This window comes from Tachyglossus aculeatus, chromosome 22 (assembly GCF_015852505.1).
Source record: "Tachyglossus aculeatus isolate mTacAcu1 chromosome 22, mTacAcu1.pri, whole genome shotgun sequence".
Lineage (NCBI taxonomy): Eukaryota > Metazoa > Chordata > Mammalia > Monotremata > Tachyglossidae > Tachyglossus > Tachyglossus aculeatus.
In genome coordinates, this window is record NC_052087.1 from 31,988,903 (window position 1) to 32,060,991 (window position 72,089).

General features: G+C 42.2%; 5 protein-coding genes and 1 pseudogene across 5 annotated transcripts; 3 read left to right on the forward strand and 3 right to left on the reverse strand.

Moving 5' to 3' along the window:
* The first annotated feature begins 5,326 nt into the window (after positions 1–5,326).
* Positions 5,327–6,280, forward strand: LOC119944052 (olfactory receptor 482-like). Its single transcript, XM_038765278.1, has one exon. It carries the CDS (start codon positions 5,327–5,329, stop codon positions 6,278–6,280), a length of 954 nt encoding a protein of 317 aa, XP_038621206.1.
* Positions 6,281–26,114: 19,834 nt separating this feature from the next.
* On the forward strand, positions 26,115–27,053 carry LOC119944053 (olfactory receptor 1019-like). Its single transcript, XM_038765279.1, has one exon. It carries the CDS (start codon positions 26,115–26,117, stop codon positions 27,051–27,053), a length of 939 nt encoding a protein of 312 aa, XP_038621207.1.
* Positions 27,054–34,953: 7,900 nt separating this feature from the next.
* On the reverse strand, positions 34,954–36,492 carry LOC119944054 (annotated as a pseudogene).
* A 6,512-nt stretch (positions 36,493–43,004) lies between these two features.
* LOC119943941 (olfactory receptor 1052-like) lies at positions 43,005–43,955 on the forward strand. Its single transcript, XM_038765156.1, has one exon. It carries the CDS (start codon positions 43,005–43,007, stop codon positions 43,953–43,955), a length of 951 nt encoding a protein of 316 aa, XP_038621084.1.
* A 4,711-nt stretch (positions 43,956–48,666) lies between these two features.
* LOC119943770 (olfactory receptor 1052-like) lies at positions 48,667–49,629 on the reverse strand. The gene has a single exon (XM_038764930.1). It carries the CDS (start codon positions 49,603–49,605, stop codon positions 48,667–48,669), a length of 939 nt encoding a protein of 312 aa, XP_038620858.1. The 5' UTR covers positions 49,606–49,629.
* Positions 49,630–62,683: 13,054 nt separating this feature from the next.
* LOC119943877 (olfactory receptor 1052-like) lies at positions 62,684–63,604 on the reverse strand. The gene has a single exon (XM_038765063.1). The coding sequence runs from the start codon at positions 63,602–63,604 to the stop codon at positions 62,684–62,686; it is 921 nt and encodes a 306-aa protein (XP_038620991.1).
* Positions 63,605–72,089: the final 8,485 nt, after the last annotated feature.

A 72,089-nucleotide genomic window follows, 5' to 3' on the forward strand; every position in this document is an offset into this window, starting at 1 on the left:
GTGGTTCTTTAGAAAGATAATCCGGGCAATACCTGTTCCCCCTCCTACTTAGTCAGTCAGATCCATGTGAGACCTGATTATCTTGTATACACCACAGCACTTAGTACAGTGCTTGGCATTATAAGTGCTGAACAAATACCACAATGTTTGTATGCCGGTCTGTAAGTGCTTCGTTCTATTCTTGGGACACAATAAGCACTGAACAAATACCAATTATTATTATGAAGGTCTTACCAGACACTGGAATAGTAAATACAGTACTTCCTCTTCTCCAGTCTCCACCAAACCCAAATGAACTGCCCTCATGACTGCAGCTGGGGTGATGGGGAAGATTAGATCTAGAAGAACCAAAATAACCTTATATTCCAGACCAAGAACCACAAATCTAGCCCAGTCATTAAACTGATTCATTAAGTTGACGAGTATTTCTAAGTGAACCTGTGGTTGGCATTTTTTTTCCCTGAAGCTCATGCCCTGTGTTGTACTCTTTGTCCTCTTCTGAAATTACACTACTCTGATAATGTATTGTCTCACTAGAAGGGCATACTTTCAATAATATTTGTCATGTACTTTCTAGTGCCAAGATTGGGTTATTGCTAGTCTACATGCAGAGTAAGGTCCATAAGAATCTAGAAGGAGAGAGGCATTTAAGAGGGAAAGATTATTCTGATTCTTTTATCTAATCAATCAATCATCAATTGATTACCGTATGCAAAGCACTGTACTAAACGCTTGGGTGAGTAAAAGACAAGAGTTGGCAGTCATGATTCCTGCCCAAACCCAGCTCCAACTGTGGGAGTTGCTCACCCTTCCAGTGTGCTTATACAGCGGTGAGATGCTATCTATACAATCTGTGTGATATACTGTTTTAATAGAATTAAAACATCTAAGTTCACTATCATTTCACTGTTGTGATTTCTACCCAGTTACAACACATTTAACTGTAATTGTAAAACATCTCATTTTTTATTAATGGGAATTTTTCATCTATTATCTCTCTTTTCAAATGGTATTTAATGGTGTTAAATGATATTTGCTATTATGGATACTTAAATAGTGATTACTAGTACATTTCATCTTTTGAATGACTAAAAATGTTTTAATCTCTACCCAACAAAATGCAAAAATCCTCACTGAAGTCTAGATTATCAAAACCTTGTCTCCACCACGGGTACCACTTTTTATGGTATTTGCTATGTACTAGGGACTCTACTATGTGCTGGGGTAGATACAAATTAATCAGAATGGACACAACCCATGTCCCACGTGGGACTCATAGTCTTAACCCCCATTTTGCAAATGAGGTAACTGGGCACAGAGAAGTTAGGTGTCTTGCCCAGAGTCATATAGCAGACAAAGGGCAGAGTCAGGATTAAAACTCAGATCATTCTGATTCTCAGGTCACTAGGACAGGCTGCTCCACTTCCATGCAGTCTAATTAATTAATACTTCACAACATCGCTAGAGTCTGCCCTTTCCTCTTCATCCAAACTGTTACCACGTTAATCCAAGCACTTCTCCTATCCCATCTTGATTACTACATCAGCCTCCTCACTGAACTCCTCGGCTCCTGCCTCTCACCGCTCCAGTATATACTTCACTCTGCTACCCGAGTCATTTTCCCACAGTTGTGATTGATTGATTGATAATGCATCAATCAATGGTATTTATTGAACACACAGTATGCAGAGCGCTGTACCAAACACTTGAGAGAAAACCATACAATTGCTGGTAGACATATTCCCTGCCCACGAGGAGCTTACAAACTAGAGGGAGAGCTTTTACAGTCCAGGAGGAGCTGCACCGGAGTTTAATGGCCTAGTGCTTTTATCAACGGCCAGTTCTCTAGAGGGAAAAAAAAGAACTTCTTCTGTTCCTGGTCTTCTACCAACTGCTGCTTCTTGGTTATTTGGCTGTTCTCTAGACAATTCCACCAGAGAAGCAGCGTGGCTTAATGAAAAGAGCAGAGGCTTGGGAGTCAGCGGCCATGGGTTCTAATCCCGGCTCTGCCACTTGTCTGCTGTGTGACACTGGGCTGGTCATTTAACTGCTCTGTGCCTCAGTTAGCTCATCTGTAAAATGGGGATTAAGACTGTGAGCCCCATGGGGGACAACCTGATTACCGTGTATCTAACCCAGCACTTAGAACAGTGTTTGGCACATAGTAAGTGCTTAACAAATACCATCATCATCATCCTCATCTTCACCACAGTTGGGCCATCTTAACCAACTAAATCCAGTTAGATTATGCAATTGCTTCACTGAACCTGATACCCAGGTCTGAAGGCTTTTACCTAACTATGCACACTTATTTATAGTGAATACTGTACTCTTATTTGAGAAGCAGTGTGGCTCAGTGGAAAGAGCACGGGCTTTGGAGTCAGAAGTCATGGGTTCAAATCTCGTTCCACCAATTGTCAATCAATCAATCAATCATATTTATTGAGCGTTTACTTTGTGCAGAGTACTGTGCTAAGCGCTTGGGAAGTACAAGTTGGCAACAACTTGTCAGCTCTGTGACTTTGGGCAAGTCACTTAACTTCTCTGCACCTCAGTTTGCTCATCTGTAAAAATGTGCATTAAGACAGTGACCCTCCCATGGGATGACCTGATCACCTTGTAACCTTCCCAGTGCTTAGAACAGTGCTTTGCACATAGTAAGCGCTTAATAAATGCCATCATTACTATTATTTTATATTCTCCCAAGTGCTTAGTACAGCACTTTGCACTTCCTAGGTGCTCAATAAATACCATTGGTTGGTTATAAGAATCTCAAGCCCCTTCTCCTCTCACCCCTATTTTTGAAGGATGTGTGATGTCTGCTCTGTATATATAAAATGTAGAGATAATTGGGTTCAAATTGTAAGTGGCTAGAATTTTATTCATTTAAGCAAGTGTGCTGAGGATCTTTCAGGAGGTTCTAATGAATTAACCACTGGAAAAGAGATCGAGCATTATAGAATGGGCAAAGAGAAAAGAGAGAGCAGGTGTCACATTTATCTGCTCTACTGTACCGTACTTTCCCAAGCACTTTACTTTCAGTGCTTGGCACACAGTTAATGCTCAATAAATACAGTTGGTTGATTGACTGATAGGAGACCCTTGTGACTAGGATCAGAATTAAAGACCCAAGAGAAAGAGTAAAACAGAAGAATTGAGGAGGGTAAATGAATACCTGCAGCGTGACAGAAAAGTCCTTCTCCAGTAATCAATAAAAAGAGAGCCAAGAGAAAGATGATAATCCACAAAGTGAACCTCTGATAAGTAAACTCGAGAAAATTCAAGATCTGAGGTTTATTGCAAAAGTCATGAAAGAACTTAGGGTACTTTTCAAGAAAATGAAGTACTTCTAACTAAAGAAGTACGCCTCTTTTCCCCACCTCACTCTCCCTTCTGCATCATCTATATACTGCAATCGGTGGTCTTCGGGCATTTGATATTCGCTCCACCCCAAACCCCACAGCATTTATGTACATATCTTTAAATGATATATTATGTATTATAAATTACCTATTAATTCATATTAAAGTCTGTTTCCCCCTTTTGAATGTAAGCTCATTATGGGCAGGGAACATGTCTACTAATTCTATTGTATTGTATTCTCCCAAGGGCTTATTACAGTGCTCTGTGCATAGTAAGCACTTAATGAATATGACCAATTAATTCATCGACATTCATTTTTCTATTCTACAACACAGGAATAGCAATACCTATCCCCCTACCTTCCTCTTTTTTTTCTTTCGACACAATCCCAAGATAATAAGGACTCTTTAATGATTCTCTATGCTTTCTAGGTTAAAACAGAATTCTCCAATTATCCAATTCCCCAAATACCACTTAGTAGAGTATAAATATACTTCTTTAATTCTCAAGGACTTTATCAGCAACAGTATCCATGATCGGGTAATTTTTCCCTTCCCCTTTGACCATCTCAGACCTCTTCTTTCATGGTGGTCATACGTATGGGTAAGATGCCTTTTACTAGTATTAGTGGGGTGTAAGATTCAGTAGCTCGTGGTTTAAATACTCTTAGGTGTGTAAGTGTTTTCTCTAAATGAAGTTTGGGGCTTTTTTTTCTTCTGAAAAATTCAACCTCTTTCCATCTAATATTGACCAAGGTCACTGGCAATAATTGGAGGTTCACCATCTAGTCAGACAGGAAAGACTCTAAGGTTACTTTAGCAAGAACCTCTAAGAGATGAAATGTTCAAGATGTTTATTAGGATTTCTGCTTTGGACTTCAACTTTGATCATGGATGGAAAATAAAGAACGTTATTTTTTTCACAAATTAATTGGCTGCATATTGATACATTCTTATGAGCTCTGGTAGCATACAAACATGTAAGCATAACTTTATCAGTAGTCTTCATGCTCTACCTATGTTTCAGAAATGGTGTACCTATGCTTCTCCTACTGCTTCTTGCTCATTCACTGCTTTAACTGGTGTATTCGCCAATGATGAATCTGATGTCTCAAGACTGAGATTCATCTGTTTTTCCTAGTGGGAGTCTCCATTAGAGACTTCATCATCAGTTTATCAAAGATGGAGGAAATAGGGAAAACAGAAGTAAGGGTAAGTTAGAATAGGATGAAAAATGCAAGGAAAAAATGAATTTGTATTTCAAAGCTATGTTTTTAAAAATGTATTTCATTTCAAATTTTCCTGAATTACAAACAGGACCTTATTTGAAGCATTTCAGAGATCTATGTTACTTAACTTTATTTCATTTTCTTGCCTCAGTTAAACAACTTTGAAAAACATTCATCCAAACTTTCTTTCCTAAGGTAAAAAAAAAATCACTGTAATTCTGACATAGTTATTCGATTAAGCATAAAGTGGAATCCCAGGTCCTATTAAAGAATGGTAAGGGTTTTGGATTGCAAGGATTTAATGATGATGATAATAATAATAATAATACCTATTATCATTATTATTATGGCATTTGTTAAGAGCTTACTATATGCCAGCACAGTTCTAAGCACAGGGGTAGATACGAGGTAAGCAGGTTGTCCCACGTGGGGCTCACAGTCTTAATCCCTCTTTTACAGATGAGGTAACTGAGGCACAGAGAAGCTAAGTGACTTGCCCCAAGTCACATAGCTGACAAGTGGCGGAGCCGGAATTAGAACCCACGACCTCTGACTCCCAAGTCCATGCTCTTTCCATTAAGCCATGCTGAGTTTGATTCTTTGTCATGTTTCAATCAACTGAGTGGAATTGTTTGGTTCTCTTTGTTTTGTTTTTTTAATCATTCTGGTGACTCCATGTTGCTAGGACTTACTTCATCTTCAATTCTATTTTACCAGATGACCCTGTTGGATTAAATGGCAAACAACAATGGCTCAAGTGTGACAGAGTTCATTCTGTTAGGATTAACTGAAAACTGGGAGCTGCAGGGCATTTTCTTTGTGCTGTTTCTCAACATCTATATTGTTACTGTGCTGGGGAACCTGGTTATTATTCTATTAATCAGAGTCCATTCCCAGTTGCACACACCCATGTATTTTTTCCTGTGCCATTTGTCTTTCTCTGACACCTGTTATTCATCATCCGTCACCCTCAATATGCTGGTGAGTTTCCTGTCGGTTAAGAAGAGCATTTCATACCTTGGTTGTGCTGCACAGTTCTGTGCCATATTTACTTTTGGGACAAATGAATGTTTCCTCCTGGCAGTGATGGCATACGATCGCTTCACAGCAATCTGCCACCCACTGCTCTACACCATCATGATGTCCAAGAAGATCTGTACCCTGCTTGTGGTGGGTTCTTACACAGGGGCAGGTATCAATGCCATGGTGGCAACAAGTTCTGTCTTCAGCTTGTCTTTCTGTGGCCCTAATGTGATGAATCATTTCTTGTGTGACTTTCCCCCATTGCTGCAGCTTTCTTGTTCTGACATTAGCCTTGCCAAAGCCCTCAACTCTTTCATATCAGGGGTTATAGTTACTATTACGATCCCAACAGTTCTCATCTCCTACCTTTACATCCTCCTGGCCATTCTGAAGATTCCCTCCACCCAAGGGAGACGCAAGGCCTTCTCCACCTGTGGTGCCCATCTCACAGCTGTAGCTTTATTTTATGGGACCACGACTTTTGTCTACGTGTTGCCCAATTCCAGGGACACTCTAGAGCAGAATAAAGTGCTCTCTGTGTTCTACATCATAGTTATCCCCATGTTGAATCCCTTTATCTACAGCCTTAGAAACCGGGAGGTAAAGGAAACCCTGAGAAGGACAATTCGCCAAAGAAGAATAACCAGTGGGTCAGATTTCATCTGACAAAAAAAATAAGTGAAGGGTAGACAAATCTGATATCCTATGGGTTTTCCCAAATGAATGTGAATCGTTTACAAACAAAATTGTAATCTCCTTGTGGACTGAGATCTTATCTACCAAATCTACTGAATTGAGCACTTCTTGTGTGCAAACTTCTGTATTAAATCTATAAGACATAAGCTCCTGTAAGCTGCTTGGTAGACACTAAGCCCCTTGAAGGCAGGGATCATGTCTATCAACTCTAATGAATTGTACTTTCTCAAGTGTTAGTACAGTGTTCTGCACACACTAAGCACTCAATAAATTATTATCAAATGTCATCGAGTCATTTCTGATTCATAGTCAATAAATACAATTAATAATAGTAATAGTGCTATTTGTTACATGCTTACTATATGCCAGGCACTGTACTAAGTGCTGGGTGGAGGAAATAGAAGCAGATCAGTTTGGACACAGTCCCTGTCCCACACTGGGCTCACAGCCTTAATCCCCATTTTACAGATGAGGTAACTGAAGCACAAAGAAGTAAAGTGACTTACCCAAGGTCACACAGCAGACAAGTGGCAGAGTAGAATTAAAACCCATGACCTTCGGACTATCAGTCCTGTGTTCTATCCACTATGTCATACTGACATGTTAGTTGACTCATTTTTTTACACTCTGTTACTCCCTCCTATCTGTAATTTATTTCACTGTCTGTTTCTCCCACTCTATTGTAAGTTCCCAGGGGCGGGAATCATATCTGTTAAGTCTATTCCTTCTATTATACTCTGCTTAATACAGAACTCTGTATGCATTCAGTGCTACCTAAATACCACTGATGAATTGATAATTTTATTGTTCCCTCCCAAGAACCCAGTACACTAGGCAAGCATTCAGCGCTCACTTATTTCAAAAAGCAGATTTAGGTGGTCCATTATCTTCAAGGAGTGAGATGATCCACTGGTCCATATGCAGGTATTTGAGGCAAATTTTCATTAGAATTATCTTTGCAATAATAACTCCGTTAATATCACTGTAATCTGGCAGATGTAAAGTTGTTGGGGCGGGGGGGGGGGGGGGGGGGTGAGCCCCAGCCATCAGGGATGGTGTGAACCAGAGGTCGATGAGTAGGTTAGCTTGAGTGGAATGATGAGAGACCTGGATATAGTGAGAGAAGGGACTAGATAAACACAAGAGAGAGAGTTGATTGAGTGACAGAAAGCCAATGTAAGGAGTTGTTATTTGATGTGGTAGTGGGTCGGCAACCATTTAGGATTTTTAGGACTGGGGACACAAGTGCAAAGTCACACTTTGCCCAAAGTCACAAAGTCACACAGCTGACAGTTGGCGGAGCTGGGATTTGAACACGTGACCTCTAACTCCAAAGCCCTTGCTCTTTCCACTGAGCCACGCTGCTTGTCTGCTGCTTGTATATGCCTATCACTTAGTACAGTGCCTGGGATAGACTGTAAGCTTGTTGTGGGCAGAGGGAACATAATAATAATAATAATTATGGTATTTGTTAAGCACTTACTATGTGCCAGGCAATAAGTGCTGGGGTGGATATAAGAAAATTAGGTTGGATACAGTCCCTGTCCCACGTGGGGCTCACAGACTAAATGCTTAGAGAAGCAGTGTGGCTCAGTGGAAAGAGCACGGACTTTGGAGTTAGAGGTCATGGGTTCAAATCCTGGCTCTGCCAATTGTCAGCTGGGTGACATTGGGCAAGTCACTTCACTTCTCTGGGCCTCAGTTCCCTCATCTGTAAAATGGGGATGAAGACTGTGAGCCCCCTCTGGGACAACCTGATTGCCTTGTAACCTCCCCAGCACTTAGAACAGTGCTTTGCACATAGTAAGCGCTTAATAAATGCCATTATTATTATTATATTATAAATCCCTAGTTTGCAGATGATGTAACTGAGGTCCAGAGAAGTAAAGCAACTTGCCCAAGGTCACACAACAGACAAGGGGCAGAGACGGGATTAGAACCCACGTCCTTCTGGCTCCCAGTCCTGTGCTCTATTCACTATGCCATGTTGCTTCTCTACGTCTATCACGCCTATCGATTCTGCAGTAGTGTACTCTCAAGCAGTTAGTACAGTGTTCTGTACACAGTAAGTGCTCAATAAATGTTATTAACTGATACAGTAGTTTGCACACACGTAAGCACTTAATAAGTATCATTACTACTACTATTAGTTCTGAAAGGAGGATGACTGAGGCAAGTCTGGGGCAAAATTAAGGTCCATTAATCAATCAATGACATTTACTGAACTCTTACTATGTGCAGAGCACTGTTCTTAGTGCTTCAGAGATTACAATACAGCAGAATTAGCAGACAAATTAATAATAACAATAATAATGACATTTATTAAGCACTTACTATGCGCAAAGCACTGTTCTAAGCTCTGAGGAGGTTACCAGGTGATCAGATTGTCCCATGGGGGGCTCACAGTCTTAATCCCTGTTTTACAGATGAGGCAACTGAGGCCCAGAGAAGTTAAGTGACTTGCCCAAAGTCACACAGCTGACAAGTGGTAGAGCCGGGATTTGAACCCATGACCTCCGACTCCAAAGCTCGGGCTCTTTCCACTGAGCCACGTGGCTTCTCTATGGGCAAATTCCTTGCCCATAGCGAGCTTATGGTCTGAAAAGGGAGCTTAAGTGTTGACATAAAGGGAATAGAGTCCAAAAGTTATGGCTCACATATGGCATATCTGACACTATCCTTAGGGCTATAGGTGTGTCTCAGATGCAGAATGGCCATCTAAGTCACTACCAAAATGTTTCCTTCTGAAAAGCACTTAGATTTACTTCCTGCTACATTTCCAACTGGGAGTGAACATACTTCCAGGACATAACTGCTAAATAATTGAAACTGCCCCTTCGACTCTCCCAGTGGCAAATCTGCCCTGGGGATCCACATGTGTCAGAGGGTGGGAAGATCAAGTTCCAAGGGAAGAAGAGGGAGGAGCAGACACACTGATAACCAAGGTGACTTGTAGAAGTTGGAGTCCTAGAGGCAGGACTAGTGGCTCTTGGTTCCAAAAGTGCCTCCGTCTAATTGGCATAACCACAGAGGCCAAACAGTGACTTTGTATAGAGCAGAGGCCAAAATGCTCTCTTCTACTGGAAAATGATCTCCCCAATGCACGTCTGCCTCGGGTGGAAGGGACAGAAAGCTGATTTTCCACAGACTACCATTCCTTTAGAACTAGATTTAAAAACTCCCTTCCAACAAATGTCATAGTTTAACTCAGCCCTCAGGAGCACAGTTGATAAACACCATCTGCTCTTCTGTTTAGTTGAATAACAAGGCTGTTATTTTAAGAGTAATTGAAAGGAGTTGTAATGACACCCAGATATTTCCACAGTATGAGAAAACAGCCTCTACACAATTATTTAAAGTCTCGAGGCGTTCATTTTAATGATCCATGTGGGCCTGGATTAGATGGGGATGCATCAGGGATTTTGTCTCCACGTGCTACTCAATGAATTTAAGCACAGCCACAGCCTATATTCCACTTAAACATCAACTGTACGAAGAGTTAAAGATCAGACAGGGGAAATTGGGTACGTGCAGTTGGACAACTTCATGCCTTTTTCCTTTTATTCCATTTTACCTTGGAAATGTTATTCTTCCCCATTTATTGAATTTAAAATGTTTTCACTTTGCAGAATAAGTAATAATGGAAAAGTGAAAGATGGGTATAGGTCATTGAGTGGTGGCTAAGAATGCAGCACCTGCGGTCTCTTAGAACTTTAAGAGAACTGGTGAGGTAATCTAGTCCATTCCTCTGCTCCAAAGACAATTTACAATTAAAAAAAAATATATTTGAAAAATCTGAAACAAAACTGGCAGAGCAGAAAGTCTAGCCTCTCACCTCAGTTAAGAGGGCAAATAACCCCTTTGGACTTTAAAATACCAGAAACGGAAGTGTTGGGCAACCCTACTTTATTCTTGGAAGTGGTGAAATTGCCGAGAGGAGCAGAGAGATTGTGGAGAGAAAGGAGGGTGGTGAAGGGCGTGGTTTTCTGCAATATATGTCCCTGAAGTCAGCATTCTTTGCCATCTAGGAAAGGGCAAAGCCAGAGGAAAATTATGAAATGGGAAAAGATCTTTACGTGCAAATAGGTGACCCATTGTAGGTACAAGGATAAAGACTAATCCAAGTATCAGTAACAGGCTCCTGATAACATTTCTCTATAGATGGGACTCAGCCATTGAACCCTGGGCTTTATCTGGTAAAATTATTTCATTCATTCATTCAATTGTATTTATTGAGTGCTTACTGTGTGCAGAGCATTGAACTAAGCACTTGGGAGAGTACAGTATAACAGTAGACACATTCCCTGTCCACAGTGAGCTTAGAGTGGATCACAGCTCTAGGGACTGTAAAATCTCAACCCCATCTCAAATTGGGAAGTAGCATGGCCTTGTGGATAAATCACAGACCCGGGAGCCAGGGGACCTGGGTTCTAATCCTGCTTCTGCCACTTGCCTGCCCTATTACATTGGATAAATCACTTAATCTGTGCTTCAGTTCCCTCAACTGTAAAATTGGGATTCAATACCTGGTCTCCTTCCTACTTGACTGTGAGCCCCTTGTGGGACAAGGACTGAATCTGACCTAATTAATTTATGTCAATCCCAGGTCTTAGAACAGTGTTTGCCACTTAGTAAGCACTTAACAAATACCATAAAAAATTTAAAATCAGAAAAAAAACATGTACTGTCATGGGTCTGAGTGGAATGTGAATGTGAATGAACGTGCCTAGTGGATGCTAGATTATGAACACCTTGAGCAAGTAGCATGACCTAGTGGAAAGAGCAGGAGTCCTGGAGTCAGAGGACCGGGGTTCTAATCCTGTCTTTACCACTTGCCTGCTTTCTGACATTGGGAAAATCACTTAACTTCTCTGTGCTTCAGTTTCCTCATCAGCCAACTAGGCATTCAATGCCAGTAGCGATTATGTTTGAACAGACTATCTTGTGTTTGTCTACTTCAGCACTTAGAACTCTTCTTGGCACATTGTAAGCCTTCAACAAATACCATAGTTATCATTATTATTGAGGGCAGGAACTGGGTCCACCCACTCTATTGTACTTTCTCATGTGTTTAGTACAGTCCTCTGCACAGAGTAAGTGCTCAATAAATACTGTTGCTTGATTGATTAATTGGATGAAGTGTGGTAAGCTTATCTGGGATATTAAGTGAGATCAAGCACTAATAATAATAATGATGATGCCATTTGTTAAGCGCTTACTATGTGCAAAGCACTGTTCTAGCTAAGGGGCTTGAAGCTACCAGGTCCCCACTCCCTGAATGACAGGTTTTAGACTTTCCATCTGAAACGCTCCATGATTATTATTATTTTTTTTGAGAACAATATTCTGTTTTCATGCAGTCATTGGATTTCCTTTTTGGCTTTTCTATCTCTTTCACACTTAACTGACTTCCTCTATTATCCTACATTATCAGATAATGAGAATGGAATAACCTGGTATCCTCAATCCCATTCATTCATTCACTCAGTCAGTTGTATTTATTGAGCATTTACTGTGTGCAGAGCACTGTACTAAGCGCTTGGGAAGTACAAGTCGGCAACATATAGAGATGGTCCCTACCCAACAACGGGCTCACAGTCTAGAAGGGGGAGACAGACAACATAACAAAACGTGGGCAGGTGTCAAGTCATCAGAATAAATAGAAATAAAGCTAGATGCACATCATTAACAAAATAAATGGAATAGTAAATATATCCAAGTAAAATAAATAGAGTAATAAGTCTGTACAAACATATATACAGGTGCTGTGGGGAGGGGAAGGAGGTAGGGCAGAGCGGATGGGAAGGTGGAGAGGAAAAAGGGGGCTCAGTCTGGGAAGGCCTCCTGGAGGAGGTGAGCTCTCAGTAGGGCTCTTTAGATTGGGCTTCATTTCCAACAACATAACAGGAAGAGTCAGAATGCATTCCACTTCACTGCAGACCTATTTTCGATTCACAAAATGAAGATTCATTTCCTTGGAACAACCCTAATGCATAGCAAGGACTTTACAAACCTGTTAGCTCCTTAAGGGCCAGAACCATATTCCCTAACTCTATTGTATTGTACTCTACCAGGCACTTAGTACAGTGCTCTGCGCAGAGTAGGTGCTCAATAAATGCAACTGATTGACTGATTGATGACAAGCTGCATTTTTAGATGTTCATTTGTTCTCATTTCTAGATGCTCACTCTAGCAGATCCTTGCTAGGGCTATCACTCTCAGTGCTGAAATGAAAGACTGACAGGGAACATGCTGCTAATTCTGTTGTATTGTACTCTCCCAAGTGCTCAGTACAGTGCTCTGCACATAGCAAATGCTCAATAAATACCACTGATTGATTGATTGAATGGTGACTGCGTCAGTGGACAGTTTCTAGTGGAAATAATATGGACTGGGAAATCAGGGGACCTGGGATCTAATCCTAGCTCTGTCACTCACCTGCTGTGTGACCTTGGGCAAGTCACTTAACTTCTCAGGGCCTCAGTTCCCCCAACTGTCAAATAGAGATTAAATACCTATTTTTCCTCCTTCTTAGATCTTAGATTGTGAGCCCTCTGAGAGATAGGGACTGTGTCTGACCCAATTAAGTTGTATCTACCCCAGTGCTTAGCACAGTGCTTGGCACACAGGAAGTCCTTAAGAAGTACCACAGTTCATTATTATTATTACTCTTATTTTGACTATTATCTGTAAATTATTTTTTCTTGAAGTTCCAGGAAATAAAAGTCCCAGAAATGGAAGAGAGAAATTGCACCACAGCATCCCAGTTCATTCTCTTGGGATTAACAGACCAGCCAGAATTGAAGCTCATCGTGTTTCTGATGTTTCTCACAATCTATGTGACCACCCTCGTGGGGAATCTCACTATGATAATCTTGATCGAGACCAGTCCCCAGCTTCACAGCCCCATGTACTTTTTCCTCAGGAACCTGTCTCTCTTAGATGTGGTCTATTCCTCTGCCGTTGCCCCCAGAGTTCTGATCAGCTACTTATTGGAAACCAAGGTCATTTCATTTGGTGAGTGTGTGGTTCAGTTTTTCTTTCTTTCTCTCTGTGCGAATACGGAATTGTTCCTTTTAGCCGCAATGGCATACGATCGGTTCATGGCCATCTGTCACCCTTTGCTTTACACGGTCATGATGTCTAAGGAAGTCTGTATTCTCTTGGCAGTCAGCTCATATCTGCTTTCCTGTGTGAATGCAGCTGTGCACACTAGCCCTTTATTCAGCTTGTTGTTCGGAAGCTCTAATATCATCAACCATTTTTTCTGTGACATTCCTCCCCTCCACACAATCACCTGCTCCGACACTTATGTCGCCGATGTGGTCCACTTTGTCTTCGCTACATTTGTTTTAATAATCACCATCGTGGCCATTTTCCTTTCCTATGTCTACATTGTGGTTGCCATCCTGAGGATCCGTTCTGCTGAAGGGAGACAGAAAGCCTTCTCCACCTGTGCATCCCATATCACTGTGGTCTCCATATTGTACGGGACCCTGTTCTTCATGTATGCCAGGCCCACCTCCTCCAAATCCTTGAATCAGGACAAGATGGTGGCTTTGTTTTACACCCTGGTGATCCCCATGTGCAACCCTCTGATCTACAGTCTGAGGAACAGAGAAGTCAAAGAGGCCTTGAAGAAGACAAGAGTCTGGAAGCTCTTCAGTCAGTGAATGCGATCCATAATCTCCTTTTTCAAAAAGAAAACTGTGGGTTATCTTCATTTTACCCTCCTGTATTGTAGTGTGCCTAGTGTTTAGTACAGTGCTCTGCACACAGCATGTACTCAATAAATATCACTGATTGATATCCATGTTGATTGAACACTAATATACTATTTAAGCCCTTTAATACAGAAAGCTTACATTTTCTGTGATGGGACTCTCCACAGAATTGCTTAGCTCCTGAGGAAGCAGCAAGGCTTAGGGAAGCTGCATGGCCTATTGTCAAGTGCATGGGCTTGGGAGTCAGAAGACATGGGTTCTAATCCTGGCTCCACTACTTGTCTGCTGTGTGACCGTGGGCAAGTTACTTCACTTCTCTGTGCCTCAGTTTCCTCATCTGCACAATGAGGATTAAGACTGCGAACCCCATGTGGGACAGGGACTGTGTCCCACCTGATTACCTTGTATCTACCCCAGCACTTACAACAGTGCTTTGCACATAGTAAGTGCTTAACAAATACTGTAACTATTAGTATTATTATTTTGTAGAATAATTACCACCTACTGTCCCTAGCACTGTCCTAGGTACTGGAGTCGATGCAATATGATAAGTTTTCCGTTTGATTTTAGAAGCATATAGTCAGTTCTTAGACCACATGAGAATTCTTGGCTGAATGAGAGTCATTCCATTCTGAGCATTCAGGGAGATTTTTGAGATCCTAGATCACTGCAAGAAGCTGCAGTGAGGAGGGGAGAAATCAGAGAGACTTGCTCAATGGTTTCAAGGACAGGCCCAGCAATAAAACTAAATATAAAGGCTCATTTTGTTCTCCATTTCAGCTACTGACTTTACTGACTTTCCCATGATGTTTTGTTCATCTTGTTTTCCCATCCCTAGTTCTGTCTTTTCTCCCTTTCACCCCTCAATAAAGTTACCTCTGTGATCTTTGCCCCCTGGTTCTTGTTCTGAAACAATAATAATACCTGAAAGGAAAAGAGAAAGATGAAGCCCAAGAGAAATCACATTATTTTAGGTCCTGAGGGTTGTAAGAGAGGCAAGGAAATTAATGTGGGAAGCCACATGTCTGCTGTGGGACCTTGAGCAAATCCTTCAACTTATCTGTGCCTGTTTCCTCATTTATAAATAAGGATTAAATACCTGCTTTCCTTCCCCCATACACCATGAAACATTTGGGATAGGAACTTTGTCAGATTTGCTTAACTTGCAATTATAATTATGGTACTTGTTAAATTGCTTACTATGTGCCAAGCACTGTTCTAAGGGCTATGGTAGATACAAGTTAATCAGGTTGGACACCTTCCCTCTCCCACATGGGGCTTACACTCTTAATCCCCATTTTACAGATGGGGTAACTGAGGCACAGAGAAGTGAAGTGGCTTCCCCAAGGTCACAAAGCAGACATCCTGCAGAGCCAGGATTAGAACCCAGGCCCATGCTCTATCCACCAACCCATGTTGCTTCTCAAGAAAGCATCTAACAAATACTGCTATTGTTATTATAACCAACCAATTATGCAGAAGATTTGGGAAGGGACAAAGTGGGGGCCATATTTTGGGGGAAGGAGCTCCTCAACTATTTTGGGAAGAAATTTTGGGCTGAGACGCTTGTTGGATGACACAGGGTGCTGAAAAGTTTCCTGAGATGTGATCTGGGAGGTCAGGACACATGGGAGGTTTGACTTGAGACCTCGGAAAGACACAGGGAATGGCAGAGGGATCTGAGAAGGTTAAGATACCCTAAAGGTTTGAGTTCCTTAAGGACAGGAGTCCAGAAGAGCTAGTCTTCTATTCCTGAGAGGGAGAATGACCAGAGGACTAAGAGCTGAACTAAAAGGACATTCAGAGATTGGAGAGGGTGAGACTACCCTGAGGAAAAAAAAAGGAAAAGGAAGAATGTGTAACCAGAACATTTACAGAAAAGTAATAATAATAATAATAATGGCATTTGTTAAGTGCTTACTATGTGCAAAGCACTGTTCTAAGTGCTGGAGGGGATACAAGGTGATCACGTTGTCCCACATGGGGCCCACATTCTTAATCCCCAGTTTACAGATGAGGTAACTGAGGCTAAGAGAAGTTAAGTGGCTTTCCAAAGGTCACATAGCAGACAGGTGGTGGGGCCAGGATTCAAACTCATGACCTCTGACTCCTAAGCCCGTGCTCTTTCCACTGAGCCACAACTCAGGGAAAGGCGCAAACTTTTAAAAGAGAAAAGCATTTGGATAAGCATTATGGTCAATTTGCAACCCGATTAATGGGTTGGTAATACTTGCAAACCATCTATTTAGGTCCTTTTCAGATCTGCAGTCAGTGTGACTGTCTGCAGGATGAGCTGGGAAATTCTGGGTGCACAGGAGACATGTTTACCTGGGAAGCTGAAGGAGGGGGTCTGAGTCCATTCTTCTCCAACCTCCCTCTAGCCTCTCCCACAGGGGGTCATGTCTAGCCAGGGTTCAAATGATCCCCTTGCAATTCCGAGGGATTTTTGGGTTGAGAGACTAAGATGGTGGTAAGGAAAGAAGGATTCAGGACTGGAGGTTATTAGACAGAGAGCCCCAGATTTTGTCCTTCCCAGAAAGGGGAGATTTGGAAGGCTTTGTGACATATTAGACACTAGCAGGGATCTAGGGTCCCCTAAGTGACTCCAGGGCCTATCAATCGATCAATGAATCGTATTTATTGAGCACGTACTGTGTGCAGAGCGCTTGGGAAGTACAAGTTGGCAACATGTAGAGACGGTCCCTACCCAACAGTGGGCTCACAGTCTAGAAGGGGGAGACAGAGAACACAACCAAACATATTAACAAAATAAAATAAATAGAATAGATATGTACAAGCAAAATAAATAAGTAAATAGAGTAATAAATACGTACAAACATATATACATATATACAGGTGCTGTGGGGAAGGGAAGGAGGTAAGGCGGGGGGATGGACAGGGGGAGGAGGGGGAGAGGAAGGAGGGGGCTCAGTCTGGGAAGGCCTCCTGCAGGAGGTGAGCTATGAGGCCTATGTCACGGTGGGTTTTTTTTTTAATGGAATTTGTTAAGCACTTACTATGTGCAAAGCACTGTTCAAAGTGCTGGAGTAGATACAAGATAATTAGGGTTTTGGACACAGTGCCTATCCCACGTGGGGCTCACAGTCTTAATCCCCATTTTACAGATGAAGCAACTAAGGCCCAGAGAAGCTAAGTGATTTTCCGAAGGTCAAACAGCAGACAAATCATGGTTCCGGGATTAGAAGCTAAGTCCTTCTGATTCTAGGGCCCGTGCTTTAACCATTAAGCCTCACTGCTACTTTAGGGTGGATTTTGGGTGGAAGACCCCTGGAATAATTACAGGTCATCCTGAGAATGATATGGGGGCAGAGGCAGAACTGTCACTCTTTGGAACTGGAATACTTTGCTGTGTCCTTGTGTGGAAGTGAACTGGAGAGTCCAGAAGTCCGGAACCTCACATGAATCTAGGACTAAACAATGCTCTGTCAAGGAGCTAGAATCTGTGAAATCATTTGCAGGGATCGAAAAATCTGTAGGGTAATGGACATTAACTTCTTCTCCCCTTTCAGGTCCCTGGGCTTATCTTAATTTTATATGTTTTCCAGCCACAATACCTAGAATAAATGCCGGGTGTTCTCATTCACTCAGCTTCTGTCTTAGAGAAGCAGCGTGGCTCAGTGGAAAGAGCACGGGTTTGGGATTCAAAGGTCTTGGGTTGTAATCCTGGCTTCACCACTTAGCTGCGTGTCTTTGGGCAAGTCACTTAACTTCTCTGGCCTCGGTTTCCTTATCTGTTAAATGGGGATTAAGACTGTGAGCCCCATTTGGGACAATCTGATTACCTTGTATCCCTCCCGGTGCTTACAACAGTGCTTGGCACATAATAAGCGCTTAACAAAAGCCATTATTATTATTATTATTGTTAATCCTGTATCAATGGATCTGGGACAGAGACAGTCTCACTCTTAGACTGTGAGCCTCATGTGTGATAGAGAAAGTGTATGGCCCAACTTGTACTTCCCAAGCGCTTAGTACAGTGCTCTGCACTCACTAAGCGCTCAATAAATACGATTGAATGAATGAATGAATGAATGACCTGATTATTTTACATCTGCCCCAGCATTTAGTACAGTGCTAGGGACACAGTAAATAATTACCAAATACTACTATGATGATAAGTAATAATGTTATTAATAATAATAATGAAATTATAATAATGGTTAACAATGTAGTTTCGATTTTTTGATGGCATGTTTCCCCACACCCTCTTTTCCAAGTGGATGTCCCTGGAGCCTTCGTTGGATGAGAGCCACTCTGAATACCTAGTGAGTCTCCCAAACACGAGGAGCTGTCCAGATTTATCCAGCGTCTTCAAGCCCAGTGCTAACAATAACAATAATAATTATTGTAATTATCATACTAAGCCCTGGGTTAGATATCACCTAATCAGATCAGCTATAGTCCTGGAGCCACATGCGGTTCATAGTCTCATCCAAACTACTACTATGCTGATCCTTCCCCTCCCCACAGCACTTGTATATATTTGTACAGATTTATTACTCTAATTGTACATATTTACTACTCTATGTATTTTGTTATTGATGTGCATATAACTATAATTCTATTATTCTGATGGTTTTTTCACCTGTCTACATGTTTTGTTTTGTTATCTGTCTCCCCCGCCTAGACTGTGAGCCTGTTGTTGGGAAGAGACCGTCTCTATATGTTGCTGACTTGGACTTCCCAAGCGCTTAATAGCAGCGTGGCTCAGTGGAAAGAGCCCGGGCTTTGGAGTCAGAGGTCATGGGTTCGAATCCCGACTCCCCCACATGTCTGCTGTGTGACCTTGGGCAAGTCACTTAACTTCTCTGAGCCTCAGTTACCTCATCTGTAAAATGGGGGTTAAGACTGTGAGCCCCATGTGGGACAACTTGATCACCTTGTAACCCCCCAGCGCTTAGAACAGTGCTCTGCACATAGTAAGCGCTTAACAAATGCCATTATTATTATTAATACAGTGCTCTGCATGCACTAAGCACTCAATAAATACGATTAAATGAGTGAATGAAGGAATCCAAGCCCTTATCCTATTCCACCTTGAGTACTGCATCAACCTCCTTGCTGACCTCCCTGCCCCCTGTCTCTTCGCACTTCAGTCCGTAGTGCACTCTACTGCCTGGACCATTTCTTTAAAAGTAGTTCAGACCATGTTCCCCCACTCCTGAAGAAGCTCTAGCGGTTGCCCATCCACCTCTGCATCCAACAGAAAATCCTTCCCATTGGCTTTAAAACACTCAACCCCCTTGCCCCTTCCTATCTTACTTCACTGATTTCTTTCTATAACCCAGTCCTCTCACTTTACTGCTATAACATCAATCCACTCACTGTACCTCGATCCTATCTATCTTGTTGCTGGCTCTTCATTCCACATCCTGGAACTCCCTCCCATTTAATTACTTAGAGATCAACACTCACCCCACCTACAAAGCCTTATTAAAATCACATCTCCTCCAAGAGACTTTCCCAGACTGTCAATCATATTTATTGAACACTTACTTCATAAAAGTAAGAACACAATAAATGTAATTGATTGATTTAAGAGGGAAGACTTCATCCCCATTTTACAGTTACAGAAACTGAGGCACAGTGAAGTTAAATCAATCAATCAATCAATCGTATTTATTGAGCACTTACTGTGTGCAGAGCACTGTACTAAGCGCTTAGGAAGTACAAGCTGGCAACATATAGAGACAGTCCCTACCCAACAGTGGGCTCACAGTCTAGAAGGGGGAGACAGAGAACAAAACCAAACATACTAACAAAATAAAATAAATAGAATAGATAGGTACAAGTAAGCAGACAAATGTACCTCTAAAGTGAACCTTGGGTCCCATTTATCCTACTCCAATATGAAGGTGTTTGTACAGATTTATTACTCTATTTATTTTACTTGTAAATATTTACTATTCTATTTATTTCATTAATGATGTGCATCTAGCTTTATTTCTATTTGTTCTGACGATTTGACACATGTCCACATGTTTTGTTTTGTTGTCTGTCTCCCCCTTCTAGACTGTGAGCTCGTTGTTGGGTAGGGACCGTCTCTATGTGTAGCCAACTTGTACTTCCCAAGCGCTTAGTACAGTGCTTCGCACACAGAAAGTGCTCAATAAATACTATTGAATGAACGACTCCCCATAGCACATATGTATCTATCTATATATATCTGTAATTTATTGTTTTATCTATTTGTACTAATGTCTGTCTCCCCCTCTAGACCGTGAGCTCATTGTTGGGTAGGGACCGTCTCTAGATGTTTCCAGCTTGTACTTCCCAATCGCTTAGTACAGTGCTCTGCACACAGTAAGCACTCAATAAATACGATTGAATGAATTAATGAACTTGTTCTTCCCAAGCATGTAGTACACTGCTCTGCACACAGTAAGCACTCAATAAATACAATTGAATGAATGAATGAATAGGGAAAGGAGTTGCAAGGAACTGAAAAAATCAAGAAAACTAGTCCATTTTTGCTTCCATGCTATAAGGAAGCTGACAAAAGTGGTCTTTGGGAAGCTCAGATTACACAAATTACTGAACACAGAGACTTCCTGCTTTGGAGATTTGCCACAACTCCCGCTTCTCGGCTCACAAACATTTGCCTAAGATTTCAGAGTGGAATTCACATATAAATCCAGCACTTTGGTCATGAACTCCTGACATGCCACGGGGAAAGTCTAGCAGTATTTGAAGACCCAAGTGGCCCCAAGCCTCCCCTGACCCTGACAAATGCTGAAGATTGGCTTAGGGGAAAGTGTTGTGTGTATTTTGCTTTTAAATCATGAAACAATTGCCCTCTATTCTTTCTGTTCATCCATCATCTCTAGGATGATGGTTCTGAATTAATCAGAATTATATCATTTATATAATTATGATATATTATAGTGATATATAAATATCACTCTATATTACGTGAATTATATCCTCTTGCCAGTGCTGCGTTTTCTGTAAGCCTTCAGGTACTTTTGGCTTTCTGGGTGTGTTGATTTATTTGAAAGAAGGAAAGGGGGATCTTCAGAAAACCCATTTCCACACACAAACATACTCCCATGAGATGGCAAATCAGATGGAAATCCTTTTCCCATCCTTCCGAAGGACAACTGGTATTCCAAATAGTTCCCAGAGTACAGAGCAGCCTTGGGGACTTACTCCCTCCTGCTCCCCCCGCCGACAAAATTCCACCAATCAGAGCATAAAACTGGAAGCATCTTCCTATTGAGTTTTGAGGAAACCGTTGTTATGTCCAACCTTCCATTTCCATCCGTGAATGTGACTTCCACTGATTTTTTCCATCCCTTTGGTTACAGTTTTTTGTCCATTGCAATTGAAGCCTGCTTGGATCTCCAATCTACTCAGACCAAGATACCTCCTGGATTCAGATCATGTGAGGATAAAGATACAACATTTTTTAAATGTTGATAAATAGAAGGTGTACAGTGTATAATATTTGTATAAAGATTCTATGTTGGGTTTGGTGAGGTAGGGAAAGAATTCCTGTTTGTTCAAAGAGAAGTATGAGCTCTTAGGGTGAAGAAATGTCCTTGAGAGTTAATGCCTTATCAATATTTGTTAAAGAGGAGGTCAAAGTCCTCAGGAGATTGGAATATATAAAAATATATTCCATGATATGAGCTCTCCCCCTGTACTTCCTCCTTGCCTTCCAGCATTTAATTTATGTTTAATTATGTGAAGGAGACAAAATGTTGAAGAAAGAAGGCTTTGGAACTGGAGATTTCCTTTGGCTTCCTGATAATCTACCCTTCATTTCCCTGCAGTAACTAAGGTTATGCATTTTTATGTGTTTTTCAGTCTGTGGGCTGTCATCCTTATTTGTGTTTTTGTGGGTCCTTATGTGTTTTCCCGGGAGTGGTGAGGTGGGATGGAGATCTATGCATTTTCTCACATTTACGAATGTGTATATCTCTGTGTGTGTTCAGGTATGTCTCCCTGTGCGTGTTCATACATGTCCTTGGACATTTCTCCGCATCTCTCTATAGACTGTTTAATGTGTGAGTCTTTCCCTGTGCATTTTAAGGGTGTCTCTCCCTCGGTTTTTGTGTCCATGTTTGTTCTCCTGTGGGTGAGTGTTCATGTATCTTTCTGTGTGCTTTTCTGTCTTTATCTCTGTGCATCTGTGATTGAGTATTTGCACATTCTTGTGTGTCCACATAACAATAATAATGATGGCATTTGTTCAGCGCTTACTATGTGCAAAGCACTGTTTTAAGCGCTGATGTTTCTCTTTCTTTGGATGTTTGTTTATGGGTATCTTTTTATTTTTTCTTTGTGCATCTGGGTGTTCCTCTGTGCACTAATTTCTGCTACCACACATGTTTTTGCTGTGTTTTTTTGGCTAGAACACTGTTAGGGAATTAGAGAATGTTCTTCCAACAATGCGAGTCTGTTAAATACAGCATACAGTGATGCCAGATGAAAATGTGTCCCACACAGCTCCTGCCACAGTGCCCATTACAATATGAGTTTTCCTTAACTCAGAGTTTGCAAGAAAGCAACCTCCCTCCATTATGAGACAACCGGGTTTATTTTTATTTTTTTTATTTTTTGGGTGTGTGTGTGTAAATATGTCTTCAAGGTTTGTAGCCAGGGTCTGTCCCTCACCCAGCAGACCTCTCCAATCCCACTTTGGGGATTTCTTGTATTTGGAGATCAGGATTTTGAGCTGCACACTCAGAGCTTCCTTTCATTCATTCGTTCATTAAATCATATTTATTGAGCGCTTACTGCGTGCCGAACACTGCACTTCCCTGGCTCTTTCCCTCCTGCCTCACGCTGCAGACACTGCAGCACGGGGTAGTGGATAGAACCCGGGCTTTGAAGGGGTCATGACCCAGAGGTCATGGATTCAAATCCCGGGTCCGCCAATTGTCAGCTGTGTGACCTTGGTCAAGTCACTTAACTTCTCTGGGCCTCAGTTCCCTCATCTGTAAAATGGGGATTAATGTGAGCCCCCCGTGGGACAGCCTGAGCACCTTGTAACCTCCCCAGTGTTTAGAACAGTGCTTGGCACATAGTAAGCACTTAATAAATGCCATTATTATTATTATTTGTCTGCTGTATGATCTTGGGCAAATCACTTAACTTCTCTGTCCCTCAGTTACATCACCTGTAAAATGGGGATGAGACTGTGAGCCCCACGTGGGACAGGGACTGAGTCCAACCCAATATGCCTGTATCCACCCCAGCGCTTATTGCAGTGCCTGGCACATAGTAAGTGCTAAACAAATACCAGAATTGTTATTATTATTATTTGTGCAGTTGCTGCTCACAATAGCCAAGTCTTCCCCTGCCACTCCTGAATGTGCTTCCCTAATTCTGATGGCTGGGTTTGTAGTGACAGTAGCAGATACTTGCGGCTTAAATTTCCCTCCTCCTGCTCTCTGTCACTTGCTGGGAATCAAATCCCAGTTTCCAGCTATTTCTCTTAGAATGCCTTACAAGAGTATCTGGAGTACATTAAAGTCTCAGTTGTTCCCTAGAGGTATTGCAATGCAAGCTGGATATTGATTCTAAGTATAGTTTTCCTTTAAGGCAAAGAAAGGACCAAAGACAGTCATTGTTGAGGAGAGCTGATATAATAATAATAATAATAATAATAATAATAAAAATAATAATAATAATGGAATTTTTAAGCGCTTACTATGTGCAAAGCACTGTTCGAAGCACTGGACACTGTTCTAAGCACTGGATAGCGAAGAGAGCAGGAAGATATCAACCTGCACATGGTTAAATCCTATGAATCAAACACATTTCTCATTTCATAAAGCATGCAGTTGCTGTAATGATTTTCAGGGAAGATGCATAACCTCAGCAAGGACATTCTGTTAACACCATTCATTCATTTATTCACTCAGATTTATTGAGTGTTTACTGTGTGCAGAGCACTGTACTAAGCGCTTGGGAAGTACAAGTCTGCAACGCATAGAGATGTTCCCTACCCAACAACGGGCTCACAGTCTAGAAGGGGGAGACAGACAACAAAACATAACATTTGGACAGGTGTCAAACTGTCAGAACAAAAAGAATTAAAGCTAAATGCACATCATTAACAAAATAAATAGAATAGTAAATATGTACAAGTAAAGTAAATAGAGTAATAAATCTGTACAAACATATATACAGGTGTTGTGGGGAGGGGAAGGAGGGGAAGGAGGTAGGGCTGGGGGGGATCCTAAAAAAACCCTCTCTTGACCCCACCTCACCTTCTAGTTATCGTCCCATATCCCTCCTACCATTCCTTTCCAAACTCCTTGAATGAGTTGTCTGCACTCGCTGCCTAGAATTCCTCAACAACAACTCTCTCCTCGACCCCCTCCAGCCTGGATTCCGTCCCCTACATTCCACGGAAACTGCCCTCTCAAAGGTCACCAATGACCTCCTGCTTGCCAAATCCAACGGCTCCTACTCTGTCCTAATCCTCCTCGACCTCTCAGCTGCCTTTGACACTGTGGACCACCCCCTTCTTCTCAACACGCCATCTGACCTTGGCTTCACAGACTCCGTCCTCTCCTGGTTCTCCTCTTACCTCTCCGGTCATTCTTTCTCAGTCTCTTTTGCAGGCTCCTCCTCCCCCTCCCATTCTCTCACTGTCGGGCTTCCCCAAGGTTCAGTGCTTGGTCCCCTTCTGTTCTCGATCTACACGCACTCCCTTGGTGACCTCATTCGCTCCCACGGCTTCAGCTATCATCTCTACGCTGATGACACCCAGATCTACATCTCTGCCCCTGCTCTCTCCTCCTCTCTCCAGGCTCGCATCTCCTCCTGCCTTCAGGACATCTCCATTTGGATGTCTGCCCGCCACCTAAAGCTCAACATGTCGAAGACTGAACTCCTTGTCTTCACTCCCAAACCTTGCCCTCTCCCTGACTTTCCCATCTCTGTTGACGGCACTACCATCCTTCCCGTCTCACAAGCCCACAACCTTGGTGTCATCCTCGACTCCGCTCTCTCATTCACCCGTCACATCCAAGCCGTGACCAAAACCTGCCAGTTTCACCTCCACAACATTGCCAAGATCCGCCCTTTCCTCTCCATCCCAACCGCTACCCTGCTCATTCAAGCTCTCATCCTATCCCGTCTGGACTACTGCATCAGCTTTCTCTCTGATCTCCCATCCTCGTGTCTCTCCCCACTTCAATCCATACTTCATGCTGCTGCCCGGATTATCTTTGTCCAGAAACGCTCTGGCCATATCACTCCCCTCCTCAAAAATCTCCAGTGGCTACCAATCAATCTGCGCATCAGGCAGAAACTCCTCACCCTGGGCTTCAAGGCTCTCCATCACCTCGCCCCCTCCTACCTCACCTCCCTTCTCTCCTTCTCCAGCCCAGCCCGCACCCTCCACTCCTCCACCGCTGACCTCCTCACCGTACCTCGCTCTCACCTGTCCTGCCATCGACCCCCGGCCCACGTCATCCCCCGGGCCTGGAATGCCCTCCCTCTGCCCATCCGCCAAGCTAGCTCTCTTCCTCCCTTCAAGGCCCTGCTGAGAGCTCACCTCCTCCAGGAGGCCTTCCCAGACTGAGCCCCTTCCTTTCTCTCCCCCTCGTCCCCCTCATCTTACCTCCTTCCCTTCCCCACAGCACCTGTATATATGTATAAATGTTTGTACATATTTTTTTACTCTATTTATTTATTTACTTATTTTATTTGTACATATCTATTCTGTTTATTTTATTTTGTTAGTATGTTTGGTTTTGTTCTCTGTCTCCCCCTTTTGGACTGTGAGCCCACTATTGGGTAGGGACTGTCTCTATATGTTGCCAATTTGTACTTCCCAAGTGCTTAGTACAGTGTTCTGCACATAGTAAGTGCTCAATAAATACGATTGATGATGATGATGAGAAGGAGGAGAGGAAAAAGGGGGCTCATTCTGGGAAGGCCTCTTGGAGGAGGTGAGCTCTCAGTAGGGCTTTGAAGGGAGAAAGGGAGGACACCAGTGAGTCACAGACAGTTCCATTAGGGTAAACTCTCTTGCCAAATTTGGCTCCAATCTAATGATAAACTGCTTCTTCCTAGTTCCAAGGGGCACGACAGAATAAATGGAAGAGAAGAATTGTACCAGAGTGACTGAGTTTATTCTTTTGGGATTTACGGACCACCCAGACTTACAATTTGTCATCTTTCTGCTGTTTTGTGCCATCTATCTCGTTACTGTGGTGGGGAATCTGACCATCGCCTTGTTGATCAAGATGAGTTCCCAGCTTCACACCCCCATGTATTTTTTCCTCAGCAATCTGTCTCTCTTAGATGTCAGTTATTCTTCTATCATTGCTCCCAAAATGATGGTCAGCTACCTTCTGGCCAAAAAGGTGATATCGTTTGCAGAATGTGTAACCCAGTTTTTCTTGTTCTCCCTAGCTGTTAATGCTGAAGTTTACCTGTTGGCTGTAATGGCCTATGATAGGTTCGTTGCCATTTGTAAACCATTGCGTTATACCATTTTGATGTCCAAGAAAAGCTGCATCCTTTGGGTAGCCAACTCGTATCTCTGCGCTTCTGTGAATGCAATAGCCCACACTAGTGCCTTGTTCAGGTTGTCCTTCTGCAGCTCAAATATTATCAACCATTTTTTCTGTGACATCCCTCCTCTCCTCGCCATCTCCTCCTCGGATACCCACATGGCAGCATTGGTCCATTTCATCTTTGCCACCATCGCTATCGTAAGCACCATCCTGGCCATTCTCCTGTCCTATGCATACATCGCGGCTGCGATCCTGAAGATCCGTTCCACTGAAGGGAGATGCAAAGCCTTTTTCACTTGTGCTTCCCACCTAATGGCTGTGTCCATTCTGTACGGGACTTTGATTTTCATGTACATATGTCCCATCTCCAGCCTGTCGGCATACCAGATCAAAGTAATGTCCATGTTTTATTCCTTGGTGATTCCCATGTTGAATCCCCTGATCTATAGTGTGAGGAACAAAGAGGTGAAAGAGGCCCTGAAAAAGACTCTAGGCTGGAAACTGTCCCTATTTTAATATAACTGCAGCATTTTAATGTTGTTTCCTTTACTACATATTACCAGGTAAAGGACTCGAGAAGCAGTGTGAGTCAGTGGAAATTCACTGGCTTTGGAGTCAGAGGTCATGGGTTCAAATCCCAGCTCCGCCAATTGTCAGCTGTGTGACTTAAGGCAAGTCACTTAACTTCTCTGTGCCTCAGTTCCCTCATCTGTAAAATGGGGATTAAGACTGTGAGCCCCCCGTGGGACAACCTGATCACCTTGTAACCTCCTCAGTGCTTAGAACAGTGCTTTGCACATAGTAAGCACTTAATAAATGCCATCATTATTATTATTATTATTACTAAGAAAAGATCTATTTTTTTTACTCTGGGATGCAGTAATATTACAGTCTTTGAGAATATATATTCAATGTTATGTCTTCAAGTATATTATAAATTTCTTATTTATTTCCTGTTTGTTCATGTATATCACATGCAGCCTATGGTTATATGACTGTTCTCAATCCTCTTAGTATTTCTCGTATAAATTGTAAACTCCTTGAAATATTTATGGCCACACAAATATCTTTTTAAAATGAATATGTCAATAGTATTTACTGAGTGCTTAGTCTGTGCAGAGCACTGTACTAAGATCTGATCTCTGATCTCAAGGTGTTTACAATCTACTTGGGAAAACAGACTCCAATATAAATTACAGGTAGAAGGAAGCAATAAGTACAATAGAGTCTAAAATTCATAAGTGCAATGGAGGATGTGAGGACCCAAGTGATTAATTGATGTGGAAGATCTGAAGTAATATTTGAGGGGGATATGGGGCTCATCTTTTCTTATGCCGTCAAGTCGTTTCTGACCCATAGCGACACGATGGACACATCTCTCCCAGAACACCCTCCATCTGCAATCATTCTGGTACTGTATCCATAGAGTTTTCTTGGTAAAAATATGGAAGTGGTTTACTATTGCTGCCTTCCATGCAGTAAAATCAACTCTGCCCTCGACTCTCTCCTATGCTACTGCTGCCCAGCATGGCGCTTAGTACAGTGCTCTGCATGCAGTAAGCACTCAATAAATATGATTGAATGAATGAATGGATGGATGGGTGAGTTTGACTTGTAGCAGATTTCCCTCCAGTCACTAGCCACTGTCCACGCTAGGAATGGAATGGATAATTCTCTGCTTGACTCTTCCTCCCGTAACTGAGACTGGTAGAGTATTACCTGGAAACTCTCCAGGTGTGACCCTGAGAGAGGGGATATAGGGCAAGGAGTTGAAAAATTAATTAGGGAAGAACTTCAGGAGAAGATACGATTTTAGGGGGCTTTTGAAAATGACAAAAACAGTAATCTGCCATATGTTGAAGGTGGGATGGAATTCCAGGCTGAGCAGAGGGCAGAAGTGAAGATTCAGTAGTGACAAGTAGGAAGCACAGTGCTTAGGTTGGTTTGAGAGGAGCAAAATATGCAAACTGGGCTGTTGTGGGAGAACAAGGATAAGCAGGGTGGGAGAGCTAGTTGAGTGACTTTTAACCAAGAGGAATGGGTAGCCATTGGAAGTTTATAAGGAGTGGGGAGATATGCCCAGAATAATGTTTCAGAAAAAGGACAGAATGAAATATGGACTTTCTAAAGGGAGAAAATGGAGGCTGGTTGGGGCTGGGAAGAGGCTGATACAGTAATCAAATCAGGGTATGACCAAGGTGGTGGAAGTCTGGATGGGAAAGAAGGGGTAGATTCTGGAAATATTTGCTTCCTGCAGGGTTGGGAAGAACACCACAGGATTTAATGCAAGAGGAAGTGCTATTGTTTCTAAATATACAGGCTCTTCTTGTGGATGCTCTCTGTGGCACTACTAAGATACAATAAAAAAACTAACTTTGGAAGAAAAAATGTACAAAATAATACTTCATTTAAAAAAAGCAAACATGTAAAACTCTGTTCATTGAACATGTATCTCCTTCTCTTTTCTAAGTCCCCTGCCCCAGAGTTCATTTTCAGTAGGGATAAAAGAATGCAGGAGGAGATGGTTACCAGGGACCCAGAAGGAAAGAAGACATGGATGGTGAGGAAATATCAGTGCCAGTAAAGACATGCCCTCTCAGATGTCGTCAATAGTCTTGTATGTGTATTGAATGGGCTGTGTTTAATTGTTGGATTGGGAGCAACAAACCTTTATTCCTTTCCAACCCAGCCATCTGCACCTCTCTAGAGCAGGTTTCAGTCAGTGGTCCCATTTACCCTGGGCTAAAGATCTCAGTATCGTGGGGATGGGAGAGTTGGGAAAGGAAAAGACAAGGGAGAAGCAGAGGGCTTAGTGGAAATAGCACAGACCGGGAGCCAGAGGATCTGGGTTCTGATCTTGGCTCGGCCACGTTTCTGCTGTATGACTTTGGCCAAGTCTCTGTTCTCAGTTAGCTCATCTGAAAAATGTGGGTTAAGACCGTGACTCCAATGTGAGACATGGGCTACGTCCAACTTGATTAGCTTGTACCAACCCTGGCACTTTATAAAGTGCCTGCCACATAGTAAATACTTAACAAATACCATTTTAAAAAATAAGGGTAATGTAGGTGAACAGTCCAGATTGGAAAATCGGGTCTTGCCCAGTAAACTACTCATCTCCATTGTCACTACCTCAAAGATCTCAAAGAGGAAAAATTATATCCTTCCAATCTGAAGGATGGTCATATTCATTCCCTTCCTGTCTGTCTCTCCTCCCCACCTTCATTTTTTTTAGTGATTATGAGCTTTCTCCTGCCCAGATATGTGATCTAAGGCAAGAGCTAGAGAGCCACTCTCCTCTGCTTTGAGTTAGTGTTTGGGGATAGAAAGAAAATGAAAAGTGAGTCAAAATGTTTTTGAGCATCTATTCATTCATCATTCATTCAATCATATTTATTGAGCGCTTACTGTGTACAGAGCACTGTACTCATGTATTCACATTTATTTACCGAAAACCTGATTTAATGGAATAATCGACCCTTACAGTATTTTATATTTGGAGATTCTCAGCTTCACATCCACGCAGCTTGGCATAGTGGAAAAACAGCATGGCCCAGTGGATAGTGCAAGGACCTGGGAATCAGAAAGACCTGGGGTCGCATACCTGCTCTACCACTTGTTTGCTGTGGTACCTCAGGCAAGGCACTTAACATCTCTGCACCAAAGTTTTCTTAACTGTAAAATGGGGATTAAGACTGTGAGCCAAATGGAGGATATGGATGGTATCCAACCTGCTTATCTTGTATCTACCTCCAGTATTTAGTACAGTGCCTGGCACATAGTGAATGCGTAAGAAAAAAAAATAAAAATAAAGCATTGGTCTGCGACAGTTGAGACTGATTTGAGGAGCAGCATGGCCTAATGGAAAGAAGAAGGACTTGAGAGTCAGATGACCTGGCTTCTAATCCCCGCTCTGCCACTTGTCTGCTGTGTGACCTTTACTTTTCTATGCCTCAGATGCTTCATCTGTCAAATAGGGATTAAGACTGTGAGCCCTATGTGGGACAGAGACTGTGTTTCACCTAATTATTATGTACGTACCCCAATGCTTAGTACAGTGTCTGACACATTGTAAGTGCTTAACAAGTTCTATTAAAAAAATATTGTGTTCATTGCACTTAGTATCTGAATATCAGTCATTAGTGTTTCTGCAGGGAGGAAGGAAGCAAAATTGTGTGTTCATCTTATCTTTGTTGGTTTTGACTAGTCACAAACAACCCAGTTTTCTATCATTTCAACCAAGTAGGTTCCACCCTTACCCAAATTTCCAACAGTGTTGTTCCATTAAGCTCATTGTACTCCAAAAATAATATTAAAGCCCAATAAAGTGAGAAATAGAAGCAAACAGTTCATATTCCACAATCTTAAAAAGCAAAGGAGTTAAAGAAGGTCTTTCAGTAGCAAACGCCCAATGGAAATTTGATAGACATTGTTATCATACAGGCCACACTAAGAACGAGAGACCACCTTATGAATCAAATGAGCATATATCGCATGTAGAGCACTGTATGAAGCAGTTGGGAGGGTTTCATAGAGAAATCATAATCCCTGCCTTCAACAATCTCAAAGTCTAGTAAGGGGGACAGACTCTAAAGTAAATTACCCGGCAGAACTGGAGTTCAAAGATGTGTACACAAATAATAATGATGGTATTTGTTAAGTGCTTACTATGCACCAAGCACTGTTCTAAGCACTTGGGGTGGGGGATACAAGGTAATCAGGTTGTCCCACATAGAGCTTACAGACTTAATCCCCATTTTACAGATGAGGGAACTGAGGCACAGAGAAGTTAAGTGACTTGTCCAAAGTCACGTAGTTGATAAGTGGCAGAGTCGGGATTAGGATCCATGACCTCTGTCTCCCAAACCTGAGCTCTTTCCACACAAATGCAGCTGGGAATGTGAGTTCCCCAAATGCTTAGATGACGCAGTAGTGCTGAAATAGCATTCGGGAGGAAATGACATGGTGAGAAGAGAAATTAATTGGAAAAGTCCTCCTGGAGGAGGAGGTAGTTCAAAAGGGCTTTGGAAAGGCAGAGCCGAGGTCTGATATATTTGTAAGAAGAGGGAGTTCCTCACAGAATGAAGGATATGTTAGAGGTTTGAGAGTTAATAAGGAGAAATAGTGAGAAAATAAACTTAAAATAATAATAATAACAATCACAATAACAATATAATAAAAGAAACAGTGCCCAACCAGATTATCTTGTACCTACCCCAGTGCTTAGAAAAGTGTGCGGCCCATAGTAAGCAATTAACAAATAAAATTTTTTAAAAAATAAAACAAAGAGTGAAAGCTGAGGTATAGTTGAAAAAGTGAGTGGATAATTAAGGAGAAAGCTGGTGAAGTGTTTTAAATCAAATGGTCAGGTGTTCTGCTCTATGAGGAGTGGACTGGGTAAGCACTGAAGATTTTTGAGAAGTAGAGAGATGTGCAGAAGGATGTTTAGATAAGTGATCCAGACAGCAGATCGAAGTGTGGCTGTAAGCCCAGCGTGGGCAGGGATTGTCTCAATCTTTATTGTTGAATTGTACTTTCCAAGCTCTTTGTGCAGTTCTCTGCACACAATAAGCACTCAATAAATATGATTGAATGAAATACGATTGAATGAAAGTATGGACTGGAGAGGGGTGAGAATGAAGGCAGGGAGATCAGTGAGGAGGCTGATGTGGTAATCAAGCCACAGTGTGGCTGTTGGATGGCGAGGAAGGGTGAACCCAAGTAATGTTTTGGATGAAAAACTCACAGGGTCTGCAGAGTTGAGAGTGAGAAGTCAAGGAAATTACTAAGACTGTGAATTTCAGAAACAGGGAGGATAGCAGTGTTTTAAATTATGATGGAAAATATAGGTGGCAGAGAAAATTTGAGAGGAGAGATGAGTTCAATTTAAGGTAAATTGAGTTTAAGGTACCAGTGAGACTCCATGTGGTTAGAGGTGCCTTGGAGGCAGGAGGAAATGTAAGATTGTAGACACGGAGGTAGGGACTAACAAGAATTTGGGAGCCAGCTGCTTGAAGGTGGTATCTGAAACCATGGGAGTGGGTGAGATCCCCAAGTAAGTGAGTGTAAAGTGAGAAGAGAAGGGAACCCAAACCAGAACCTTAGGGGATACCTATAATGAGGAGGTTGGGGAGGAAGAAGAGCCAGCTAAAAATACTGAGAAGGAATGACCAGAGGGATCAAAGGAGAACCAGGAGAGATTGGAATCAATAAAACCAAGGTTGTATAATATATATATATAGAAGAAAGGTGTGGTCTACAGTGTCAAAAACAGCTAGGTGATTAGTCTACAATAGCTTTGGCATTATCAGTGATCTTGTAGAGTACAGTCTCAGTGGAATGAAGAGGATGGAAACAAGATTATGGAATGTCAAGAGTAGAGTTGGAAAAGAGGGAGTGGAGGAATGGGAGCAAGTCTTCACTTGAAGACCAGTCACTAAAAAGGAGGTGCCACTATGGAGTCTACCCATTTCTGGCAGACTGAGCCAAGCACTAGCTCTCTGTGTTGCACTAAACTCCAGGTGAGGCAAAAATGGCACAGCTGAACTGATCCCTTTTGCTCTTTCCTTAACAAAGCTAAGGCAAAGCCACACAACAACGTGGGAGCTGCAAGTGACATGCTGTTATTGCTGTTACTTCATTGGCTCAGGTAATTCACATATTTTGCTTTGTCGTCTGTCTCCTCTTTCTAGACTGTGAACCCGTTGTTGGGTAGGGACCGTCTCTATAGGTTGCCGACTTGTACTTCCCAAGCACTTAGTACAGTGCTCTGCACACAGTAAGCGCTCAATAGATACGACTGAATGAATGAATAACTACATTTCAATGACAATAATTGTGGTATTAAGCACTTACTATGTGCTTATGAGAAGCAGTGTGGTCTAGTGGATAGAGAATGCGCCTGAGAGTCAGAATAACCTGGGTTCTAATCCCAGTTCTGCCACTGTCTGCTGGATGACCTTGGGCATCACTTCTCTGTGTCTCAGTTACCTCATCTGCAAAATGAGGATTAAGATTGTGAATCCCATGTGAGACATGGACTATGACCAACTTGATTTATTTGTATCTACCGCAGCACTTAGTACAGTGCATGGCATATAATAAGCACTTAAAAAATACCATAAAAAATGTGCCAAGGACTGTATTAAGCACTGAGGTAGATATAAGATAATTAGGTCCCACATGGGGCTCCAAGTCTAAGTAGGAAGGAGAAGCAGCATGGCTCAGTAGAAAGAGCAAGGGCTGGGGAGCCAGAGGTCATGGGTTCTAATCCCGGCTCCACCACTTGTCAGCTGTGTGACCTTGGGCAAGTCACTTCACTTCTCTGGGCCTCAGTTCCCTCATCTGTAAAATGGGGATGAAGCCTGTGAGCCCCACGTGGGACAACCTGATTACCCTGTATCTACCCCAGTGCTTAGAACAGTGCTTGCCACATAGTAAGCTTAACATATACCAACATTATTATTATTAAAAGGTACTGAACCTGCATTTTGCAGGTTCAAAATGCCTGGTTCAACTCTGCCCATCCGCCAAGCTAGCTCTCTTCCTCCCTTCAAGGCCCTGCTGAGAGCTCACCTCCTCCAGGAGGCCTTCCCAGACTGAGCCCCTTCCTTCCTCTCCCCCTCGTCCCCCTTTCCATCCCCCCCATCTTACCTCCTTCCCTTCCCCACAGCACCTGTATATATGCATATATGTTTGTACATATTTTTTTACTCTATTTATTTATTTATTTTATTTGTACATATCTATTCTATTTATTTTAGTTTGTTAGTATGTTTGGTTTTGTTCTCTGTCTCCCCCTTTTAGACTGTGAGCCCACTGTTGGGTAGGGACTGTCTCTATATGTTGCCAATTTGTACTTCCCAAGCGCTTAGTACAGTGCTCTGAACATAGTAAGCGCTCAATAAATACGATTGATGATGATGATGATGATGATGATTTTGCAGATGAGGGAACTGTGACACAGAGAACTGAAGTGACTCACCCAAGATCACAAATCAGGTACATACTGGAGCAGAGATTAGAATCCAGGTTCTCAGACTTCCAGGCCAATGCTCTTTCCACTAGGCAACCTGCTTCTCTAAATCCTCAAATCTTAAAAGAGAATTACCCCAGGATCATTTTAACCCATATAAGTCTGACAGCCTGTATATCTTAATATCACCTGGCACTTGACATCAAGAGCTGAAAAATTTGTTCCCTCCTCCACTAGAGTCACTAACTTTGCATCTGCCCATTCATTGAAAATATATTTGGGCAAGTCACTTCACTTCTCTGTGCCTCAGTTCCCTCATCTGTAAAATGGGGATTAAGACTGTGAGCCCCCCGTGGGACAACCTGATCACCTTGTAACCTCCTCAGTGCTTAGAACAGTGCTTTGCACATAGTAAGCACTTAATAAATGCCGTCATTATTATTATATTTTTCTCTGCACCATCCTTCTCAAAACCTCCTGGGCTTTCTTGTTCCCTGGGCTGTAAATCAAGGTATTCAGGACGGGTAGCAAGAGAGTCCCCCTCTCAGAGTCACATCTGGAGTGTTTCCAGCGCTCTACCAGTCTCAGCTACTGGAGGGAGAGTCACGCAGAGGCATACTCATTCCATTCCTAGCTTGGGCAGTGTCTAACTAGTGGAAGGCAACCTGCTACAAATCACAACTCACCCATGCTGGACAGCAGCGACATGGGAGAGAGTTGAGAGTTGCGAGAAGCAGCATGGCTCAGTGGAAAGAGCACGGGCTTTGGAATCAAAGGTCATGGGTTTGAAACCCAGCTCTGCCAACTGTCAGCTGTGTGACATTGGACAAGTCACTTAACTTCTCTGTGCCTCAGTTACCTCATCTGTAAAATGGGGATTAAGATTGTGAGCCCCCTGTGGGACAACCTGATCACCTTGTAACCTCCCCAGCACTTAGAACAGTGCTTTGCACACAGTAAATGCTTAATAAAAGCCATGATTATTATTATTACTGTGCAGAAGGCTGCAATGGTAAGCCACTTCCATATTTTTACCAAGAAAACTCTATGGATATACTACCAGAAGGATGGCAGATGGATAGCAGGGCATTCTGGGAGAGATGTGTCGGTGGTGTCGCTATGGGTGGGAAACAATTCGACGGCAAAAGACAAGACAGGAACAAGAGAGTAAAAAACACAGACGCTATTTTGGCCTGAGCCAATGGACAGGTGAAAGGTGGATGAAAATATGCAAATATCATTGTTCCATAGAAAATGGTGACCACTGTCAGGTGGGACACACAGGTGGAAAAGGCTTTGTGCCTGCCTTTGGAATCCTTAGGATGGTGGAGAGAATACATACATAGGAGCTGATTACCATCTGAAAGGTGATCACTGTAATGGCCCCAGAGAAAATCAAGAGCAAGACCTTATTACTGTAGGTTTCGGAACAGGAGAGTTTGAACAATAATGGGATGTCACAGAAGTAACGATTAATGACATTAGGTCCGCAGAAAGACAAACTCAGTAAACCAGTCATATGCGTGAGTGAATTCAAAAAGCCTATTAAGTAGAATCCAGCCACCAGATATATACAGGCCTTTAGGGTCACAGTGACTCTGTAGTGAAGTGGGTAGCAAAATAGGTAAATATTGGTCATAAGCCATCACAGCCAGCAGAAGACACTCTGTGGTTACGAGCGTGTTGAAACAGGAATATTGGAGGATACACCCTGTGTACGATATGACTCTCCTCTCTGAGGTGAAGTTCACCAGCATCTTGAGAGTGAAAACTGATGAAGAGCAGAAATACAAGAAAGCCAGGTGACCGAGGAAAAATACTGGGGGGAATGAAGCTGGGAATGATCATCCAGAGATTTTTCACCACAGTTACCAAATAAATCAAAAGAAACAGCACAAAAAAGGTCATTCTCAAGCCAGGGTTATCTGTCAGCCCCAAGAGAATGAATTGACTTATCACAGTATCAAACCCTTTAACCATTTATGAGACTTCACCAAACGATACCTTCCAGAATAAGAAAAGAGATCAGATCAATCATCAGGTAAGGGGCCACAGATTAAATCTTAAATCTCACCTAAGTTGTAATAATAATTATAATAATTTTGTTATTTGTTAAGTGCTTACTGTGTGTCAAGCCCTGTTCTAAGCGCTTAGAAGAGTGCCTGACACATAGTAAGCATGTAACAAATACGGAGCATGGCCTAGTGGAAAGAGCACGAGCTTGGGAGTCTGAGGACGTGGGTTCCAACCCTGGCTCTGCCACTTGTCTGCTGCGTGAGCTTGGGCAAGTCATTTAACTTTTCTGTGCCTCAGTTACCTCATCTGTAAAATGCGGATTAAGACTGTGGACTCCACGTTTCGGAACTGGAGAGTTTGAACAATAACGGGATGTCACAGAAGTAACGATTAATAACATTAGGTCCGCAGAAAGACAAACTCAGTAAACCACTCATATGCGTAAGTGAATTCAAAAATCCCATTAAGTAGAATCCAGTCACCAGGTATATACAGGCCTTTAGGGTCACACAATGCCTCTGTAGTGAAGTGGGTAGCAAATAGCTAAATATTGCTTAATCCAGTAAAATGGGGATTTAGACTGTGAGCCCCATGTGGGACAACCTTATTACCTTGTATCTACCAGCGCTTCAAATAGTGCTTGGTACCCAATAAGTGCTTAACAGATATCATTATTATTACTGTTATTATAGACATACCAACTCTAATGTATCCTCCCAAGTGCTCAGTATTGTGCTCTGCACACTGTAAGCACTCAAAGTCCCATTGATTGATTGATGTTAAAAAAATACCACTCATGTTAATAGGCAAATGCGCTTGCCCCAGAATGCTCAGATCCTGGAGTCCCCTGATCAAGACCAACAGCTTCATAGAGGAAATGGAAACACACACCACCACGGATATTGGTCTAGAGTAGCCAGCCATGGCCAGCATGTTCGACCTCTTGGAGATGGGAGGGATAAAGAAGTGGAGCCGAGAAGATGACTATCACCCCAGCAAGTGAAGTGTTCTGTGCCAGAGATGAAGAAGGGACATTCTTCAAAAAATAGAAAGTTCCAGAGATGCTTCCAGATTGCTCATCTCAATCCGGTAAAGGTAGTTTTCTCCAATGACGAGGTGTGGTTTCTGTTTCTGCTTCTCTTCCGCCACCCCCCACGATAAACGGAGTCCCCCTAAATGCCAAAATAAAAAAAGGAACTTTTCCTGACCCCCTCATCTGATTAGGGAACTTGCTGAAAGGAGATTATCCTCTTTTCCTCACAGTGAAAATTAAATGCACATTTGTGGATTTTTTGCCATGCTAAAAAAAAATCTTGTTTGTCTTTCTTTTCAGGAAGGATGGAGAGGGGAAACAGATTAAACAGATAATAAGAATGGGAAATCTGGTAGGAGAACAGGGAGAAAATCCAGGGCAAGTCTCAGGTTTGAGTACAACTCCATAATTGGAACACTTTTTAAATGTTAAGCCACCCTCAAAGCCTTATTAAAAGCATATCTCTTCCAAGAGGTTTTCCTCGACTAGGCCCTCATTTCAATTTATTCCGCTCATTTCCATATAGCTCTTGCATTTGTGTTTGAACACATTATCCACCCCTCTGTCAGCCCCACAGCACTTTCGTACCTATGGGAGTATCATGCCATAGTGGATAGACACATGCCTGGGAGTCAGAAGGGAATGGATTCTAATCCTGGCTCTGCCATTTGTCTGTTGTGTGACCTTGGGCAAGTCACTTCACTTCTCTATGCCTGTTACGTCATCTGTAAAATGAGTACTGAGGCTGTGAGACCCACATGGGACAGGGACTGTCAATTTACTCGTATCCACCCCAGCTCTTAGTATATTTCCTGGCACATAGTAAGCACTTAACAAAGTGTGGTTCAGTGGAAAGAGCCCGGGCTTGGGAGTCATTGGTCATGGGTTCTAATCCTGGCTCTGCCACAAAATAATACTAATAATAATAATAATAATGACATTTGTTAAGCACTTACTATGTGCAAAGCACTGTTCTAAACACTGGGGAGGATACAAGGTGATCAGGTTGTCCCATGGGGGGCTCACAGTCTTAATCCCCATTTTCCAGATGAGGGAACTGAGGCCCAGAGAAATTAAGTGACTTGCCCCAAGTCACACAGCTGACAATTGGCTGTCAGGATTTGAACCCATGACCTCTGACTCCAAAGCCCGTGCTCTTTTCCACTGAGCCACGCTGCTTCTCTAATGGAAAGAGAACGGGCTTGGGAGCCAGAGGTCGTGGGTTCTAATCCCGCCTCCTCCACTTGTCAGCTGGGTGAGTTTGGGCAAGTCACTTCACTTCTCTATGCCTCAATTACCTCATCTGTAAGATGGGGATTAAGACTGTGAGCCCCAAGTGGGACAACCTAACTACCCCAACACTTAGCACATAGTAAGTGTTTAGCAAATTCCATTATTATCATTTTGGCTCCACATTTATATGTGGTTTAGGGATGATTGGGGTGTGAATCTCTTGTAATTTGTCAAGCTTTGATTTTACACTAAACATTTTCCTGATTATGAACAGTTAGAGCTAGGTCTGGGAATAAGAAGTCAGAAATGCACTGCCACTTCCAGATGCGGTGCTTTCATTCTTTCATCAGCTTTCAAGAAAATTGCTCCATATTTTCTTGGCATAGAAATCGAAGGGAAGAGACCCAAGTCTACGTTTAGACGAAAGCCATGTTGTCCCTGAAACCTTGCCATTCATTCTACTGGTGGTGATGACAGATTAATTGGAGTTCGACTGTCGGTGCTATGTATTTATTGGATAGTAGAAATTTCAGGGGAAGGAGAACAATTAAAAAGAGAAACCTCATCTAGCCTAAATCATGACAGGTTGGTATATTTATTTATATGCATAGAAACACAATCAATCATGGTATTTAATGAGTGCTTACTAATCTGCAAAGCACTCTACTAAGGGCAAAAACACACACTCCCAAACACACACACACACACACACACACACACAAAAAAAAATCTTTTGGAATAAAGGATGATTTTACTGACTTTGATTTCTTTTCTGTCAAAATTCAGTAGTGTTCCTGGTAAGGGAAATATGATGGAAAATAATAATAATAATAATAATGGCATTTATTAAGCGCTTACTATGTTCAAAGCACTGTTCTAAGCACTGGGGAGGTTACAAGGTCATCAAGTTTTCCACAGGGGGCTCACAGTCTTAATCCCCATTTTACAGATGAGGTAACTGAGGCCCAGAGACCAATAATAATAATAATGATGTTGTTTGTTAAGCACTTACTATGTGCAAAGCACTGTTCCAAGCACTGGGGAGGATACAAGGTGATCAGGTTTTCCCATGTGGGGCTCACAGTTTTAATCCCCATTTTACAGATGAGGTACCTGAGGCCCAGAGAAGTGAAGTGACTTGCCCAAAGGCACGCAGCTGACAATCGGCAGAGCCAGGATTTGAACCCATGATCTCTGACTCCAAAGCCCGGGCTCCTTCCACTGGGCCACGCTACTTCTCATAGCCCAGCCCGGCCTGGCCCCCTTATCAATTATGTTTCTCAACTTGATATCAGTAGTGGCGAGGACCGGGCTCACTGGGGTCTTGTGGCCCAGTCCAGGAACGGTTAAGCCAGCCTCGTGGGAACCCTTCAGCATGAGTCCTCTGCCATTTGTTAAGCTTTTACTGTGTGTCAAACGCTGTGCTGGGCACTGAGGTAGATACAATTAGAGCCAACACTCCCTGTTCCTCCCGGGGCACTCATTCTAAGTAGGAGGGACAGCAGGTATTTAGTCCCCATTTTGTACAGGCCTAGAGAAGCAAAGTGACTTGCCCAGGGTCACATAGCAAGTGAGTGGCAGGGCCAGGATTATTAATAATAGTAATAATAATAATAATGATGGTATTTATTAAGCACTTACTATGTGCAAAGCACTTTTCGAAGCACTGGGGAGGTTACAAGGCCATCAGGTGGTCCCATGGGGGGCTCACAGTCTTCATACCCATTTTCCAGATGAGGTCACTGAGGCCCAGAGAAGTGAAGTCACACTAAAGCAGGAAAAAGGTCCCAAAATCCACCTGCAACCCAAAACTGGTAGCAGGGCTCCAAAGGCTCTGATTATCCTATCATGCATCCACCCCAGGACTTAGCACAGTATTGGCACAGAGTAAATTCCTAACAATTATATCACAGTTTTATGATTAGTTGCAAATAATAACAATAATAGTAATAATAATGATCCCTTCTACCTCATATACATGTAAAGATTGTAAAGGGTGGGGAGTAGTTTTTTTCAGGATGAGGTCATGCTTGAACATTGCTATCACCTTAGGGTAGAGTTGAGCAGAAATGTTTCCTTCATTGATCTCCCCTGAATCTAATATAGGTCACCTGTCCTTTTGAATTTGAGTCTTCTTCCAAAATCCTACCACTTTACCAAATTGCTTTTCCCCTCTCTAGAGAAATCAGTGAACAGATCTTGCTATAGGAGCTTTATACCTCCCTCAGATGAATGAACAAATCCCCAGAAAGTGACAAGACTGGCCAACTAGGGAATTGAATGTGAATAAAAGGCACTGAATATGCTTAAACAGATATAGACTCACTGATGTAAATATAGATTCATATATATCATGTGCTATGGTGGGTGTAAAATATCAGGAGATGCCACGGTTCGATTAAAGAGGTTTCCAATCAAGGTTTTCTTGGATTATCATCCTTTGTTTTACTGGTATCAGGATCGGCATCTGACCAAGAAGTTCAGTTTATCCATGAATGTGAAAAGGTATGGCTTGTCAAGACTTTAAAATTGATATTCAAAGGATGTCATGGGTCACTATCTACAGGGAAAAGTCAAAGGATTAGGTGGTTTATCTTATTAATTGGGATAGAATCCTATCAGAAATGTGTTTAACTTCCAAAATAGTCAGAATAAATAATCACTCCAGGGAAGTGATTCGGTTTCCTCATCTGTAAAATGGTGATTCGATACCTGTTCTCCCTCATACTTAAACTGTAACCCTGATTTGGGCAGGGGTTGTGTCTGACCTAAATACCTTGTATCTACCCCAACAGTTAGTGCAGTGCTTGGCACCTAATCAGAGCTCAACAAATACCATCATTATTATCACTGTATTATTGTTACTAATATGGCTATTACTATTATTATTATTATTGATTTTGAAGTGAAAGAAGGGAAAAATGAGGGAGAACCTAAAGCAAATCCAAATTCCAGGTACAATGGTCCAAATACTCAAGTGCCTCTCATTTTATAAATTCTTTTGCCAAACAAACAAGTGAATTCTGATCAACAAGTTTCTGAAGATGTGTACTCCCAGCACATAGTCTTCCTCAAGACTGTGACCCAGTGGAAGCAGCCAGGCCCCAGGTCTTAATATTTAAAGGTCTCCACCTCAGGATTTCTGGGATGACAGGACTTTTGCTTCCTGGAAAATGTAGTTTCCTAAGGGAGGAGGTTCCCAGTTCCTTTTCCTGTTTCCCCTCAGTCCATTAATTCCACCTCCACCGTTTTAACAACCAGCATGGCTAATAATAGATATTACCTTTTATTTTATCCTCAGGACAAGGAAAAAAAAAAACCTAGAACAGAATGTCCCCGAATGGCCACATTTTCTCAATCGTGGGCTTAGAGGGACACATTACCTCTTTCTAGACCAGTAGGGGATCATGTGGAACTCTTCCCACCTCACCATGGTTGTATTCAGGAAATAATTCTGTCCTTATTCAAACAGTGATTACTTAGTTTTTGGAGCACTGAACAATGTTTAGGGTTAGGGCTAAATGCTAAAGATGGGGCTCAATTTTCCTATAGATTTTGAAGAGCAAGTTCAGTCTGGCCTTGACATAGGCCGAGGATTTTTGCCCATAAGAAAGTAAGGAAATGGTGTCCAAATTCAGCTCCCTGACCGAGGCCATCAGCATCTCAGAAGTGAATCCTATTACTTCATTAAGTAGGAGTATTTACTGATAACTTCCTATGGGCAGAACACTGTATCAAGGAGGATGAGAGAATACAAAAGAATAATTAGAAGACATTATAACACTTCTTAAATATTTCTTTCCCCCCATACATTAAGCCTCATTTGAGGATAGTACTACTAGTTGTTGAAGTAGTAGTGGTAGTAGCAATGTAGTAGTAATGAGAGAAGAAATAGTATTTATTAAGTGCTTACTGTGTTTAAAGCACTGTACTAAGCTCTGGTAAAGAGTACACAGCTGGGAATTAGGCATGGAGAACAGTGGGAGAAGAGCACTTCCTAAAAATAAGCATGAAAAGGGGAGAGAAATCCACTCATTCTAAATTTTTGTTTTGAGCTTAAATGCATCATAGGATGTGAATCCTTGGAGAGCAACTGAATTAAGAATCTGTTGTATCAAGACTCTGCTGTTCTCACCCACACTCACTTAGCAAGTACCCAACTAATATTGCATTGTTCCTTCCAACCCCATAGTTACTGAAGATGGCATTGATGGCAGAAGGAAATCTCACCATGTGGAATGAGTTTATCCTTTTGGGTCTGACTGACCGAGTGGATCTGCAGGTGGCCCTCTTTCTGTTTTTTCTCATGGCCTATATTGTCACCGTGGTAGGTAACCTTGGGATGACGATGCTGATCAAGATTGAGCCCCAACTTCACACCCCCATGTACTTTTTCCTCAGCAATTTATCTTTTGTCGATTTCTGTTACTCATCATGCGTCACTCCCAGGATGCTAATGACCTTCTTGTCAGAAACCAAAGCCATTTCTTTTATTGGGTGTGCGTCCCAAGCTTATTTCTTTGGGGCATTTGCAACCACTGAGGTATTCCTTCTGGCTGTGATGGCATATGATCGATACGTGGCCATCTGCCACCCACTGCTCTATAGAGTCACTGTATCCCCCAGGGTCTGTGTTGTCCTGGCATCAATTACTTACTTTGGTGCCTTTGCAAATTCACTTATTCATACCTATCTTACATTTAGATTGTCATTCTGCCAATCCAATGTGATCAATCATTTCTTCTGTGAAATTCCACTACTGTTACAACTCTCTTGTTCAGATACGAGCATCAATTTCCTACTGATGTTTATCTGTGCTGCTTTTAATAGCTTGAGCACACTTTGGACTATCCTGATCTCTTATATTTGCATTCTTGCTGCCATCCTAAGGACCCAATCTAGAGAGGGGAAACGGAAAGCCTTCTCCATTTGTGCTTCCCACCTAACTGCTGTTTTCATTTTCTATGGGACCCTGATCATCATGTATCTTCAGCCACATTCAAACTCTTCCCTGAATCAGAACGGATTGGTCTCCGTGTTTTATACTGTGTTCATCCCCTTGCTGAATCCTCTGATCTACAGCTTGAGAAACAAAGAAGTGAAAAGTGCCTTTAGGAAAGTAATGGAGATGAAGGTGCTTTCTCTGTTTTTTGATGATTAAAAGTGGTACTCGGAGTAAATTCATTCATTCATTCATTCAATTGTATTTATTGAGCGCTTACTGTGTGCAGAGCACTGTACTAAGCGCTTGGGAAGTACAAGTTGGCAACATATAGAGACGGTCCCTACCCAACAGTGGGCTCACACTCTGCTTAGAATGTGTCATAAATATTGACACTTTTTCTCTTAAACCAGAGATAAATCAATGTCTTGGGAATGATATCTTACTCTTCCAAAATGCATGATAGTTATAATTGTATGATCAGTTTCTTCCTCCCACTAAACCTCCCTTATGCGCTCTCTCTCTCTCTCTCTCTCCCTCTCTCTCTCTCTGAGGAACTATGCCTCCATTCTTGAGGGAAGAGGAAAAAAAAATCACTATTGCCTGAGTCTGCATATGACATACCCAATGTGATTTTAAATTTCTCAATGTCCCTAATGAAACCTGTTTCATTAACCAGTTATCAATAGCGAGGTATGCTGCTGGTTCTTGGCAATATAGTTCTACTCAGAAGTTCACTTAAAAAGTGAAAAGTTGAGGGAACCTAGAGTAGTTTTTCTCTCTCTTAATAGCACCTATTTTTATTCATTCATAATAATAATGATAATAATAATAATAGCATTTATTAAGTGCTTACTATGTGCAAAGCACAGTTCTAAGCACTGGTGAGGTTACAGCGTGAGCAGGTTGTCCCACAGGGGGCTCACAGTCTTAATCCCCATTTTACAGGTAACTGAGGCACAGAGATGTTAAGTGTCTTGCCCAAAGTCACACAGCTGACAAGTGGTGGAGCCGGGATTTGAACCCATGACCTCTGACTCCAAAACCCGTGCTCTTTCCACTGAGCCACGCTGCTTCTCCATTCATTCATTCAATCAATCATATAAGCACTTACTGTGTGCAGAGCACTGTACTAAGAGCTTGGAAAGTTCAATTCAGCAACAGATAGAGACAATCCCTACCCCATCTACCTCCCAATGTATTAGAAAGATGTGCTGTTGATGCCATGTGATTAAATGTTATTTAGTCGTCCTTTGGGTTCAAAGATGGAATTTGTATGGATGCGCACACCAGCCTGGATTGGCTACCACTGGCATCTCCTTATAGTCCAATATCACAGTGACTCCTTTGAGGTTCTGCTTCACTATGGTTTAAAACAGTTAATCTGTTCTTACAGTTGCCCTATTTAGGCACCCAAGAGAGACAGCCACTTAGGTATCTCCCTGATAATCATTCTTCTTTCATATTCTACCCAGAAAAGTCGAAATTCAATAAATAGGTCGTCAATACTGAAACACCAACTGCATTCCAGGACCTTGCCTTCTGTGATCTTGGATGGCTGTTTGTTATGAAGTAGAAGTGCTTGATATGAAAAGTGATGTTTATGTGATTTTGATGAAACTGCTTGAGGAGCTGGATATGTTACCTTTGGGAATCCTGGATTTCCCCTCCCCTTGGCCTCATCAGCAGATTCAGACCTGGATGTTCACTGTTCTAAGTATCATCTATTGCTTTACAGTGTAAGCCTCTTGTGGACTAGAAACATGTCATTTCTCTATTTTGTACTTTCCAAGGACTTAAAAAATCGTTCAGCACTCAGTAGACTCTCAATAAATGCTATTACCACTACTAAAAGGAATAATATTGATTATTGTCTTTGTTCCCTTACAGAGAAGCATAAGAGCTTCTGCGTTTTGGGTTCAGTTTTCTTTCAATTCTCATGTGCAGGTGCTTTTTTTTGCATACAGTATGTTCTCAATAAATACCATTGATTGATTAAGTGAGGATTGGATAAAGAACCATGTCTTTCACAGGAAGAATGGTTCATGGATTGAAATTTCCTCATGGCAAGAGCTTTCCCATTTATTTCTGTACGTTCCCAAGCACCTAGAAAACAGAGTAGGTGCTCAGTGAATAATACCGATGACACCAGTCCATCTACCAGTAAATCAAAGGTACACTGATGATATTCTGTAGAGAAAGATTGAGGAACGTGTTCCTTAAGGAAGAGGTTGAATCCAAAATAAAATTCATTGTGTTAAATATGACTGTTATCAAGTTCCTCTATCAGACCCCTAATTCAGAGTAATTATTTTCCCAGTGCCTCACAAATCATGAATTTAACAAAACAATCTAATTGCATGTCTCAAAATGAGCATTCATTCAGTCAATAAATCAATAGTTTTTATTCAGCACTTACTGAGGGCGGAGAAATGTAATACCACGGTAATAATAAATATTATTAGGGTCTCACCACAGTAGGAAGGCACTGGCAGACTGGCTGGGCCACCCAGCTCTGTTTCCAAGGGAGCAAGAACGTTGCTGAGTATGCCCATGCAGGCCACCTAGGTTTTCCTAGCATTTCATACTTATTTATGCCCATCCTCAGAATTTACATATGAATATTAATTATTATTGTCATTATTACTGTTAATAATGGTAATAATAATGATAAATGTATTTGTTAAGCACTTACTATGTACCAGGCACTGTACTAAGCACATTGGGATAGACACTAGATAAGCTCCACAATCTAAGTTGAATAATAATAATAATAATAATAATAATAATAATGATGTCATTTAGTAAGCACTTACTATGTGCAAAGCACTTTTCTAAGCACTGGGGAGGTTACAAGGTGATCAGATTGACCCACGTGGGGCTCACAGTCTTAATCCCCATTTTACAGATGAGGTAACTGGGGCACAGAGAAGTGAAGTGACTTGCCCAAAGTCACACAGCTGACAAGTGGCAGAGCCGGGATTTGAACCCATGACCTCTGACTCCAAAGCCCGTGCTCTTTCCACTGAGCCACGCTGCTTCTCTAAGTTGAAGGGAAGACAGGGACTGAACCCCCTTTTGCTGGTAAGGGAACTGAGGCACAGAGAAGTTAAGTGACTTGTCCAAGGACACACAGTAGAAAATTGGCAGAGTAAGGATTAACATCCAGGTCCTCTGACCCCCAGACCTAGAAGATAATGCTCTTTCCATTAGGCCACATGGCTTCTTTTCATTCAATTATTTCTTCCGATTATTCTATTTGTCAATATTTTTATGTCTGTCTCCCCTTTTACAGTGGAAACTCATTGTGCCTCAAGATTCTGTTGTATAGCCATCAATCCATGGTATTTATTAAGTGCTTACTGTGTGAAGAGCACTGTACTAAACACTAGGAAAGTACAATATAGTAGACTTTGTAGATGTGATCCCGTCCCAAAAGCAGCTTCCAGTCTACAGGGGAAGACAGACATTAAAATAAATTGCAGATAGGGGAAATAGAGTATAAGGATATTTTATATTGCCCCCTGGCACCTAGGGAGCTCTCAATAAGTACTATTACTGCTATCAGTCAATCAACTGATGGTATTTATTGATTGACCCCTGTGTACAGAGCATGAAGCAGCGTGGCTCAGTGGAAAGAGCCCGGGCTTTGGAGTCAGAGGTCATGGGTTCAAATCCCAGCTCTGCCACTTGTCAGCTGTGTGACTTTGGGCAAGTCACTTCACTTCTCTGTGCCTCAGTTCACTCATCTGTAAACTGGGGATTAAGACTGTGAGCCCCACGTGGGACAACCTGATCACCTCGTAACCCCTCAGTGCTTAGAACAGTGCTTTGCTTGTAGTAAGTGCTTAATAAATGCCATCGTTTTTACTATCATTATTATTTTATATTGCCCCTGGCACCTAGGGAGCTCTCAGTAGGTACTATTACTATCAATCAACTGATGGCATTTATTAAGCATTTGGGAGAGTACAATAATAATAATAATAATGATGGCATTTTCTAAGCACTTACTATGTGCAAATCACTGTACTAAGCGCTGGGAAGGTTAAAAGGTGATCAGGTTGTCCCATGGGGGGAGCTCACAGTCTTAATCCCCATTTTACAGATGTGGTAACTGAGGTCCAGAGAAGTGAATTGACTTGCCCAAAGTCACACAGCTGACAATTGATGGAGTCGGGATTTGAACCCATGACCTCTGACTCCAAAGCCCGAGCTCTTTCCACTGTGCCATGCTGCTTCTCTAGTAATGATGATGGCATTTATTAAGTGCTTACTATGTGCAAAGCACTGTTCTAAGCTCTGGGGAGGTTACAAGGTGATCAGGTTGTCCCATGGGAGGCTCACAGTCTTAATCCCCATTTTACAGATGAGGGAACTGAGGCCCAGAGAAGTGAAGTGACTTGCCCAAAGTCACACAGCTGACAACTGGTGGAGCCAGGATTTGAACCCCTGACCTCTGACTCCAAAGCCCGGGCTCTTTCCTCTGAGCCACGCTGCTTCTTCTACAACAGAGTAGGTGGTCATAGCCACTGCCCTCAAGGAATGTACAGACTACAGCTACTAGTTGGACTATGCTTCTTCGTAGGCTCCAGGCTACTGGTTGTCCCAAACACATTTAGATAAAGGAAAATCAGCTTTTTGGCTCATATTATTCGGACTGCCAGGAGGTGGATGGGCTGGTGTTGGGGAGGGGGTAATAATAATAATAATAATAATAATGATAATAATAGTATTGAAGCATTGTGGGGGTGGAGAAAGAGTATCCTCTCTCCTCAGGTCAGTCTCAGCTCCTCCTCTGCAGATAGGGCAGAACTGAACTTCCTGAACTTGAAACAATCCTCTCTTACAGATCTGAAATATGTATTTGCCAAAGACATCATCGTAATTCAATTAACAGGAACACCTTCTCAACCCCATCGTAATTCAATTAACAGGAACACCTTCTCGACCCCATCGCTCGTTTCACCGCATCTTTCACCTCCTTGTTTCTCAGACTGTAAATCAGGGGGTTCAACATGGGGATCACCAGAGTGTAAAACACGGAAACCACTTTCTCTTGCTCCAGAGAATACCGGGAATGGGGCTGGATGTAACTAAAGCTTATGGATCCGTAAAACAGCGTCACGGCGGTCAGGTGGGAGGCGCAGGTGGAGAAGGCTCTGCGCCTCCCGGATGCGGAACGGATCTTCAGGATGGCGGCGACAATGAAGACGTAGGAGAGGAAGATGGTCAGAAAGGTGAGCAGGGCGATGACTCCTGAGAAAATCAAAAGCAGCAGCTCGTTTCTGGAGGTGTCTGAACACGCGAGCTTCAGCAGCGGCGGCAGATCGCAGAAGAAGTGGCTAATGACGTTAGGCCCACAGAAGGCTAAGCCCGCCAACCCAATTGTGTGGGTCAGGGAGTTAATCAGTCCCCCTATGTAGGAGCCCACCACCAAGCCAACGCAGAGTCTTTTGGTCATGACGGCCGTGTAAAGCAGTGGGTTAACGACGGCTGCGTAGCGATCGTAGGCCATCACGGCCAACAGGCAACCCTCGGTGGTGAGCAGCAAGACAAATACAAAATATTGTACAATGCAAGCGGGGAGTGAGATCGTTCCTCTTTCAACAAAGAAGTCGGCCAGCATCTGCGGAGCAAATACTGATGAATAACAGGCATCTACAAATGACAAAGAACTGAGGAAGAAGTACATGGGCGTGTGCAGTTTGGAATCCATTCGAATTAACACGATCATGCCGATGTTTCCCAGCAGGGAAAGAGCATAGTTTACTAAGAACACCAGAAAAAAGATGACCTTCAGCTCGGCACGATCCGTCAGCCCCAAAAGAATGAACTCTGTGACTCTTGTGATGTTCTCTGGAGCCATGGATTTGATATTTTTTACAGTCTCTGCCAGAAGAAGATTAGAGAAATTGGAATTATGGAAGAAGAAAATGCTTTTAACTAATCAATCAATCAATCAATCGATGAATTTACTGTGTATGGAAAACACTGTATTAAGTGCTCACGAGACTATAATAGAGGTGGTAGACATGTTTCCTGCCCACAAGAGGCTTTACTAGAATGAGACAGACATTAACATAAAAAAGTATATGTGCATAAGTACTATGGGACTGGCATTTCAGACGTGAAATCAAACTTCACGCTATTCAAGCAAGTCAGCTTAGGCTATATTTTTTCACTGAAAATCTATTTACCTGTTCTTTACCCATAATGCCTAGATGCAGAAAATTGGGCAGTGTTCTAACCAGTTCTATATTCATTCATTCAATCGTATTTATTGAGCGCTTACTGTGTGCAGAGCACTGTACTAAGTGCTTGGGAAGTACAAGTTGGCAACATACAGAGATGGTCCCTACCCAACAACGGGCTCACAGTCTAGAAGAGGGAGACAGACAACAAAACAAAACATGTGGACAGGTGTCAAGTCATCAGAATAAATAGAAATAAAGCTAGATGCATATCTAACAAAATCAATAGAATAGTAAATATGTACAAGTAAAAGAGTAATAAATCTGTACAAACATATATAGAGGTGCTGTGGGGAGGGGAAGGAGGTAGGGTGGGGAGGATGGGGAGGAGGAGAGGAAAAAGGGGGCTCAGTCCGGGAAGGCTTTCTGGAGGAGGTGAGCTCTCAGTAGGGCTTTGAAGGGAGGAAGAGAGCTAGCTTGGCAGATATGTGGAGGGAGGGCATTCCGGGCCAGGGGGAGGACGTGGGCCAGGGAGTGGTCATATTCGTCAAGCCAAGAAAGAGAAGCTGCAGTAGTGGCAGTGGCAGTATTTTATTAATGAAGTGTATATAGCTATAATTCTATTTATTCTGATGGTATTGACACCTGTCTACTGTTTTGTTTTGTTGTCTGTCTCCCCCTTCTAGACCATGAGCCCGTTGTTGGGTAGGGACCGTCTTTATATGTTGCCAACTTGTACTTCCCAAGCACTTAGTCCAGTGCTCTGCACACAGTAAGCGCTTGATAAATACGACAATGAATGAATGAATAGCAAGGGCATGTATTTGGGAGTCGGAGGACGTGAGTTCTAATCCTGGCTCCATCACTTTCTTTGTTGTGTGACCTTGGACAAGGCATTTAACTTCTCTGTGACTCAGTTACCTGATCTGTAAAATGGGGATTATGACTGTAAGCCCCACGTGGGACAACTTGATTACCTTGTGTCTACCACAGCGCTTAGAACAGTGCTGGGCAAATAGTAACTGCTGAATAAATACCATAATTATTATTAGAAATATCAGAAACCTGCAAACACACTCTTCCCAGAGCTTTCTCTCAAATTCTAGGGATGACAAAAAGTTGCTTGGATTTTTCTTCAGCCTTATTTGCCAAATCATGACATTGAATACAATTGTCTTGTCAGTCATCACTTGATCAAATTATTGAGCACATATTCTGTGTGAAGCATTGAAATAAGCACTTGGGAGAATACAAAAGAGAGACACAATCCCTGACCTGAAGAACTTTACAATCTCCCTGAATAGCACTGCACAAACTATTCTTTCTTTCGCATGCTATCGTGCTTCATTATTTCATTAGCCTTTCTTTTAAAGTTGATTTATCCTTCCTTTTATAACCCTTTGCTTCAAGCCAGCAACTGTTAATTGTCTGAACCACATCTGGTGTGACTGGGGATGGTGGAAAGATTCCCCTCTAGACTATAAGCTTACTGTGGGCAGAGAAAGTATCTGTTACATTGTTTGTTCATTCATTCATTCATTCAATCGTATTTATTGAGCGCTCACTGTGTGCAGAGCACTGTACTGAGTGCTTGGAAAGTGTGTTGCACCCTCCCAGTGCTTAGTACAGTGCCCTTCACACAGAAAGTGCTCAATAAATACAACTGATTGATTGATGGATTGAAAGATTCCTCGATAATCTTGGACCAAGAGGTTGGACCTCGATCGATTGACGGACTGGAGTTGGAAGAGGGAGTAAAGGAGAAAAGAGCATTACTACCTGTTTGTAGGAAGCAGGTTTCGGGGTACCTCTTAAACTCCAAGCTCCTTCATCATCATCATCAATCGTATTTATTGAGCGCTTACTGTGTGCAGAGCACTGTACTAAGCGCTTGGGAAGTACAAGTTGGCAACATATAGAGACAGTCCCTACCCAACAGTGGGCTCACAGTCTAAAAGGGGGAGAGAGAGAACAAAACCAAACATACTAACAAAATAAAATAAATAGAATAGATATGTACAAGTACTGGGGAGGGTACCAGGCTATCCTTGAGGTGGGGATCATGTCTACTAACTGTACAGCTCTCTCCCAAGAACTTAGTATGGTGGTCTATACAAAATAAGCAATAAATATCATCGATTGATGGATTAATTAATTAGAGAAGCAGCATGGCATAGTGGCAAGAGCCAGAGTCAGAGGACTTGGGTTCTAATCCCAGCTCTGCTACTTGTCTGCTGTGGGACATTGGGCAAGTCACTTAAGTTCCCTATGTCTCAGCTACCTCATCTGTAAACTGGGGATTAAGACTGTGAGCCCCACGTGGGACAACCTAATTATCTTGTATCTACCCCAATGCTTAGAACAGTGCTTAGCACATAGTAAGTGCTTAACAAATACCATAGTTATTATAGTGAGACTGTGAGCCCTATATGGAACAGGGACTATGTCCAATCCCATTTGCTTGTATCCACCCCAACTCTTAGTACAGTGCCTGGCACACAGTAAGCGCTTAACAAATACCACAATTCCTCCTTCCTCTTTATCATCTCCTAGACTAAGTGTATGCTCTTCCATGCCTTCTCCTTTGTACTTAATTGTCTACTGAGCAGCTACTGTGCATTTATCACTAACACCATTAAATTTACCCCAACAATAGAAGTACTTATTTTCCTATGGTATTTGTTAAGCATTTACTATATGCTATGCACAGTACTAAACATTGGGGTAGAGACATGAAAATCAGATTGGACACAGTCCCTGTCCCACGGGGGGCTCACAGTCTAAATCTCCATTTGACAGATGATGTAACTGAAGTGCAGAGAAGTTTAGTGACTTGCTAAGGTCACACAGCAGACAAGCGGTGGAGCCGGGATTAGAATCCAGGACCTTTGCTCTATCCACTGGGCAATACTGCTTCTCCTGAGGCAATACATGAGGCAGTTCTCCACAAAAAAAGAGCCCTGAGGACCACTCAGCTATACCACTTTTCTTAACCTGTCCTCAGATCATTTTGCATCAGACTTCTTCCTTGATCTTGCAGTTTTCTATTTTGACCAGTAACTTTTTCCAGTGAAATTTCAAAGTTGGGGTAAATGTAGTTACAAAATAAATAAGAAGCATGAATGTGATTTTTCATGCTTTTCTGAGATTGGTGAGAGTAGAAAGTTTCTAAATGTTGACAATCAGGGGGTAACAAATTAACAATCCAAAGGGATAACATAAAAATGAGTGAAACCAAATTTACCACAATAAAAGTGTTATAAGTACAGAGAGAACCCAGTCCTAGCCCCCAAATTAATCAATCAGTGATATTTATCAAGTGCTTGCTGTGGGCAAAGCACTGTAACAAGCACTTGGGAAAGTAGAGTATAATGTATTTGGTAGGCACAATCCTGCCAGAAGGAGCTTACAGTCTATAGCTAGTTCCCCACCTCAAAGAGGGGGAAATTGTGCAGAAATAAATCCAAGGAAGCAGGGAATCCCATTCCATAATGTATTATATGAAGGGAGGTAGTGGGAAGGGGGAGACAGGGATGTATTTCCCACCATATTCTGGGTGTTTCTATCAACCAAATATGTTGGTTGCCAATATGCAATATGTTGCCAACTTGTATTTCCCAAGCACTTAGTACAGTGCTCTGCACACAGTAAGCGCTCAATAAATATGATTGAATCAACCAAATGTCCATCTGCACAAGGACTAACCACAGCAAGACCCCTGAGCACTGGGTAATCCCAAAGAACATTTCCTCCCGCTTTTATTCCCTATATCTATTTCTCTAGGTGATCCTGGGAGCTGGGAGCAAGTGATCTCAGAAACCATAAATTTCTGGGAAATGATTCTCCATTTAAACCAGGCTCACCATTTAGGGGGCACATACAGAAGTTGACTGCTTCCATTAAGCCAATGTATTCAATGAAGGGTTTAGCTGCAGGAAAGTACTTATTCATCCCAAAGAACAAAATCGGGTGATCAAATTTGAGGGGGGGAAAAAAAGGATTTTTATGAAGTAAATAAGGCTTCAATTTAAGATCACCCTGAGCTAGCCTGAGGATGAACAGAAACAATGCTCCAGATCTTCTCTGTTTGTAAAATATCCTTGGGTGCAAATTCGACCCCGGCTGAAAACTGCATTTATAATAGCTGTGGCATTGGTTTAAGTTCTTACTACGCATCAAGCACTGTACTAAATGCTGGGGTAAACACATAATGATAATAATAATAATAATAATAATAATGACATTTGTTAAGTGCTTACTATGTGCCAAGCACTGTTCTAAGCACTGGGGGGATACAAGGTGATCAAGTTGTCCCACGTGGGGCTCACATTCTTAATCCCCATTTTACAGATGAGGTAACTGAGGCCCAGAGAAGTGAAGTGACCTGCCCAAAGTCACACAGCTGACAAGTGGCGGAGCCGGGATTAGAACCCATGACCTCTGACTCCCATGCCCATGCTCTTTCCACTGAGCCACGCTGCACATGATAATCAGGTCACACATGGGGCTCACAGTCTAATCAATCAGTGGTATATATTGAACAATGACTGTGTACAGAGCACTGTACTGAGTGTAATAATAATAATAATGGCATTTATTAAGCACTTACTATGTGCAAAGCACTGTTCTAAGTGCTGGGGAGGTTACAAGGTGATCAGTTTGTCCCACAGGGGGTTCACAGTCTTAATCCCCATTTTACAGATGAGGTAACTGAGGCACAGAGAAGTTAAGTGACTTGCCCAAAGTCACAGAACTGACAATTGGTGGAGCCGGGATTTGAACCCATGATCTCTGACTCCAAAGCTGTGCTCTTTCCACTGAGTGTACAATACATCAGAGTAGGTATACATGTTCCCTGCCCACAGCAAGCTAGCAGGAAGTCTAAATAGGAAGGAGAACAGGTAGTGAATTCCCAGTTTTGCAGATGAGGGAACTGAGGCCCAGAGAAATTTAGTGCTTTGCCCAAGGTCACAGCAGATAAGAGGCAGAGCTGATATTAGAACCCATGCCCTCTCACTCCCAGGTCTGTGCTCTTTCCAGTAGGCCACACTGCATTTACTCAAAAGGACAAGATGGGCTTCAGAAATACCAATGTTTGAGTGTGAATAGTGCCAAATTACTAGCACTATAATCAAGTCTGATCACCCCCGCCAGCTCTTCCGTACACTCAACTCCCTTCTCAGGCCCCCGGTTCCTCCCCCTCCTCCTTCCCTCACCCGCAACGATCTGGCCTCCTACTTCATTAACAAAATTAAATCCATCAGGTCTGACCTCCACAAAGTCTCTTTCGCCCTTTCTCCATCCCCCCGGCTCTCAACACTCTCTGCTACTCTCCCATCCTTCCCAGCAGTGTCCTCAGAGGAGCTCTCCTCCCTCCTCTCAAGTGCTACTCTGGCCACCTGTGCTTCTGACCCCATTCCCTCTCATCTCATGAAATCTCTTGCTCCATCCCTTCTCCCCTCCTTAACTTCCATCTTCAACCGCTCACTCTCCACTGGTTCCTTCCCCTCTGCCTTCAAACATGCCCATGTCTCTCCCATCCTAAAAAAACCCTCGCTTGACCCCACCTCACCTTCTAGTTATCGTCCCATATCCCTCCTACCATTCCTTTCCAAACTCCTTGAACGAGTTGTCTACACTTTCTGCCTAGAATTCCTCAACAACAACTCTCTCCTCGACCCCCTCCAGTCTGGCTTCCATCCCCTACATTCCACAGAAACTGCCCTCTCAAAGGTCACCAATGACCACCTGCTTGCCAAATCCAACGGCTCCTACTCTGTCCTAATCCTCCTCGACCTCTCAGCTGCCTTTGACACTGTGGACCACCCCCTTCTTCTCAACACGCTATCTGACCTTGGCTTCACAGACTCCGTCCTCTCCTGGTTCTCCTCTTATCTCTCCGGTCGTTCTTTCTCAGGCTCTTTTGCAGGCTCCTCCTCCCCCTCCCATCCTCTTACTGTGGGGGTTCCCCAAGGTTCAGTGCTTGGTCCCCTTCTGTTCTCGATCTACACGCACTCCCTTGGTGACCTCATTCGCTCCCACGGCTTCAACTATCATCTCTACGCTGATGACACCCAGATCTACATCTCTGCCCCTGCTCTCTCCCCCTCTCTCCAGGCTCGCATCTCCTCCTGCCTTCAGGACAACTCCATTTGGATGTCTGCCCGCCACCTAAAGCTCAACATGTCGAAGACTGAACTCTTTGTCTTCCCTCCCAAACCTTGCCCTCTCCCTGACTTTCCCATCTCTGTTGACGGCACTACCATCCTTCCCGTCTCACAAGCCCGCAACCTTGGTGTCATCCTCGACTCCGCTCTCTCATCCACCCCTCACATCCAAGCCATCACCAAAACCTGCCGGTCTCAGCTCTGCAACATTGCCAAGATCCACCCTTTCCTCTCCATCCCAACCGCTACCCTGCTCATTCAAGCTCTCATCCTATCCCGTCTGGACTACTGCATCAGCCTTCTCTCTGATCTCCCATCCTCGTGTCTCTCTCCACTTCAATCCATACTTCATGCTGCTGCCCAGATTATCTTTGTCCAGAAACGCTCTGGGCATATCACTCCCCTCCTCAAAAATCTCCAGTGGCTACCAATCAATCTGCGCATCAGGCAGAAACTCCTCACCCTGGGCTTCAAGGCTGTCCATCACCTCGCCCCCTCTTACCTCACCTCCCTTCTCTCCTTCTACAGCCCAGTCCACACCCTCCGCTCCTCCACCGCTGATCTCCTCACCGTACCTCGCTCTCGCCTGTCCCGACATCAAGCCCCGGCCCACGTCATCCCCCGGGCCTGGAATGCCCTCCCTCTGCCCATCTGCCAAGCTAGCTCTCTTCCTCACTTCAAGGCCCTGCTGAGAGCTCACCTCCTCCAGGAGGCCTTCCCAGACTGAGCCCCTTCCTTCCTCTCCCCCTCGTCCCCCTCTCCATCCCCCCATCTTACCTCTTTCCCTTCCCCACAGCACCTGTATATATGTATATATGTTTGTACATATTTTTTACTCTATTTTATTTGTACATATCTATTCTATTTATTTTATTTTGTTAGTATGTTTGGTTTTGTTCTCTGTCTCCCCCTTTTAGACTGTGAGCCCACTGTTGGGTAGGGACTGTCTCTATATGTTGCCAATTTGTACTTCCCAAGCGCTTAGTACAGTGCTCTGCACATAGTAAGCGCTCAATAAATATAATTGATGATGATGAGGAATGAAGCTCTCTGTTATTCCTGATGGAAGACCCCATCATCATCGCCTTAAAGAACAAAATTAGTACAATGAAGTGTTCATCACTTAACTCAATATTTATGTGATTTCAAGGTCCAAGGAGACTCATGTCCACTTCTACAGTCATCTCCTATATCTCACTGACGACCCCTCACCCACAAACTGCCAACTCCTTCACCCCAACTCCTTCCCGCTTCAAATTTGACAGACCAGACCATCATTCTCCCCACCTTCAAAGCCTTATTAAGATCATATCTCCTCCGAGATGCCTCCCTACTCCCTCTCCCTTCTGCATCATCCTTGCACTTTGATTTGAGCCCTTAGAACACTTCATATTCACCCCACGCCCAGCCCCACAGCACATATCCATATCTGTAATTTATTTTCATGTCTGTCTCTCTCTATGTACCGTAAGCTCCTTGTAGGCAGAGACCATGTCTTACCAACTCTGTGATATTGTTCTCTACCAAGAGCTTAGTACAGTGCTCTGCACACAGTAAGCACTCAATAAATACCATTGATCTTGGCCTTGTGGTTAGAGTATGGGCCTTAGAGTCAGAAGGACATGGGTTCTAATGCCAACTTCACTACTTGTCTGCTGTGTGACCTTGGGCAAGTCATTTAACTTCTCTGAGCCTTGGTAACCTCATCTGAAAAATCAGGAGTGAGACTGTGACCTCACATGGAACAGGGACTATGTCCAGCCTGATTTGCTTGTATCCACCCCAGTGCTTAGTAAAGTGCCTGGCACACAGTAAGAACTTTTGGAGTCGGAGGTCATGGGTTCGAACTCTGGCTCTGCCACTTCTCAGCTGTGTGACTTTGGGCAAGTCACTTAACTTCTTTGGGCCTCAGTTCCCTCTTCTGTAAAATTGGGATGAAGACTGTGAGCCCCACGTGGGACAATCTGATTACCTTGTATCTCCCCCAGCACTTAGAATGGTGCTTTGCACACAGTAAGCACTTAATAAATGCCATTACTATTATTATTATTCAAGCACTTAGTACAGTGCTCTGCACACAGTAAGCGCTCAATAAATAAGATTGAATGAATGAATGAACAAATACCATTATTATTACTATTATTATTGTTACTGTTTATAAAATGGGTTTTTTGTGTTGTCTAAGATCAAGTTTAGAAATCACAAAGCTGCAAATACCATCCACTGAGCATCAGTGAAACTTCTAGTGAAACTTCCCCTTCCAGACTGTGAGCCCACTGTTGGGTAGGGACCGTCTCTATATGTTGCCAAATTGTACTTCCCAAGCGCTTAGTACAGTGCTCTGCACACAGTAAGCACTCAATAAATATGATTGAATGAATGAATGAATTGTTCTATCAGAGCTAGAGGTGAAGCAACCGGAGTAAAAATCTAGGTACCTCTGTACATTCATCACTCAGCCCTCACAACACAGATATTTGGCTTAATCCTCAGGGGAAGATAAAAGGGGGAAAGTTAAACTAGATCAGTATGCTTACGCTGCACTAGATATATAAAATTCACTATTTATGTAGACTATCATTAATACAAAAAGAAACTTTGCTGTCCAGGCAGAGTGTGTACTTACAGGTCAGCGCATGAAGTAGGTCACCTGGAGAAGCTGCCGGAGTATGACCTTTCTGGCGGGAACTGACAGAGCAAGAGTTCCCTTTCATAAATTTGATGACTGCCTGACTTGCTGATTAGGTCTCCTTCCAAGAGGATTCTTGGAAATGGAGGCCTCTGATGTGGAAAATGCAGTTTCCAGGCAGCAGATCTTGCAAAAATGTTACCTACATTCCCTTGCCCTTAGTTCCGCCTCCAGTAGGGAGTGGGGCATTTTCAGACCTCTGTAGGCCCTCATCGAAGCATATCAGAATGTCTCAATTTTAAATGTTAGTAAATGTTGAAATACTTGCTATCTGGTGAAAGAAAATATCTCAACTATTTCCCCCATTAAGTTAAAGGCTAAAATGAGTACACATTCTGCACAGAGTCGAAAAAGATATCTTAACTTTTGTCCTCCCAAAGGATGCTTTTGAATAGCAAGGCTGTGTTTATATTTTCTTCAGTTTCACTTGAGGACAGTGTCCCAGGAGTGTCTTCAAAAAACAGAACAGTAATTTAAATAAGAGGATCATTAAATCTCCAAATCCTCTAGGTCTTTTGAGGATAGATTGTTATGAGGTTATGATGGTTTGTTTCACAAAGGTATGCCATAATATTTTCCCAGGATACATTCCTTCTGGAAGTTTTTACAGATCTTTCCTCATTTCCATCACCCTACTTTCCTCCCATTTCAGTATTTAACTTCTATATTTCTTATCAAATAGTCTTAAGTTCATATCATTTTTTTCACTGTTTCAGCACAAAGAGGAGTCCCAGTTTCTGGGAAGGTGAATTGTACCCTCCACAAGTAGCGGAGACTATGTCTCTTGACTCTCTTCCCCACTCAATTTGGACAGGTTGTAGTCTACCCCTTCTGGGCCTCCCTTTCTCCTAATGTTTTTTTTCAGATCTTACCCCCAATTTTTATCTAATTCACTCTCTGCGTTCCTTCCAACTTCAGACTGGCTCCCCTAAAATCTACCTTCCAATTTAACCTGACTCCCTCGTAAGATTCCTCCTACCTACAATAACCTTTCTAGACTTCTCTTCTTTCAAAACCTTTATTATTTGCTATAGAGTCATTTCCAGTTCATAGTGACTCATGGATATACTTTCTCCAGAACATCCTGTCCTCTGCCATAGTCCACAACCTTTCTAATGGTTCTTCCATTATCGTTGTTATGGTCTCTATCCATCTAGTTGCCAGTCTGCCTCTTCCACCTTTTCCCTGGACTCTTCCTAGCATTAGTGTCTTCTCCAGAGAATTAATCCTCCTGATTATGTGTCCAAAATATGTTAATCTAAGTCGAGTCATTTGGCCTTCAAACCTAGAAAAGCTAATAATGATTGTTTTTTCCTACTTGACCTCAGTAAGCACAGGCTAATTCCCTTTCACTTTCCCTCTTTGGGTGTCTAATACTCCACTGCCAGTGTATCACTTTTTCACCACCCTCCTAACCACCACTCCCACCGTCACCACCCTGGTTCTATGCCATGATACTTGGACCACTGTGGCCCCATGAACTACTGAAACAGCCATCCTACTGGGCTTCCTGCCTCCAGCAGTTCTTTCTTTCAGTCCATACTTCAAATAGCATTTTGGATCATCATTTCAAAATGGTCATTGGAAAACAATTTCCCTCCTCAAAACTCTCCCATAACCACCTGTTTGTTCTTGCAAAAAACAAAATCTTCTATCCAGTGTTTCAAAGCTCTCCCATATCTGACTCCTTCTTAGCTTTCTGCTCCTTTCTCTTGTTACACTCCAGCTTACTCGCGTTATACCCATACAGTCCAAGGAAATCTTCTAACTGCTTGTCGGCCACTAGTCCAATCCATTGCTCGTGTCACCTCCTCTTGACTGAAACACTGTTCCTAAAGGACTGCACCAAACCATGGCCTTCCCCTTCTTCATCGTCTTCCTTAAAAGTCAGTCCCTCCAAAAGACATACTGAATGCTAACTTTCTCAGTTATTTCACATTTTCCCAACTACCACCCCTCAGCACTTTTTCACTATTTCACAGCACTGATACAACCAGAACCACCCATACTACTTCTGTTCCTATTAATTTAGATACTGTAAATGCTTTTCAAAATATCTGTCTTTCCAGTTTCTTCTTCCTCATGTGTGTAAGGCTATTTGTGTCTTTCTACCCCCATTAGAGTGTAAGCTGCTTGAGAATAGGGAATGTATGCTTGCTTCTGTTGGATTCTGCTTAGTAAAATGAATTGCACACAGTAATAATAATAATGATGGTGACATTTGTTAAGCACTTACTATGTGCAAAGCAGTGTTCTAAGCGCAGGGGAGGATACAAAGTGATCAGATTGTCCCGCGTGGGGCTCACAGTCTTAATCCCCATTTTACAGATGAGGTAACTGAGGCGCAGAGAAGTTAAGTGACTTGCCCAAAACCACACAGCTGACAAGCGGTGGAGCTGGGATTAGAACTCCTGACCTCTGACTCCCAAGCCCGGGCTCTTTCCACTGAGCTATGCTGCTTCTCTAGGCGGCCAGTTAGGTGGATTGAAGTCATTCCATCGACCACTTCAGCAACTACGTATTTATTTATTGATTTGTTCATTTCTAGTGAGGAACATGAAAAAGAAGTAAAAGATGCAATCCCATTCCTTGAGGTGCTTACAAACGTAGAGGGATGCAGTAAACATAAATTGATTACTGTACCATAAATGGTAGTGAGAGAATAGAAATCAAGAATTACACAAGGGCAATATGAATTCATTATCCCAAGTTTAAAGAATTTGGTGAATAACTTTGGCAATTAACAAATACAAAGCATCAAGGTATTTGGTGTGATAATATTTAATACCATTAGAATCTTTGTTCCCATTTTTCTGAGTTTTCTTTCTACTTCTCAATTATGTATTCAATTTATAGTCCGTGCACACATTGATGTCTCAATACAAGTGGATGATAATGATGATGATGACAAATTAGCTGTGATTCTGATTCAATTAAGATCTTTCACCAGCTAGTTCAATATTCAGCTGTCTTCCAATCTCCTCACATGGGGAAAGCTATTTTTTTTTGAAAAGGCAATTGTTTCTTCCTTAGCTCTCAGTAAATAATCTTGTCAACAACACATATGTTAATAATGAATGCAATGCGACAAAATACATCTTTAATCCTCAAATCTTTATTTATTGTCAAGCCATAAAATACATTTGGAACATCATCATCATTATTATTATTATTATTACAAATCATATTTGTTGAGCACTTACTGTATGCAAAGCACTGTACTAAGCACTTGGGAGAGTACAGTGTAGCATCAGACACATTCTCTGCCCCAACAAGCTCACAGTCTAGACTGGATGTGGTTTAGTGGAAAGAGCATGGCCTGGGGAGTCAGAGGATGTGAGTTCTAATACCGGCTCTGCCACTTGTATGCTGTGTGACCTTGGGCAAGTCACTTAACTTCTTTGTAGTTGAGTTACCTCATCTGTAAAATGGGAATTAAAAGTGTGAGCCCCACATGGGACAACCTGATTGCACAGTATCTATCCCAGCACTTAGATCAGTGCTTGGCACACAGTATGGACTAAATAAATACCATAATTATTAGTTATTATTATTATTATTGTATGTAGTGTCCCATGAAAAAGGACTCATGTCTCATGTTTTTATATTAGTCATTAGTCACCAATTAGTCATTGGCACAGCAATATGTTGAATATCTTATAGCTGTAAAATGTAGTATCTTTATATATACCTACATCAATACATATTCTTTTTTTGCCTATTTGTACCCCACTTAAATGCTGGGTGTGAGCGTTACTACTTCACAAATGTATAAGGATTTCAAAGAAAGCACTTTGTCAGGCATCGCACCATTATGCCATGTTTCATTTTTAGTCCTATCATAATAAGTTATTTTCTCCCTCTCACTTGTCAAAATCACCCATGGAAGTAATTTTTTCAAGTCATGACTTTCTTCAAGGCCTCCTTCACATCTTTGTTCCTCAGGCTGTATATCAGCGGATTCAACATGGAAATTACCAAGGTGTAAAATACGGCCACTACTTTCTCCTGATCCAGAGAATGCAGAGATGTTGGCTGGACGTAGCTAAAGCTAGCTGAGCTGTAAAACAAGGTCACGGCTGTCAGATGGGAGGCACAAGTGGAAAAAGCTTTCTGTCTCCCCTCAGTAGAGGGGACCCTCAGTATGGTAGCCACGATGAAGACGTAGGAGATGATGATGAACAGAAAGGTGATGATAGCTAGAATCCCAGAGAGGGTGAAAAGGAGGATCTCATTAATACGAGTATCAGCACAGGAGAGCTTCAGCAGCGGAGGAACATCACAAAAGTAATGGTTCACAACACTGGGGCCGCAGAAAGGCAATCTCAGCAAGCTCCCTGTGTGTGACAGTGAGTTTATGATTCCTCCGAGATAGGACCCAACCACAAGATTGACAGAGAGCTTCTTGGTCACAATGATGTTGTAAAGCAGTGGGTTGCAGATTGCCATGTATCGATCAAATGCCATGACAGCCAGCAGGATGCTCTCGGAGGATACATACATGATGAAGAGGAAACACTGAGCAATGCATCCGGCAAAGGAAATGGTTTTAGTCTCTGACAAGTAATTTACCAACATTTTTGGAGCAAAGACTGTGGCATAACAAAGATCTAAGAAGGACAAGTTACTGAGGAAAAAGTACATAGTGGTTTGAAGGCGGGAATCAACCTGGATTAAAATAATCATTCCAATATTCCCTACCAATGTAACAAAATAGATAGCTAGGAAGAGCATAAAAAGAGGGACTTGAAGCTCTGGACGATCTGTCAATCCCACAAGAATGAATTCAGTAACTGTAGTGTGATTTCCTACAGCCATTTAACATATTAGTCAGTTAGAAAATCCCTTATATTTTTACAAACCCCTACAATAGAAAGATGTATCATTAACATTTATAGACAGTTACAGATAAATTGCTTGTGAAATACATATATATATATATATGTATATATGCATATATACACATATGTATACATATATATCTACCGAGGGAGTCTTTTAAAGACATTCACATTAAAAACTCCTTAGTTTTGTTTTCCTTTCACCCATCTCTTTGTCTTTATTCATTTGATCCTCACTGTTCTCCTTTCAAGCAGTTATGCTAGATTTAAACTATTTTTATCCAACATTTTGGAGAAGTCTACTACTTCATTCTTCAGGGTTGAAATTCAGATTATCCATCCTTGTCCCCCGTACTTTTGTTCTTGAAACTGGAAGCATGACATCAAAATGTTCATCTAAAAGTCTAAATATCAGATGGGTTTAATTTTCCAGGGGCATAAGGGCAAACAGAAACTCCTGATAGTCCACGATTTCCTTTTTAATGCTAAAAGACAAAAAAAGGAGTCTATAAACTGGTCAAAATGGTAAAGATGAAAGCAGTTCATTTTTCAGGGACTAAATGTATTAAAAGAAATAAATGTCAAATTTAACTTGGCTCTCAAATTTGGAGGAGAGTTGAAGAGCAAATGAAGTTCTGTGGAAGAGATTCTAAGTTTTGATAGGTTTGTCTCAGACTACCCCAAGTTTGAAATTTATACATCTTTCTAACAAAATAGAGGGCACTCAACCACTTAAAAAAAATGTTTGTTCAAAAGCTTAAAAGAAGATTTTAAGTGTCCTAATAAAACCAAAAAATCCAGTGGGCAAAATTGGATCACATTAATAGAGGTTTTAAAAAATTCAAATGAGTTGTACTATGTCAAAAACTGGCAAATGTAAAGTGATAATGATCAGGACTCGTGATTTGTCTTGTCCACTGAATCACTGTAATAAGTTTATTTCTAAAGCTTATTTAAGGTTGCTTATAAGTAACAAAATATGACTTGGCTTAAAACAAAATTGGCAACAAGTATTGTTCTAAGTAAATTAGAAATCTGTTCTTGAGCAAATTTCCCAGAAACGTTTGCTTAGAAAGAAATCTGAGTCAGTGACCCTATCCTCACTTCAGATGTCTGAAAAATGGAAGTTCTGGCTCTGTTCTAACCAGTCCAGGGCGCACATTCACCTTAATAGGAAACAAATATTTTGAAATATTTGTAAAAACAATTGACCTGACTTTATAGATGTAAAATAGAAGTTTCTTAATAAGAACAGAGAACCAGAACTGGAATTTACCTTTAAATATCCATGGCTTTCATAAAAATAATAGTATTGTTAAGGAATTTGTATATCACAAGCATTATATGAAGTAATCAAGTTGGTACAGTCTCAATCCTAAGTGGGGCTCACGGTCTAAGGAGAGACATGCACTAAAATAAAATTCAGGTAGGACTGAGTAATAGTAATAATGATGATGGTGTTTGTTAAGCACTTACTATGTGCCAAGCACTGTTCTAAGTGCTAGGGTAGATACACAAGCTAATCAGGTTGTACCACTTGGGGCTCACAGTCTTAATCCTCATTTTAAAGATGAGGTAACTGAGGCACAGAGAAGTGAAGTGACCTGCCCAAAGTCACACAGTTGACAAGTGGGAGAGATGGGATTAGAACCCACGACCTCTGGCTCCCAAGGCTCTGACTCTCTTTCCACTAAGCCAAGTACATGAATTATGGTACATAAATACTCTGATGAGTCCTTAAAGGCCTGGATGATGCAGAAGGACTGATGTGACAGGGAAGTAGAAAATAGGGTGATTAGCAATTGGTTGGTGAAGGCCTCCAAAAAGATGAATGAATTAACCATCCAGATCAGATGATCTTTTCTTTTTCTAAAGATCTCCACAGATGAGAAATAACATAACTTTCTGGGTTTGCCTGCTTCAGAGGTGTATCCTGACAATCAAAATGACTTACAAGTTAGAATGTTTTTTCTCAACATTGATGCAAGGGTTTCAAGTGTTGGGTTATTCATTCTGGAGCATCATAAACGAATGGCTCTAATTGTGAACTTTACACATTTCCTTCTTGTACCTTTGTTCTAAAATGCTAAACGCTAATGATTGCTGATTTCTGCTCAAATTCAGATCACCATCTATAAATTATAAAAGAAATTTTATTTCTAAACTTGTTTGTATTTCTTCTTCTCCACTTAGAATCAGACGTACACCAACTCTCAAGTTTCTGATCTGAGCACTCTAAACCTTAAAATACATTTTTTTTTAGCAGTTTCACAGGCAAGTGAAAGTGTTGTGGATCAGCGCTTAGAACAGTGTTTTGCACATAGTAAGTGCTTAATAAATGCCATTATTATTATTATAAATGGACAGAGGTCTTCAAAACTTTAGAACTTGGTGAACTGTAGAGGTCTAGAATCAATCAGTCAATGGTATTTATTAAGCATTTACTATGCACAAAGTACTGTACTAAGCACTTGGGATAGTACAATACAACAGAGTTGGTAGACACACACTGCCCACAAGGAACTTAGTCTAGAGGGAGAGATGGACATTAAAATACAGTATGAATATGAAATGAATATGAACGTGTGATAAGGGCCTGAGGATGAGGTGGATATCAAGTGTTTAAAAACTATGGCCTGTAGGCCTCTAAGAAAATCTCTGTTCAATAAATAAGGTTGTACTTATAGAAAAGTGAAGGCAATTGATTTTAAAGCAACCTCTAAAATATTTCTTTCCCCTTTAGCATAAAGCTATTTGGATTGAAGGAAAATTGAAACAAAAAAAAATGATGAGTGTTGGCATAGCAAATCACAGATCTCTCATAAAGGCCCCAAATAAGTGAAGTTTAAGCATAGAGCCATGTTTTACCGAAACACTGAAATATTTGCATTTTAATAGCTATTACAATAGTAAAATAATTTTTGAAAACTACCATCTATTGATGTAACAACTGGCAAGATAAAATCAGAAATCTCTCAATTGCGCTTATCTTCAATCAGTAGTTATTCATCCTGTGGTCAAGTACAGAAAGGCAGTAATGAATTTGAAAAATGTAAATCATTCTTTTATATGCATAGGGCTAAATATTTTTCTCACTCTATGGTCACAAGTTTTTCAAAAGAACGTACAAATACATAAACTCATTAAACATATGGTTGGTTTCTTACAATGTCTCAGACACTTGCTGCTAAAATTTGCTGAGTACCCAAAATAGCACAAATTTCAGTAACTTGTCTGAATAAATCATTTTTAAAAAGTTGCATAAGTGTCTGAATATTAAAATAACTCATACAATAAAATCACTCTCCTACATAAAGTAACTTTAGGACATATCTGCAAGATGGTCCTTAAGTACCCATACCTGTATTGAGTGTTATAGCCAGTGAGCATCACGACTTCTTTCATTGCACTTTAGTCTGTTATTTAGTCTGGAGCAAAATTGGAAAATTAAATTCTAAAAAGGTCATTTCACCTTTAAATTGCCTAAATAGGACAGTAAATACGCAATGTAAGAATAACACCAAAAGTAGACAGTAATTTCCAAAGTGCATAAATCCTTAGATTCTGAGCCTTGCGTGGAAACCTCTTCCTGAGGCCGACAGTTCTGCCATGAGTTAACTCCATGGGTTCTCTTAATATTGGATGTAGTGGCATTTGGGGACACAGTCCCTTAAGCCCTTCGGAGCTCTGAATCCTAGCTCAGAACCTAAATCTGGTTCATTAAAATATCCTGTGGGATTTCTGATGGCATGTGTCCTCTCTGGAGTGTGGAAATGCTCTGGTGGTTGATATTTTCCTTTCTTATTTTAGTGATTCGTTTCCTATTCCCAGAAAAAGCTTTTTCATCGGTCCCAGTCTGGTGTACCTTCAAGAAGTCTATTTCATCAATGATAAACTTTGACATAAATCATAATCAATCAATCAATCAATCAATCGTATTTATTGGGCGCTTACTATGTGCAGAGCACTGTACTAAGCGCTTAGGAAGTACAAATTGGCAACACATAGAGACAGTCCCTACCCAACAGTGGGCTCACAGCCTAAAATGGGGAGACAGAGAACAAAACCAAACATACCAACAAAATAAAATAAATAGGATAGAAATTTACAAGTAAAATAAATAAATAAATAAATAGAGTAATAAATATGTACAACCATATATACATATATACAGGTGCTGTGGGGAAGGGAAGGAGGTAAGATGGGGGGATGGAGAGGGGGACGAGGGGGAGAGGAAGGAAGGGGCTCAGTCTGGGAAGGCCTCCTGGAGGAGGTGAGCTCTCAGCAGGGCCTTGAAGGGAGGAAGAGAGCTATCTTGGCGGAGGGGCAGAGGGACATGGAGAGCCCATAAACATGGACATGGGACAGGGACATGGAGAGCCCACATCATAACATGGAGAGCCAAATAAAAAATGGATTTTATCTCAAGTGGGGATGAAATAATAATAATAATAACAATAATAATAATAAGAAGAAGAATAATAGTATCTGTTAAGCGCTTACTACATGCAAAGCACTGTTCTAAGTGCTGGGAAGGTTACAAGGTGAGCAGGTTGTCCCATGGGGGGCTCACAGTCTTAATCCCCATTTTACAGATGAGGTAACTGAGGCACAGAGAAGTGAAGTGAACCAAAGTCACACAACTGACAGTTGGCCGAGCCAGGATTTGAACCCCTGACCTCTGACTCCAAAGCCCAGGCTCTTTCCACTGAGCCACGCTGCTCCTCAAGGTTCACGGAAATTGAACTGAAATTGAAACTGAAATTGAACTGAATCGCTCAAATTAACTGAAAGTTCAAGTCAGTTCTGTAAGCAACCTTGACTGTACTACATCCATCAATCCATGGCATTTACTGAGCTCTTGGGAGAGTAGAATATGACAGAATTGGTAGATATGGTCCCTGCCCTCAAGAAGCTTACAATATAGTGGTAGAGACAGACATTAAAATAAATTATAGAAAGGGGAAGAAGCAGAGTATAAGAATATGGCCATGAGTGCTGCGGGGCTGAAGATAGGGTGTATATCAAAATGCTTAAGGTGTACAGACCCAAGTGCGTCGCCAGTGCAGACGTTTGGGTGACCAGGGTGGGGAAATGAGGGGTTAGTCAGGAGGAGATAAGATTATAGGAGGGCTTTGAAGGTGGGGAGAGTGGTGATCTGTCAAATATCAAGAGGAAGGAAGTCCCAAGCCAGTGGGAGGAGAAGGGCAAGGCGTCGGTGGTGAGAGAGACGAGATCAGGAACATTAAGTAGGTTGACATTTGAGGAGAGAAGTGCCCAAGTTGGGTTGTATTAGGAATTGAGTTAGGTTAGATAGGGAGGGGTCGAGCTGACTGAGTGCCTTATGACCCGTGATAAGGATCTTCTGTTTAAGGAGGAAACAAATGGGCGACGACTGGAAGTTTTTGAAGAGTGCGAAGAGCACGAGGCTGGGAGCCAGAACGCACAGGAATTAGTCCCAGCTCAGCCACTAGCCTGTCGGGTGGCCTTGGGAAAGTCACAATCTCTCTACGCCTCAGTTTCTTCATCTCTAAAATGTTGATAATAATAATAGTAGCTACCTCTCCCTACCTCGGAGGTCTTTCATAGACAAAATGAGATGCTTGATGTGAAGGCACTTTGGAAAAATGAAAGAACTATGCAAATACAAGATGATATTCTTTAAATCATTATTACGATAAAATGATCAGCCTGTCCTGCCCGTTGTGGGCAGGGATTGTCTTGCTTTATTGCTGGATTGTACTTTCTAAGTTCTTAGTACAGTGCTCTGCACATGGTAAACACTCAGTAGATACGATTGAATGAATGAATGAATGACCTCTGTCTGATCCATCTGGCCCTGTGTTTCAGGAGATCTGGATGTGGTCCAAACCTGCCTGAACCACCCTGACTCATCCCTGGAAGTTTGCCATGGTAACTTTGTGGGAAGTCGCACATGCCCTTGTGATGCAATAATAATAATAATGATTATGGTATTTGTTAAGTGATTACTATGGCCAGGCACTGTACTAAGTGCTGGGGTGGAATACAAACGAAATTGGGTTGGACATTGTCCCTGTCCCACATGGGGCTCATAGTCTCCATCCCCATTTTACAGTTGAGGTAACTGAGACCCAGAGAAGGGAAGTGACTTGCCCAAAGACACACAGCAGAAAAGTGACACCCAGGTCTGTGCTCTAGCCATTATGCCAGGCTGCTCCACTGTCCCAGGTTGGGTCAGGAAGTGGGTTTCTGGAACTTTGAGGATCACCTTACCCACTCCTACCTCACCTCCCTTCTCTCCTTCTACAGCTCAGCCCGCACACTCCACACCTCTGGTGCCGCTAAGCTCCTCACTGGGCCTCGTTCTCGCCTGTCCCACCTTCGACCCCTGGCCCACCTCCTACTTCTGGCCTGGAATGCCCTCCCTCCTCAAATCAGCCAAACAGTCACTCTCCCCTGCTCTTCAAAGCCCTACTGAAAGCTCACTTTCTCTAGCAGGACTTCCCAGACTCAGCCCCGCTTTTCCTTTGCTCCTTTCATTCATTCATTCAATCATATTTATTGAGAGCTTACGGTGTGCAGAGCACTGCTCTAAGTGCTTGGGACTCCTTCTCCCCTCCCCATCTCCCCAACTCCCTCCCTCTGCCCAACCTCCTTCCCTGCCCCACAGCACTTGTGTATATATGTACATATTTATTATTCTATTTTATTAATGATGTGCATATATCTATAATTCTGTTTCTATTGATGCCTGTTTACTTCTTTTGATGTCTGTCTACCCCCTTCTAGACTGTGAGCCCATTGTTGGGTAGGGAGTATCTCTACTTTTTGCTGAATTGTACTTGCGAAGCGCTTAGTACAGTGCTCTGCACTCAGTAAGTGCTCAATAAATACAATTGAATGAATTAATAAATTTTGCTGTCTCCTGCTCCACTCTTACTCCTATTCCTGCTCCCCTTGTGCCTTCTACTTCACTCTCCCAGGGGTGGGGACAGTGTGAAAGCAGTTGGTGGGACCAGAAGGAAGGGAAGCTTGCCAAATCCACGCCCGGAACAGACTCCTTTCCTCCCTTCTGTCCCTGGTCTGACCATGCCCCTTCTTTCTATGAATGTGCTCCCTCATTAGACTCTAAGCACCCTGAGGGTAAGGATCCTGTCTTCAAACTCCTCTGTTCTATTCCACATGCTTAATATAGCACTCTACACCCAGCAGGCTCTCAATACTATTACTTGATTGATTATTACTGCCCTTACTCCCTGATTGTGGCCCTTTCTTTCCCTCTTCAACCATATCCTTGACATAATTTTTTAAATAAGTTTTGGTTCCCTTTTGAGGGTGCCAAAAGAAATCAGAGTTTGAGCGTTATGTCTTAAAAGAGCAAATTTAGCTGCTCTAGGTCCCTTAAAATTTACCTATGTGGCCTCTTTCCTGTCAAGCTACGGCATATTAGTCCAGCCCGCTTGGAAGTGTGTAACTACACTCAGAGTTCTGGGGTTTGGGGTTATCTGGATCCCCCCTCAGCATCCCAAACTCATCCTCTCCATCTGACCCCCTACCTGCACCACCTCCCTGAACACTTTTCTTTAAGAAAAATAATAATAACAATAATAATAATAATTGGGGTGTTAAGTGTTTACTCCGTGTCAAGCACTGTACTAAGCTCTGGAGTGGGTGCGACACAATCAGATCATAGTTCCTGTGTTTCCTAGAGCATACAGTTTAAGTAGGAGAAGGAACAGGTATTTAATCTCCATTTTATAGATGAGGAAACTGAGGTTCAGAGAAGTTAAGTGACTTGCTTAACACTGCACAGCAGGTAAGTGGGGAGCTGGGATTAGAACTCAGGTTCCCTGACTCCTAGGCGGGGGTCCTTCAGTTCCAAAGCTGTTGGATCCAAATAGGGATCTCCCTACTCCTTATGTTCCTGCTGTTTCAAAAATGTATTCAAACAGCTTAAACCTACAGTCCATTCTATGCCCTAAAACAAGAGTGCAAATAAAGTCTGACATCAGTCTGAAAAGTATCAAAAGATATTTATTGAGCATACAACTACACAAAGGGAGTGAAACACATTATCTCTGCTTTCTATCAACTTCCAATCTAAGGAAGAAGCTGACTCAATCTTGCCTGCTGCTTTCTGTCATTGCTTCTTCCCTGTAATGTCAAGAAACCTGAAGTTTCGCCCACAGAAACTACACTGGTTCCAAGCTCCTTCTGGTGCAAGAAGGAGGAACAGAGCTGAAGGAATCAATGGCAGGGAGAGAGAAATGGAGAGACAGAGAAGTGAAGGGAAGGACTGAGGAAAAAAAGTGAGGGAAGGACAAAGTAGTGAAGAGAGAAGTTAGGAGAAAGTTACACCAAACATTTGATTTGGTGTAAGGTTTATGTGTTCATTGGGCAGTCTGGAGCCCCTTCCCAATAGATTCATACATCATAAAGTCCTCCGACCCCCGAGCTCCATCAGTGGCTTTGTAAAGTGC

Bases quoted from the DNA above. Each gene is read 5' to 3' on its own strand.
- LOC119944052 (XM_038765278.1), top strand. From the start codon at position 5,327: ATGGCAAACAACAATGGCTCAAGTGTGACAGAGTTCATTCTGTTAGGA.
- LOC119944053 (XM_038765279.1), top strand. From the start codon at position 26,115: ATGGAAGAGAAGAATTGTACCAGAGTGACTGAGTTTATTCTTTTGGGA.
- LOC119943941 (XM_038765156.1), top strand. From the start codon at position 43,005: ATGGCAGAAGGAAATCTCACCATGTGGAATGAGTTTATCCTTTTGGGT.
- LOC119943770 (XM_038764930.1), bottom strand. From the start codon at position 49,605: ATGGCTCCAGAGAACATCACAAGAGTCACAGAGTTCATTCTTTTGGGG.
- LOC119943877 (XM_038765063.1), bottom strand. From the start codon at position 63,604: ATGGCTGTAGGAAATCACACTACAGTTACTGAATTCATTCTTGTGGGA.